At 36.9% G+C, this 72089-nt stretch overlaps 1 protein-coding gene across 4 annotated transcripts; it reads right to left on the bottom strand.

Moving 5' to 3' along the window:
- Window positions 1–18292: 18292 nt before the first annotated feature.
- ARHGAP5 (Rho GTPase activating protein 5) lies at window positions 18293–62568 on the bottom strand. Of its 4 annotated transcripts, XM_057389820.1 has the most exons (8): window positions 62286–62567; window positions 55039–55145; window positions 47700–51594; window positions 38693–38840; window positions 27086–27163; window positions 26091–26222; window positions 24375–24480; window positions 18293–19811 (listed from the first exon to the last, which is right to left on the bottom strand). In XM_057389820.1, the coding sequence occupies exons 3-8, from the start codon at window positions 51420–51422 to the stop codon at window positions 19481–19483; spliced, it is 4518 nt and encodes a 1505-aa protein (XP_057245803.1). In that variant the 5' UTR covers window positions 51423–51594; window positions 55039–55145; window positions 62286–62567; the 3' UTR covers window positions 18293–19480. The 4 variants fall into 4 exon arrangements, with proteins under 4 accessions (XP_057245803.1, XP_057245894.1, XP_057245974.1 ...); XM_057389911.1 differs by lacking the exon at window positions 55039–55145; XM_057389991.1 differs by lacking the exon at window positions 24375–24480 and having other exon boundaries at window positions 19709–19811.
- Window positions 62569–72089: the final 9521 nt, after the last annotated feature.

Here is a 72089-nt window from a genome sequence, read left to right as displayed (position 1 = left end):
AACCCAAAGCAGTCCAGGTGAAAGGGGTCCTGAGGGCAGGGTGAGTCCTTGCWGCCCCTGCAGCACTGGGCTCTTGCTCTCCTTCACATCAAGCAGAGCCAAGATCCTGTCTCRAGTTTTGAGTATCAGGATTCAGCATCCTCCACCCACCTTCTCCTCCTTTCCACAGCAAAAACAAACAAAAAAAAACCCGGCAGGAATGAGTTGAGAGAGATGGTTCTGTCTTCCCTGGAGCCGGCTGTCCGGGAAGTGCCCTGCAAAGGGCGTGTGGCTGATGCCAGGGACACACAGGGGCAGGGCTGCTGGGGCAGGGGACAATCCTGCTGGGCACTTGTGAGGTGACTGAGCCCAAGAAGGGGAAAGAAGCACAGCAGGTCAGCGAGACAGCAACAGCCCTGGCCTGGGATAAAGGGACAAACCAAGGAGCTAAGAGCAGACACYCTCCTGCGCCTGCACTGCTCAGCCACGGGCCAGGAGAAAGGATAYGGGTCAGAGTGTAAGCCCTGTACCCAGGACATACAGGATACTCCTTCTGCAGGTAAAAAAACTAGGGATCATTTTAGTAAACTCCATTCCCCTACAAATCCTGAAGACAGGGATATAAATACTTGAAAAGATCCACAGCTCCCAGTAGTCAAAAAAAAATCTGAAAAATCTGGCCTAACAAGTCAAGATTTGCAACAATGAAATCAGGTTTGCCCTAGTACTTACCCTTGGCAGTCTGAATCACTAATTGTCTGTTTGGTTTCTTTTGGACACAATGTTCATGCAGAGATCCTCATAAATAAACCTGAGGGTACTGAAMCTCACCATCTAAATAGCTGAAAAATTACTCCTTATGCAAAATTGCTCGGTTATTGATCACTAACATTTCTAGGAAGTCAAAGACACAAAAAAAAAAGAAATAAATACCCAAAGATTTCTGTGTACTTTTTCTCCCAAAGATATAACCCCAAGGTATTCATTATCTGTTGGTTTTTTTTCTCTTTTATGATTGACAGAAGTGAAGAAAGTCTCCCAAAGGAGCATATAAATAATTTAAACAGCACACACAGTGGCTGCCAGTACTCAGCCAAATTCACCCTGCCTGTAATTCTGCTCGGCTCTGGCATTCCATCTCCAGAGCAGATAAGCCAAATGTGTATATGAGAACTAAGAAAGAATTAAAAATACCAGTAACCCTCTCTAGTCACAGCCATAATCTGTCTTGATATAGATTTAAAATCTAAGTGCATTTTCAGAAAGRTYATAAGGAAATTATGTGTTGAACTGMTCCGGGATCTTTGGATGGAAAACACCACATGTATTTTAAGTCTTTGCTAACTACCACAACTTGCACACCATTACTTTGAATACAGCCAATCCAGAGTTTGTGTAAAAGGTGCTGTAGGAGTATTTTAAATCAGGGCATCAAGCCAGGGAATATTAAAGTATATAAGCTGCCTTCTTGTCTCTAGAGGTCTTAATACAATGAAGKCATGAACTCCTGTTAGCCTTGTTACATGAATTATGATGTACTAACTGTTCATCTGAGCACAGCCAGTCCATTGTAAACCCAAGGAAAATGGATACTGCCCTCCAGTGTAAACTAAGCATTGTTTTTTCTGGTTTTTTTTTCTTGCAAAAAAACATTTGATTTAAAATTTTCATTGCAACACTATAAAAAAGTTTAAAGATCTTGGTTTGTCTAATGGTTTGGAAGACCACATGAAAATGRCTTCTTTTGTTTGTTTTATCTCATTAGGGAGTTAAGGTGTTCTTTTTCTAGTAAATATTCAAGAGAATTAAAAGCATACACAAATTMATTTGGAAGTTGAAACAAATTTAATTACTTTAAGGAAAACATGGTTTGCTACAGCAGCCCAAGGAAAACCTATGATCTCTATTTTTGTCTTTGAAAATCTTACCAGCTACAATTTGAAATAAACCTGTGCTGAGGGAGAGGAGAATACATACAGTTTAGTCTATCAAAGTTAAAGCATAAAGCACAAACATCATTAAACTTTTCAAAACCTTTGTCAGAGAAATGTTCTCTCTGAGGGGAAAACCAAAAGATGAAGTGAAAAATGAGYCTTGTTTAAATTCCTAACATGGTACTTTACCTTTTAAGTCTGTTACAGTTCCTTCCTAATCTACAGCTATAGCTGTATTTGAAACAACAGATCTAAAGAACTAAATTATATGTGGTTTATTCTACATATGGAATAATTTACTTAAAAAACAAATTGCTTGCAATATTAAGAAATAATTGTATAGTTTCTTAGAACTGTCTTAGGTGTCAAGAAACATTCTTTTCCCACAGAAAAATGCTGCAACTCATAATATCCCGCACTGCTGTAGGTTTAGGAAGTCAGACAGATGTACACATCATTACTGAACTTGAATTAGCTGCTCAATACCAATTAACACAGCAGTCCACAGCCATGTTATCTGTGGAAGGAGCTGGCTTTCAGAAAGTTCCAAGGAACACATCTGCCTCTGCACTAGCCACTGCTAAAGGGGACACTTCCCAAGCTTCTTTGGGGAGAGCAGCGTTCTGCCCCCTCCGGTTCATCCGCACCACTCTGTGAACTCCATTGAAGTCATCTTGCTGATCCTGCAGCCCAGAGAGATCTTACCTAGGTCTCAATTGCTGCCTAATTATTTCTGTCATGCGTGCTGCCTCAGTAGGTGTTCTGTCTGCTCTATCAACACTCAAGCTCTTTATTTCTGTGTGTTTAAAACTTAAAAAAAGGATCACAAGTGGCATTCTAAAAGTGTGGGGACACTAAACATGAGCCTGATACGTGCAGGAGGCAAAAGCTTACAGTTATGTACAAAACATCATAAAAAGTTAAATCTAGCATGGATAAAAATCACTAGGGATTTAAGTATGTATTTTCACCCAGAAAACTTCTCAGAATTTACTCTTTTTGAAAACCTTATAAAACAAATGATAGATGAAACCAGAGGTGATTTTACAGAATTCATAGAACCTGCTTTACAAGTATAAAGAATATGTACTATTTACCTGCATGTGTAAGTAATTAAAATTCAAAGCACTAACAGGAATAGTAAGAATAACAAGAACTTTAATGAGTCCCTGTGGAGCATAAGCCAAGCTAGTTTGTTTGGCTCAAATCTTCCAWAAATATAAGTGCAGTGGAGTTGTGCACACAAGAACAATAAAGCAGAGTAACTGCCTGGAAAAGAGAACCGAATAAAGGTTAACAAAGGGAAAAAGCATAAATAAATATAAATCCAGTGTAGCAAATATAAATCACAATTAGAGACCACTCTACCAGGATGTAGTGAGGAAGGCAGCTAAACAAGCATTGCTGGCTCTCAGCCAGTGCCTTCATCTCCTACTTCATGCCTGTTTCATGTGACAAAATCGAGACCAAAGGAATAGAAGYAACCTGGGAAAAAATAACAGCATCACACTGAAAGGTACACAAAGACAAACCACTTTCACCAGATGACAACTGAATAGACAGTCAAAAGAAGTTTCTCTGCAGTCCACTTCTGATGCTGTAAATGGACCTGAGTTGGCCTGTYAGACAAGAGTTTGCATCAAAGCAAGCTCTTCTCCCTCAGAGGAGCATCTTTTAACAACCTCTTAAGCCTTCTGAGCACCAATTTTCCAAATACGCTCCAAGGAAACAAAAGAAGTCAGTCACTCCAATCCCTGCTTTCACTGAAGGATTTGATTAACCATCCAGAACATATTACCTTGGGACACATGACAAGGTTACATCTCACTAACTCCATCGCATGGATTTTCAAACTGTTTGTGAAATTGCTCCCAGAGGGCTGTATTACGGTACAGCTTTAAAGCACATGGAAATGACTGAGAATTCTCTATAAAATGTCACATTATAATGTAAAACATAGCCCCTAAATCATAAACAACTTGGAAATGGACAGAACAGGTTAGAAAACCTGGAGAAGTTGSATGAAAGTTGTCCCAGCTTGTTTTCAGAGGCCTGGAGTACCCTTGGTTCACGTGGCTGATCCACAGTTGGCTTTCAGAGCTCCTCGMTTTCAGCACTTCCCAGTCCAGTACAACACACAGCATTTAACTGGCACTTAGACTTCTCTTATGATCTGGGGAAGACTTGGTGACTAAGAAGCGGATTTACAAAAAACAGAGTCCTGGAAGCAAAAGTAYGGACCAAACTGAGGGATTGTGTCTGCTCATGATCTTGAGCCTGCTTCTAAAATTCAGTGTTTCCAACAGCCATTGCTCATAAAACAAAAGCAGGAGACCAAATGGTGGTTCTTCAGTTTCCTCCTATAATTAGATGTTTCTGATGCTCATTTGAAACACAGCAGAGTTGCATCCAGAYACATTCTCCACCTGAGACATTTTGAATCTTTTTTTCCCACCCAGGCTGCTTAAATTGCTTTTTTTAAAACTGGACTTTGAATCTTTCCTTTAATTAACATCTATGTACATAACATTCAGTAAAGCATGAACAGAAATTTTTAAAATCAATAGAAGTATTATTTTTACTAATTGCAAGTCAAATATATATATTAAAATTAATTCCACATGTAGTGCATGTGTAGACACAATGCCACAGTGACAATGTCTGCACCAACAAAACAAAATCCAATAATATTAATTTCAATTATCTGTAACAAAATGCACTTATGCAGCACTGGAAATCTTCTCAATGGAAACGTGCTCAGACAGATCAGTTCATGATTCTCTCTGCAAACAAGTTTTTTYTCGATATTTACTTTTGTCAGCATCAGCTTGTCTACTGACACTTTTGAATCGCAGCAGGTTCCTGCAGACTAAGAGGATGAAGAATAATAAAACAAATGGCTTTCTGATTCCAGAGATTAGCCTCTAGCACACATAACCTTTATTCTAGCTATAATACAAATCACATCTGGTTAAAAGAGATGTAAGGCATAGAGAGGGTCTGTCTGTCATGCAGGCCTGATGCATTAAGTCTTTATTTTTCCTGTTTGCTGAGCTCTAAGGTTCGGCAGGGAATGTGAATAGAGGCCTCACAGACCTTTTCATTTTTAGCTAAGAGGTCAAACCCACGGCATGAAATACAGCAAGGAAAAAAAAAAGCAACCTTTTTTTTTAAAAACTAACCCACAGTGAGGATTATTATTCTTACATATTCTGTTAAACAGGGATAGTCAGTTTTTACAGTAAACTACTTAGCCCAGGAAAATTTTAGTGATTTGCCTCAATTGCATCCTTGACAAAATAAACTAACAGCAGCAACAGCAAGTCGACATTTGCTTTCACAAAGATAATTATTTAAAGTGGCAGTAGTGGGTATCTCACAGTGGTTAAGATAAAAGCTGCTTTCTTAAAAGTGCAGACTTGAGGCACAATAATGACACCTCAAAGTAACAGCCAACACAAATATGTATAAATGCCATGAGTTGTCTTACATCCTAACCACTATATATGCTTATTTTCTGACCATGAACAGGCTAAAACAAAAACTTGTTTTAAATTACAAGGATGAGTAATTAATTTAGAAATAGGAAAATACTTATTTATCTGTGCATATYGGTCAAATTCTTAGTAACAGTAAAGTTCTCATGAACTGAAAGATTAAGGAAGGTTTCAGTATAGGCAGAATAAAGATTTTTATCCAGGAAAAATGCAAGAAAATCCATCTGTGAGAAAAGATAAAATATGAGCAAACATTCAGAGGAGCCAAGTAAMCACAGGCAAACTGGGACAAAGCGAAGAAAGGAACAGAGGTGCTGGAACTCTGCAGGGGTCAGTTCTCCCTCACAGGCCTGGCAGTGTGCCAGCTCCAGATGTTAACCTAGAGATCTGGGCCATGGCATAAAACCTCAGAGGGAAGGCATCCTTCTACAAACACAGGAACTCAGGGCCTTTAGCTGTCTATMATGAATTTGTGTGCTGCCCTAATGCGCTGCTCTGCTGGGGCATTGCCATACTCAGGTGTGTCCTGTCCCCTGGCAAATACTTTGTGGCTGGAGGCTGCAGCCAATACAAACCAATACAACCTCAACAGAGTGACAGCCAAGTGGCAGAGAGAGAAGGGACTCACATGATGCTGCTCAACAACTGCYGTGCACACAAGGTCTGCAAGGGTTCTGCTTGATTTGCTGTCCAAGCTGCTGATCAGCATTTCTGAGCAGAATCTCTCAGAAGGAGACAAAAGAGACTGAAAACATGCGCATCACTCCTACATCTAATTCAACCTGACAAGACCTGAAACTGTTGTCAGTGAATGCTTTCAGTGATGAACATTGAGTTGTGCATGGTTACGAGAGGAAACCTGAAAACTGGCCAAAGTATTTTAATCACACAGGAAAGTAAGTAACTTCTTAGGTTGGTTCAAGCAGGTCTGCACTATTTTAGGGAAGCAATTTTTTGTTCCCTGTGGTGCATGTCATATAAAGCATCCTCTCTCTTTTATATGCATTTTGCTCTTGGTAGTGCTGTGGTTATTGTGATTTTAGTAAATTGTTATTCCAATTGATCATCTCTCCTTATTGTTCCTTCCTTACCGGAAGGCACAGGGGGAAGAAAGGGAGCAGCTTGAGTGGTGTTTAATTTTCCAGCTGGGTTTTAAACTATCACAATGCACTAGTGCTTTCTCAGGGGCTTTGCAATCAATTGGTCCTATAGCTATGCCACACTTTTTGTCAATAAAACCCTCACATACAAACCACAAATTATTGCATTTCTAGAACAATATACAGTACATTCTGTATCAGATCAAATGTGCATAACTGAATGTAAATATATCATCAAGAACATTAGAGAAATATGCTTCCTAATAGGATATTTTTCTTAAAGCAATTCTTTCATGTTATTGCCTTTTACAGGTGTACAGTAAGTTGTTTGCCTCGTCATTTAAAAAACTGCTGCTTCAAGACTTTGGAATGCACTGTCAACAYTGAAGGCAGTGATATTGATATCACACTCTAAAACCAGCAAAACTTGATTAATGACCTCTATTGCAATGAGGAATCATGCTGCAATGCTATGGATTTAGTTTCCTATGAATGTAAAAAAAGTGAGAAGAATGAGAGGATAGCTGTGTGTTTAAAAGGCCAGATCACGGMCTTTCAGACAGTGGTATTTATCGCACAAATTAAAAGTTTGTGGATTTGGGCGTGGGGAGATTGTTGCTTTTATCCAGGTCTGGAACTGATGAGGGGAGCCATAAACTTGATAGTCAATAAACCTTATGGAAACAAGACACTGAGTCTTAAATTAGCATGTACTAAATGAGATATTTATTATGGGATTCAGTGCCAAATATGTTTGCATTCTTCCTAAAACATCCTATGTATCTTTGCAAAGCTAAAAACACTGCAAGAATTTTTTTTCAATTGTAGAACAAGGAGTTATAAATGCTGATTAGGTACTCTGAGAAATGGAAAGTATTTAAATATTTTGGATATATTGAAGTAATTCAGGTGTGATGACATCTAATTTACATCACTCAACTATATTTCTTGAAAGTTAGAAACATCCAATAAAGAACAAACATTAATTCTTGAATCCTCACAGAACAAAGCAATTTTTAYATTTCTTTAAAGTGAGGCAGCCATGACGATGGCATTTGCATTAAGTATACATGCTTTAAGAGACACATCTAAAAGGCTGCCTTTGCTCTAACCCAGGCTTACTGTCTCTTTTGTGTTTTCTCTATCATCCTTCTCAATGACAGCATTCAATCACAGAGCTGTAGCATGATTTAATAGCTAGTGCTTCAGAAGCAATTAATAAGAAAACCACCTGCCTCTCAACTTCTTTGAAAGGCAGAATGCCTCATCCAGCATCTCCCTGTCACGTGCCTACTGAGGAGGTGCCTGAAACATAGTAGTTCACACCATTTGAGCCTCTCAAGTGGACAGAAACACAGACAAAACAGAGCAATAGAGTAACAAACCAGTCTCCCTATATTTTAAAAGTACACACTGGTAATAAAATCAGGGCTCATACTATATTAGTTAAGGGGTTATAATACAAGAGGTATTATACAGGTGTAATTTGTACTCCTAGAGCATTCAGGATCRTGCCCAGTTTGGACCACCAATAAATTTAAAAGAAAGGCAACAAAAATATTACAGTTTTTTTTAACAAAACTACAAAAAGAATGCTTAAGAGACTGTGTTGCTTGGACAAACRTAAGACAGCCATGGAAAGCAGTGAGAGAAAAATGGGCCATAGAAGTCTTCTGGCATCTAAAGATTACCATAAAGGTGACAGTGATAAATATCCACCACATCCACTTGCGACAGAACTAGAAGAAGTCAGTTTATCTTGCAGTAAAGAAGATTTAGCTTGGCTACTTGGAGGATATTTCTTCCCATAAGGCTACTGAATCATGGAGAAAACTGTGGAATTTATTTCACAGGTTTAGAAGARAAACATAGATGAATCTCTATCAAAAAAACCTAGAATGATCACAACCTACATTTGTATGTGATAATACTTATTTTATAAAATCTCTAGTGTGTCAAGAATTGTTTTATCTCAATTTAAAATTTAAATTGTAAATTTAAAAGGCTAATGAGCATATGTATTGATTAAACAAGAAAACAACCTAAATACATAGAAACAGTCAAAAAAACCCACTTGCACAGCATAGAATTAGAATGTTTATGTTAACACATGCAACCACTCCCCCATTTCATGCAGCTTATTTTCCCATCTTCACCTTCATTAACAACTAAATTCTTCCCCCTTTGAAGACCTTTGCTTTAACTCTAGTTTTTGTCCATTTCCATATTTGGGTCCCTATTTTACGGCCTTTTTTAAATTATTATTAAATGTAAATTATTATCAAATTTTTTATAACTCTGCCCCTGCCCCCAACCACACATTTCTTAAACACTCTGYGCAATCTCTACAACTTCCACAATTTTGTTAGCAGAAATAATCAAATGGCCATTGAGGTCTACCATCTAGCAAGGGAAAACAGAAAGAAAGTAGGTCAAGGGAAAAAAAAAGTGACTGAAGATAGAATCATTCTAAGACCTCCCTATTCTAAATGCAGTTCCTATTGCATCCTTATTCTGTCTTAAAATACACATGAAGTTATTACCATCCTATTGGTACTTTATCCCATAAAATGTTGCCAATATGATTTACAAAACGTAGCATAATCCCAGCTATCGTACATTTATTTTTTTAACTGTACAGGTGTAGTCCCCAGACACACTACCAAGAAGGTGCCAAATACTCCACAGAATGAAAAGTTCCTTGTTCCAGAAACTTGTGATTTAAGCATAAGAAAAGAGACAACAGCTGGCTGTAATAAATGTGCAAGACAATGGAGAGCATGAGAGTGGGTGATGAGAGTCAGGCAAAGTCACTCTCTGCTCTTTGCTACCTTTGCTACTCTTTGCTCTTTGTTTCATTTGGGAAAGTAAGGAGGGCCAGAGAATTTTTAGAGGTAAGCTTGCTAAAAATACCATTTGCAGCTCTTCCAATAAACCAAAGGGCAAGATCAGATCCTTAGATTTGAGAAGATCACCATACTTGTGCCCATGCATTTTTACACAMATCTTTGAAACAACTATTTTTCAGAGTCAAAAAGGAAAAGGACTTCAGTTATTTCCTGTTCAGTGAGTACACACACGTGAACATGTTATGCATGTATCTGAAYCTTTTTCTTCCATTTACACAATTCTTTATCTCCTACATAAACTAAAATCAGAAGGATGAGGGGAAGTTTGCAGTTCAGAAACAGAAGCGTGTTCCTTTAAGMCACTTAAGGAAAAGGGCAAAGACTCACATTGCTGATGTGAAACAAGAGGATAGTTTGCTAAATTTTCTCTTCAAAATCTGAGTGAGAGAACTTTTCCTCTGTGATATTTAAAGAGAACAGAGCACAGCCATTTACCAAAGGTTTTCAAGGACACAACTGCATATGAAATGCCAACCTTTCAGACTGTGCCCTGCCTAGAAACAAAATACTCAGCTACCCTCAGAGTGCCTGTAGGAACGGTGCAGCTGGATCTCTTCCACAGACACAGAACAGGGCCAAATTCCCAATACAGAAACTTCCAGATTTTTCTGAAATTCATTCACCTTTATTTTCTTCTCTGCTTCTTAAATACCAAGTATATTGATAAAGCATGAATGCTGTTCAAGGAGCAGGGAGACTAAAAATTAATGCACTTAMAACAAATTTGAGTTTTAGCTTCCAAGACAAGTTGGAAAACTCAACATGTTGTGCTATACATAGCTGAATCTGAGACATTTGGGGACACAAAGTTACTAGATTAATGAGCAAACAGCAGTGTCAGAGAGCCATTTTCATAACCCTCCATGCACATATGCACGTATGTGAGACTTCGACTGATCATGTCAGAGCCGTCTGCCGAGGAGTTCACAAGTAAACAAAAAACTTTAATTCCATCCTCCTTAACTGAACTTACACCAAAGCAGAAGTGCAACACTTCCATCTTCATTTAGCTTCTGTTTCACCTTTAAGATGAAGAGTAGAATTTTAACAATAACACGACTTGCTCTACCTTTATCAGATTAACTCTGACCAGATTGTTGTCCGACAACATGTGCTGAACCTTTTAATCTGAACTAATACTGCCATCGCATAAATATGATCTTGGGCATGTGTAGACATAATCTCTTTTAAAAAAAGAAACCGGGCACAGTCAGAAATGAAAATATAATGAATGCTACAACACAGATCTACTAAGTATTTTTGAGAGACAGGGTAGAAAATACATATCTGACATTTATATCCAGCCAAATTATGTCCCAAGACTATCAAACAGACTATATGACAGTCATTCTCATAGTCAAATTCCCAGTAAGGAAAAAATTAAGACACGCTTTTATCTGCTCTACCTAATGCTTCTCTCTCTGGAAGTTACATTCACAGAACTCGTTCTCTTTCCTTTGTACATGGGTGCTCCAAATACTGCAGTTGCACTATTGCCAGCTGCAGTTGAAAACAAACTTCCGCCAATCCAGGAAAAAAAAGGTCACCCTAGTTGTTCTTTAACAATAAAGAATGTCAGCTGTCTCCTTTTTATATTCTCAGGAAGAAATCTGGATCTTGTTCACTCACYATCAGAATAATGAATAATCCAGGGCCTCCTATTGCAGATAATTCTACACAGATTTTTTTAAAACTAGTACATGCAAGTGTAGTAGTTTTAAAATGGCATTAATACCCCTGCAAATAAAACACAGCTACACAAAGCCTTAAGAAAGAATCTAGTTGCTAGTCAGAAAATTATGAGGCCACTAGAAAAACTAATCAAAAATTATTGCCTTCTGTGTGAAAACTTCACTGGTATTTCCAGAGGGCTACTTAGCTAATTCTAATCCTTTCTTTTAATAGTAAAATTCCAGCACCTCTTAAAAAAAAAAAAAAAAAAAAAAAAAAAAAAAAAAGAAAAAGTTGTTATCAATTCAGCAATAAAATCTATATTAGCCTTTTTTTCCTTTTTTTCCTCTTTAAAAAAAGACAACCGGTCAAAAAACAAACCCCAGAGAAAATTTGAGGTCATGGTTTTGACGAATATTGGTTTGGCCAACATTCCTGGGACTTTTGTCAAGATGGGAAAGCCCCTTTATCCTACATGAAACCTTTTAAAGTTCTTGGGTTTTACRTTGAAAGGGAAAAGGCTGATACAAACTGCCTTCAGCACTTCCTCATCGAGCACACAGCTAGATGTTAGTTAAAAGCATTGCAGTGTTTGGAATGGAATGTGTCAGAGTATGTCCTCATGTTATAAAAACAAAGACAGAAGCCACTGAAAACACTAGATCAGAGGGAATACCCACCATAAATATTTCCTTTGGTCAGTTTAAAACTTCTCAGCTCTTAAMATCTCCACTCTTTCTTGGTTTCCTTCTAATGAGCTAAGCTAGTTACACATCCTACTTGCTGCCACCCTTTCTAGTAGTCCTTCACTCCAGCTGGACATGCAGTATGTCTACAAAGAAGGCAACTGTTTACTCTTTTTTTTGCTAGACAATTCTGAATATGGAGATACTGATCATCSAGATGAATTCAAGAACATACTTTTTAGTACTATTTACTGCAAGAATAGCTGTCGGTTTCCTTAGCATGTATATCAGAAGGAAGGAGACTCAGAAGTTTTAAGCAATTTTTTTTCTTTACGTTTCTGAAGAAATTTTGCCATCCTAGGGCTCTGGGCATCTATCCCATAAATTAATGCACAAAAACAAATATCTGCCTGTAGACATTCACTTCAGCCCACTCATCCTCATCAGCTGTAGGGAGGAGAAAAAAAGGGTTTGTAGCAAGCCCAGAAGATAACAAACAAATTCTTATAGTCCAAAGGAAGAGAGCTGAGATCTAAAGCCAAGTATTCCCAAATGAGAAAGCCCTGCAGCCTGCATGAGAATCCTTTCTGCATATTGACGTAATTCTAACTGAGCTGCTCTGCTGTTTTGGGAGGGGTAGGTGTATAGGGAGAGAAAGAAAATAAAGAAAAATGAAGGGTGGGAACAGATAGCATTTCAGGAAATCAGACTCAATCCATTTACAGATCAGTACCTTAAAAACACATTTATTACAGCAAATGCTTTAAGTAAAATGATGGATATGGGGCAGTAGTCAAAATCCAAAGCGAGCTACAAGATCCTACCCTTCCATTTATAAAAAGCACATGGTCTTGGAGAAAAACAGAGGCTTCCAGTTCCTCCCAATACTCTGAATACTAGGACAGAACATAATCTGCATTGCCCGTTAGTGTGTTTGGTGTCAAATTTTTTCCTCATTTCCCAACAGGGTCACTGCTCAGCTTTGACAATCACATTTCATGCACACCAGCTTATTCCCCACCTGAAGAACAGAAAACAAAACAAAGTATTAAGCTTCCTTCGAAGAGGAACTACAGCCATGACTGAAAATTTGTTCTACAATTCACTTACTCTGCCACAGATAGTCTTCCAAATGATACCAGCAGGATTGACATCTTCATAGACTACTTCAATGCCTCCACTGAATGACCTGGGCATCTCCTCGCGGTGTCACTATCATGCTACAAAAACACACCTCTGACAGATAACAGTTCAGTCCTCTGATTTTTCTTAGAAACTGCTTTCTTTGAAAAGAAGAGAGAAAACAAAATAATACTTGATAGCACTGTGCACAATCCCAAGGAGAATAGAGCTTGTTCAGGTAAGAGAACCCTTGTATCCTTTAAAGAAATCTTAGCCCTACAGATTGTAGTGGTAATTCCACTCAAAACTATTTTAAAGTAAAAATTGACAAAATTCTCAGGGCAGCTCGCCWCAGGAGCAAGGATGCTGACCATTTAAGGTTCATGTATATGTCCCCACTGCTTTGGTATGCCAAGTTTACTTGTAGGCCACATGCTAATCCATGACTTTATGTGGGGACAAAACTCCACACCGGACACAGAGAACWTTGTACCCCAAACTGTGCAAGAATAACACTGGCCCTTGAGGTTAGAGACAATGGTTTATAGGGTAGTTTTTCCATCTCCTCTTCCCTCTTACACTGTCAGTAGAAGGTTTAAAACACCCTACACACAAAATTCTAGCTCAGAAATGAAAACCATTTGAGGTGAGCATCTTCACCTCAATGAAGTATTGAGAGCTCGTATTTATCCTTCATTTTTATACAGTCTTCTAGCTGTTCTTTACAGCAGTCTTTTACAAAAAGATTAAGATATGGAAAGGGATCACCCTGATATCTACCTGCTAGCAATCAGAAATTTCCAGACACAGACAAATGCATCCCCAAAACTGCAAATGAGTGCACACATGAAAGTGGAGACAAAAGGGGACAAAAGAGTATTGTCAGACTTTTATAAACCTTATGTGGGACCTGCTGGTCTGTTTTACAGGAGACAAGTAGTATGATCATGTCATAAATTTTAAGTTTTGGCTTTAAGTCAAAAAGAAGAGCAAAAAAAGCAGTGAAAAGAAGCTTTCCAACTCTTAACAGTTGCATCAAGGACATAAAATCAGGCCTATTTGTGTGACCACAAAGATAGTAGGACAACAAAATTAAATGTTAGAACTCTAATGTTAGAGCTAGACAATTCACTGATACAGTATCAAAATTAGATACAACTGTTAACATTCATTTTTCAAAACTTTACATCTGAGTTGTAAGCAATATTCACCTGTAGCAGGCTGACCCCCTCTACTATGCTAAACCCCTCTATCAACATCCACTTATTTACTAAAGTTAGAAAAGGCATACATATATACATAGATATTTCAATATATATTTCAATAATCAACCACAGACATTTCATTCCCTGTATTTATTTGCTATACTCCAGGTTTAATAATTTTATCTAAGTGTTTTCAGAGACATAATGTTCAAAGTTTATGACTTTGAGGTTTCCAGATCTCTTCTTCATTTCCAACTTGCACAGGATCAATATGACTAAGGGCTGCCACTGCAGAAACTCAGGTCACACTGTTAAGTACTCAGAGTGGAGMCTTCAAGGGGAGACCACAACACCTGCATTTTAATAGTGCAACTCAGGTTTTTTCTATGTGCTTCATCAATTGATTACACTCAGTTAACTCAAAACTTACCACTCATACATTTTCTTCTTCAGAAAACATTGCAAAACCAATTTAGGAGATAATTGTCACCAGTGACAAAGCTGAGAAGTGCAGGAATTCATGAGAACAGCCACTTAGCCCTCCCTTCACTTCTTGAGCTGCAATGCAGAAAAATCTGAAGTATCAGATGGATGGTGATACCATAATTTTGGTAAATTACAGTATTTGGAAAACACAAGCTGCAACTACACTGCAGAAATCAGTCACATAAGCAGCCAGAGGTACTCTGCAAGTCAGTGCATCTAACCCTGAGGCATTGTCATGCAGTCGTAGCTAACTTGACCACAAAATTTCCTTTCCATCCTTTCTCAAGTCCAACACCTTCTAAGTAGAAGCAAGAGCAGTCTTTTGTTATTATCACACTAAAACTGGAAAAACCTCTGCAGCTGCTGCATTGCAGGCATTCAGTGAAATTATTTAGCTTTCTCTATTTCTAAATCACACCAAACCRAAATTAGTAATGGACAAATTATTAGTAATCAAGTATACTAAASCCTATTCTGCAATATAAAAGCACTATGATGTCAGCGGGCACCAATGACACTCAGTTCAGCACCAAAAATGCCAGGTCTAAATACACATTGTATCCTATAAGGAAGATGAGAAACACAGGGCGAACAGCACCAGCTACACGCTCGGGAAAGAAACTGTCAGTAAGTAAAGGCAGGAAGTGTTCCCTTTCACTAGCTATGCTGACAGATTAACTTTATGACTTTCTCATTCCATGGAAACTATGAATTAATTGAAGGACCAAATCTGACACACGTGAACACTGATGTTACGTTTGGTTCTCTGGGACAGCTATTCAGRCACTCAAGCCTGAACAGCACATTATACTTCAGACAGATTCAGTAGAGCTGTTCTTTGATACAGTCATCTAAATAACTGAGATTTGCACAGAGTAAATCACATGTAAGATGAATCCTACTGGGGAATAAAGTGCTCCAGTATCCAAATGTGTTACAACATATATATTTTAAAACATACATATATAATAAAACCTGAAGAGTGTTCAGATTTGAAGACTGTTAGGAAGGTTTTGCAGTTGTTTCTGCACCAGCTATATGACTCAAGATGTTCTGAAAAAACAAAGGAAGCACAGACATTGCAAGCATGCAAACTAAAACCAGTACTTTTATCAAAGCTGCATTTATGCCACATAGTTAGTAGAATTATGACCAATAATGACCTTAAAAGCCCAGTTTTTACTTCAGGTTTRAAAACTCCACAGAAAAGTAAATTTAAGAGACTCATGAGAGACCCCCTCCCACCCAAGAAAAACTGAAACACACACTGCACTCACTTTAGCAAGATTTACTGCTAAATTTCATTTGTCTGAAAGATAGGGTGCTTTTGCCTTTAAAAATTTAGTAGGCAACTAAACTGAACATTATACACAGTAAGCATCTTAGTATTTTATTTGTTGCATCTTTTATACAGAATAAGCTTCACTGATATTTAATTCACTGCAGTATTCTCCTGATGTAGCAATAAAAGATTACATTATAAACAAAGAACAAAATTTTGACTCGAAACTTTTTTAAATGTGTGCAATTTTTGCAGTTGACAAACAGCRTCACAATTCCTGGAAAAAATGAAATAAGCACATAAACTATGGCCCATTTTTTAAATCTCCAATTGATAGTTTTTCTATGTTTATCATAAATATGAGAAGCTAAACTCCAGCAACTAAAAGTAAACATACCTATAAATTCCTAGCAACCAGGATGCAAATAAAGGAGAAAATATACAACAACAACAACCAAGTTTCTTTTCACTTAAGTTGACATCTGCAATCTACTTACACTATATGAGGTAAAATTCCACAAGATCATGAAGGGTAAGGAGTTTTGAAAGAACCTGTTAAACATTGCTYAAAATGGCACTTTTGTAACTCGGGTCTGGGATTTGAGAATTTCTAAAACAGTGAAAGACAATACACTGCAGTATGTCTATACCCTCATAACATAAAAAAGAAACTACTCCATRAAGTGTCACTGAGATGGCTCAATCAAAGCAATATACAATTGTATCTTTATCGAGATAGATATTATGGTAAAAATGCTCACATTAAAAAATATAGTTATTATTGTTTGGATTTTCATGAAAACTAGAAGGGACTACGTGAGCCAGAGTAWGAGGAATTAGGATATAATGACATGCTTCCTCATTTTATAGCACTAATAAAAATAATAATAGAGAAAGCTCTATTACAAATCTTTAATAACCACAGTTTAATTTCCTAGTATATTTTAAAAACTTTACTATGTGGGTGTATGTGCATGCATGTCTGCATAAACACACAAACATATAAAAAAAATAAATCAGAATGTGTATATTACACATACACACATCCAAATTCCTGCATAGAACACTTCCATAACGCAAACAATATGCAGGGCCTCTTCCATGTGACAACCACGCGCCACATGCCATGCTTGCTTATTTCTCTGTATTTATCCAGTAAATGTAGTAACACTTTCATATTTGGCTGAACGTGTTAAGATTCTTAAAAATAATGGTGATCAARCCATAACATCATACACAAAGAAATGATACTGCAAATACTGGTGATCAAAAGTTCAACATGAAAGTTCGTATGAAATGGAATGTAAATTATTCTWAAAATTAGTATTCAAAGATTAGTTAAATATTATGGAAAAAAAACTTGGAATTTATAGAAAGTTTAAAATGTAATTCACATTACAAAGACTGGAGATACTTTATAGATGGAATTTTTAAATATGGATATGACTGGCATTTTTTTTAAGCTTACTTCTATTAGAAATAGACTTGTTTCCTGTACAGGTGATGCTTTGTCTATGCCATATACAGTAGAAAAATAAATTCTTTAGCAACCTAGAAATAGTTTATAAAACTCTTGAAGATTCTTTTTTTTTTTTGCTAAACATGCTAAGATTAGACTGAAAACTATAAATAAAAGCTATATAGACAACAGGTAAAGTAGAACAAGTTAGGAATACTACAATTTACAGGACAGACTTTATTGTACTATTAATTCCTGTGTGCTTTGCAATAGGAATAGGGTTGACTTTTCTTTTTTATGTTTTCTTAAAAAAGATAATTACTTGCAAGAATATAACACAATATCAAGATAATTTATAATATACATGTACTTCAAACAGCAGCCGGGTTTATGGTATCATAGTAATCTAGAATGATAATCCAAGTCATTAGAAGTACAATACCTAGGACATAAGTGGGAAAGGCAATTTTTATTTTGGGAAAATGGAGCAAATCAATCTCTTAATAAAAGCCTTAATTCTCAAAATCATCTATTTACTATAATACATACAAGACGATCTTAAATCTTGTTATAAGTGAAGATTACAACAGTGACCATCATAAAGCTTTTTTTTTAAACTACACAAAACATTCTAGCAGCTGAATGAGCCAAAACTTTCTTCTTTGCAGACCTAAAAAGGTACATTTTGAGCATGAAAGAAAAAAAGCTGCTATGAAAAGTCTCACAGGTAGTGTTTATCTATGGTCTCCCCTTTGCTACAATTTGTAACCTTCTAATTTTTTTACCACTATCAAAATATTTAACCAAAAGATTTGTTTAAATTAAGCAGCATTCTTTTACAGCAAAACTGGTACCAATATAAAAGTAAAATAAATGAAAMAGAAAAAAAAAAGATAATTTAAAAATACAGTGAAAAAAAAAGAGTAATTTGAAATTTTAGTACAACATACCACAGGAAAAAAAAAAAAAAGAGTAATTTGAAATTTTAGTACAACATACCACAGGAAAAAAATATGAATACAAGTTTATGTGATTTTATATATACACACTCTAAAGAGGTTAATTGTCAGTACCCAAAGTATTTATTGCTATGTATTAGCAATGCATTTTTGTATATCTTTAGAGGGTCACATAAAAATAGATTTAAAGAATAGATTAATTGAAGTCCTAGATTAAAACATTGTTTGGTTTAGAGAATTTTACTACAACAAAAGTCATGTTTATGTATGAAAAGTTATATAACCTTATATGAAAATGTCATGAACTATTTTCTAAACACTACATGTATTCCCAAGTGGGAAAAATTAAAATATCTAAAATATATTAGATTAAGTTTACAAGACCATCAATGATCTTTTAAACATGCAGCTGTTTACAGAATTAACAGTTTTACAAAATGTTTAGTTCAGTAATGGAACATAAAGAAATAAGTAGGCAACATCAAAATTTTTGTACAATATTGGAAACTCACTTTTACAACAAGCATGTCCTTGGTATTGTGCTGTAAGAAATAATAAGCAAGTTCACCCACCCTTAAACTGTCCACAGGTTTACTTATAAGTAAAGATGGATGGCGAGGGATCGTAAAATTCTCAACAGTGCATTTTGCATTCTTTCATAAACCACCCTAAGCATAAAGTCACATAAGTAGCCAGGAGATTACAAAATAAACTATAGTTGGGCTCTAGTTGTTTACACAGAATGCTTGAATGTGAAGAAAATTGCCAAAAATAGCATGTTAAATAACAAAAACCAGCCATAAAGCAGGCTGTAAGCATTGAATGTTTCATAAATGTAATTTTTTTTAATCATTAAATTTCTATAGAAAAATTTTATTCACAATATATTGTGACAAACCGTCACAGGAATGATATAGTGATTGCAATAAGGTATCATGCAGCAGCAGCTTTGTACTTTATAGCTATTTTTGCTTTTAAAAATTAAACCTCTCCAGTCATGCTTATCACATAGTTTTTATCTGCAGCGTGTACAAATGAGGAACACAGTACGGGATATAACAAAAAGATGTCCAATCAGCTGGATGGGAATTATTTCTCATAAATATGAAGTACATTACTGTATCCTGAAACATGCATGTCTATAGCTTGTCTCTACTGTCCAGCGCCAGGCTGCCTGCAATCATCTTCCATCTATATRATACCAAGAGGGTCTGCTGGTAACTGCGACTGGATCAGCTGAGGCTGCAGCGGGGGTGGCAGCTGCAGGGGTACCATGGGTTCCACCATCTGCACTGGGTTGGAAGGYGGTGGCTGACAAGCCACTGGGTTGGGTGCTTCTACAATCTCCCCGTTGTAAAAGAAAAATTGACATTGTTGAATGAAGGTCTCTATAACTGATTGGTGGATTTTGGTGGTAGAAAGAAACTCTCTGTTTTCAAAATCAGGTCTCATCAAAGTAGGCCAGAAACAAATCGATAAGTTATCAGCAGTCATAAAGTTGGTCTTACAATGCTGACTAACCCTGAAATGAGAATGATATGCACAGAGTGAATTAAAACCAGTATGCAATCAACTARAAATATTCTCATAGCACTCTAACTGTAGGCATTATTACTATCTCAAGATTTTTGCTCCTTTCCTCCAGCAATCCATTAAAATAATTGTCCTTGAATATTTTATGYGATTATGCAGAAGAAAATTTAGAAACCATGTCGCTTCCAGATTTGGACAGTTAACTAATATAAATCTGATTAAGCTTTTAATTAAGAAAGAAATTCAACATTGCACCAGCATTTTGAACTGACAATAATAAAYAAACTGAAATAGGTTCTTCATTGGAATTCATTATTGCAACACTACTACAAAAAAACAAACAAAACAACCAAACCTCCAAAGAATAACAAGCCACCCTATTACTAAACTTATCATCYACAAGTAAATGCCTACTCAGAAAAAAACAAAATGCTTTTCACAGTAATAGGCTAGAAAGAGCCAGGATATTTTGTTTTCTAAAATTTCTTCTGCATTCTAAATGGACATCACAATTGAATCTAGAAGTAATTACTGAGAGATACATGAAAAATCATATGTTAACATGCTACATCTAACAAACACYGAAGATATGCACCCAGCTGGGAACATGCATTTCCTATACTACAGTAGACATCACAAAGGTAGCAGAGCTACAATTGTCCTGTAGAAATAAACAGAAAATAAAACTTCAGAAATTTGTCAGTTACAATTTTGATGATTAACAAGAGCAGCCTACATGGATTTCTGACAGCTGGCTGTAGTCCATAGATTCAAAAGCTGTGAAAGCCACGTTAAATACTAGATTTAATGCTATAAGAAAATATTTTCACTCATTTACAATGCATGTATAATGGTAACTATAAAGTATAAAAAAATAGTGTGAAGGTACACAAATACTGCCTCTCAATCTGTTTTGAGTAAGTTTGGTCCAAAGGACATTTGGATACTATTTCTGAGTGGCAGTAATATTCATAATATCTTTGCTAAAAAAATCGCATTTTAAATTCATTTACAGATCAAAGAATAAATGTAAGCTGCATTTTGCTTAGCATTATTATTAACATGCTGTATCTGTACAATCATTAGACCAATAAATGAAGCACTGGGAACCTATGGTTAGAGGAAACAAGAAAAGAAAGGCACTGCACCTCTTCCCCAATAACAGCTCACAACCAGATTAAACAAAATGAACCATCAACTGCATTCTCTCCRTGCTTCAACTTTACTTTTGTACTTTGTAAGAGTAAACAAAACCCTACCAACCTGTACRCTGTGTCCTACCAAACTTTCCCAAACTACTTTAAAATCTTCTTCTAAGTGCTCATCAAATGCTCATTTACCTTCTTCTAAGTTCACTCAAAATGAAAAATGACAACTGTCTCTCTTGATCCTGCCCACTTCCTCCACTGCCAAATCTCAGTAACTTCAGACTACAAACCTGCTCTGATCAGACTTTAAAAGCTGTACACTGGTGTTTTCCCAGATTTCAGAAGTATATTGTACCATATTAGTCCCTATGTATAAAGGGTCTTATTACAAAGAACATGAGTGAAAACACAACCAGCATCAAAAAAAGCCAATGCCAATCCAACACTATCCTGTTCCAACTGCTTTAAAAGCTAAATTCTGCTTACAGTTAACCACAATTACCTGAAATGCTTGGAGAGGAGCTTATAACACTAATGAAAAATTCATCTCACTGTTGCCATTTATTAGATCTCATGGTTACTGGTCTTGTATTTTTACAATGTAGATAATACTTGTATTTTTTGTTTCAATAACCAGGTCTTGGTCTTGGTGGACCCACCAAAATARTATCAATCACCAACCATTACTAACTACACAACAATAGCACATATTTTACTATAATGACACAGGATGTAAAAACAAAGCAACTAAACATTAGCTTGTGATGAGAACTCTTTCATCATGTAGAAGACTGCTTTACTTCACTAAATAAACAATTCATTTGGCAAACAACACTTCCATTTTAATTATACACCAGCAGCAATTTACCCCAAATTAATCTCTTAAAATAAATACAGACTGTCAAGAAATTAGATGCAAGTTGCCTTTAAGATCCTGTACACAGCTGTATCCACCTCTTCCTACATATGCAATTGCTTACAACCGAGCAGTTTTCTTGTTGAATGGAATGCAACTACCTGACACTGCAAATGACACCAAAAATTAGAGCCTTTCTTTCTTAAGATCATTTTACTAGCAAACTGTAATGTAAATCACTTATCATTAACAGAGGATYAGATCAGAAAGCAAAGGCCAGTGTACATCACTTACGTTCTTCAAAAAATTCCATTATTAATATGTTTYGCTTGTTTGTACATATGCATGCATTAGGACCTATTCAGGAATTTTTAGAATTATGTTTAGCTCTTTTACTTGCAGCAATCCAACTACTTGACAGTGTACATTGAGCTGTGCTATGCAAATAGGTGACCAAATAAAGACAATTCCAAGACTGCCATTCTTCTACAAAAATTCCTATCTGGTCAATTGAGAACTAACAAAACATTTCAGGTAACTAACAACTCTGTCAAGTCTGAGATGCTTCGTTTTACTTTAGATATTTGCAAGTACATCTTGAAATTCTGTAATATGGTTATTTGTTCATTGATATGGTTTTATGTATTTTAGGGCTGAATTTGTATTGGACAACACTGTAATGGAAAAATTAATCAATTTCCCTGAAAAAGAAAATGGATAACATTATAAARGTTAAACAAGTTGCATACGTGATGGAGAGATGTGTAAAAGTAGGTACATAAATTCCAAAATCTTACACGTTCCATGAAAAGAGAAGATTCCCTCCAAACTGCAGTAGAGAGTAGCTACATTCTCCCTGTTGACTAAGAAGGGAAATTAAAGGTTCTTATTTCTACCCCTGTACTACATGCCCAGTTAGYACATTACAAACACCTGCAGAAACAGACACACAGATAGTAGTCCAGAACAATTGTCCTAAGGTTATTTTTAGAGATACAGATATATAGAGATATATATGTATGTCTAAAAAYGTAYGYGTGTGTGTGTCTRTACACAAAATTTTCTGGCTGAAAAGTAATGTTGCAGAGAAAGAAGCAAGAAAGTCTTGGTGGAAAACAAGCATGAGTCAGCCAGGTGACTCTGTGGCAAAGAAGGCCAACAGCACCCTAAGCTGCAAYAGGAGTGCTGCCAGCAGGTCTAGAGAGGTGATCTTTCCCCTTCACTCAGCACTGTAAAGCACTCCCACTGGTGTCTGGGACCCAGCTCTGGGCTCCCCAGCACAACAGATATGTGAACACACTGGAGTGGGCCCAACGAAGGGACATAAAGAAAAAGATCATTAAGAGATCAAATATCTCTCAAATGAGAAAAAGCTAAGAGTGTTAAGATTGGTTAGCTTAGAAAAGCTCAGGGGAAGTCTTACCACTGGTTTCAAACATCTGATAAGAGTGTGTAAAGGAGATTGTGATTCTTCTGAGTGGTATTCAGTGATAGGACAAGAGGCAAAAGGCACAAACACCCACAGGAAATTCTCTTAGTGTGGGAAAACCGTTCTTTTCTGTGRGGGTGACTAAGCACTGAAACAGGTTGTTCTGAGAGACTGTGGAGTCTGACTTCTTAGAGTTACTGAAAACCTAACTGGACACTATCCTGGGCAATTTGTTGTAATTGACTCTGTCAAAGCTATGGGGTTGAACAAAACCATCTCCAAAGATCCCTTATAACCTCAACAATTCAGCGATTCTGTCTAAAAATGCAGAAAAAAAATCACTAGCTAATCTTTAAGTGACAGACTAATGGATAAACAATTGTGTCAAAAAAAAGGTTACTTTAGCTTTCACATATTTTTTTAATATAGTTAATCTCMTCTGTGGATTTCAGAGAATAATTTMATTTWAGCTGAATAAGAAGCACAAGCAAGCTGGACTTTTTTTTTACAACTGAATATTGTACACATAAAGGCTCAAATTATGATGTGATATACATCTATTAATACCATTTTAGTAAACATAGAAATAACTTTTAAAGATCAAAACATCMGATTTCTATGCAAGAGGAAAATATAAGCAGCAAGTGTAACCAATTTACTGTTACTTACAGCTTTGTTCTACATTTTATTATTCAGCACAGAGTTTAGGCTCTAAATTTTGAAGTCCTGTTTTGGCAGGAGGAAGAGAGGGGGAGGAGGGTGTTTAGGCCAAATGACTCGAATTCCTTAAAACCTAGATTAGTCTATAATTTTAATAGCTGTTATTTCCGGGGGGGGAGGATCTGTAATAGTTACAATTAGGTGCATAGTTATTATTAGGTGCAGTTATTCTTTCAAGCTTATGTTATACACAGTAGTTACTCTTTTAACTTCATAGTAGCAATAATGACAGATAAATGTATGTCAATAAAATATGAGAAACGTATCTACAAGGCTTTATTAATCAACTAATTCCTATTGTCTCTTTCCACCTTTTCAATTCTAGTAGGTAATTCATTCTTACAAACACAATCATTTTTGCAATTGTTACAACTTTAACAAAATTGAAATATACTAAACCTGTTTAGATGTGTTATTATGTATCTGAAGACATCATAGTTCACTGGATGGAATTTCTTCACAATTTCTTTTAACTCGTGTAGCCGTTCTGTCTTATCCATGATTTCTATAGAAATAAGTGACATTTTCTGACACATCCACAAAGACATACTGAATGAAGCGTTGCTAAGTCTTTCTCCTAACATAATGGTAAGATACCCACAAGAGAAATATCACGTGACAAAATATTTAATATAATTCCTATTTTCATAGAGTAATTKTTTTATTACTGAGTTCAACTAAGCACAAAAATATTTTTCTAAATTCAAGTGGAATTATTTGTGTTCATCAAATAATTATTTGAATAGCTTACTGTAGCCTTGTACAATAACAATGTGACAGGGCCATTTCTTGTAAGAGTTTCCTCTGCTTGCAAAATGTTATGACAGAAAGACATTCACATGAGAATAATTTAAACTTCACAGTTATTCAAGCAATAAAAAAACTACAAATAGGGCTGGTGCAGCCATTCTAAATATACTGTTTWAATAAAACTAGGATTTTTCACAGGCCCAATGCATCCTTCAAAYAGGAAATAACCAACATGTAGGAAAGGAATACAAATTTTTATTTTACAAAACCCAGCAACTAATGCTTTGGATCCATATAYGCTACAGAATATACTTCTGCTAATGCTGTGGATCCATATATTCTACAGAATACACCTTTAATCCATGATGAATACAATATAAAGAAATACAATTTCACTTTTATTAGTTGACTGCATTGCTAAAAAGAACCTTGATCTACCCTCATATCATCGAAAAAATGTTAAATGCAGGCAGTATATCCCAAATATAAATTTAAAGCAGTATTAATGGCATTTTAAAATAGTAATTCCATTCATATTCTAAGCTATTTTATGTTGTGACTGGAATTTAACTGTTATACTTCTAAGAAAAAATAAAACCAAAGTCATTCAACAAGCAATATGCCTGAAAAGTACAGCAGAAATACCAGAAATAGGCATCTGCAGATATCATCAGAAAACACAAAATTTCTAATGGACTATATGTTAATCAAGTCTAGGCCCAAGCCTTAGGTTTACATTTGTGTTTCCATGTTTTGAATACAAAATACTTTAGAATTCATGTGTCARAGTCATATTCTGTAAAAAAGTGTAGTGGTCATTTTCTGAAACAGCTTGCTACCATTACAAGAGACACTAATTTCAAAGGCAGGAATCTATGAAACATCTGAAAAATATYTGTAAGGCAAACAAAGCTAAGCACCTTATAAGAGTTCAAAAATAATTTGAAAAACATCTAACAGAATTAGGGAATTACCATAATATCCCTTAGATGCGTCTGATTTTTAAAGCCTACTCTGAATGTAAGGTTTCATGAATTCAAGGGGATTTTCCCATTAACAACTGCAAAGCCTCTCCAAAAGCTTTCATCATTTTCATCACTTAACAAAATAAGGCAAAAAAGTAGATTTCTCCCAAATAAATTTTCCACGAAAAGGAGAAATAAGCCATACACTTATTCACAAAAAAAATGCATTTGTTTCAACATACAGTTTTTCTAATGTAAAAAATATTAAAAATGCATGCGCCTAAGCAATTTAAAAAATACTCAATGCAGATAGTCCTTCCAACTTGCAATGAAGTAAAAATAGCAATAAGGGCAATGAAAATAACATAATTACAACAAGAAAAGGTTGTTTATTACTTACTTGATGTTTCTAACAACTCTTGATGCAAAGAATAAGGAACTAATGGATCTGGCAGATCTGCAAAAAAAGCTTTAAGAGCCCCAGCCACTGCATTCACTGTTACGCCCATTGACTCTAGACTGATATTATGATCTGCAAAAAAAAATTTAAAAAATTAAATAGCAGTGTAAGTAAAACCTACTGTCATCATTCCTTATATGACTTTATGAACATGAGAATTTATTCAAAACACTGAAAACTAAAATTCTACCAAATGATTATTAAACAATGAACAAAAAGGTGAGCCTGTTAATAAGCTGCTATCATACTGACTGATAAGAAATAAAATATAAGAAAATCTAACAGTATTAAATTTTATTTCCCAAAACGTGGCTCAACAGCAGAGTCAGGATAAATAAACCAGTATATTTATTTTCTTGAGCATCTAGAAGGTATTTTACTATTTTTCACAGGCTCAACTTCATGATTAATATCCAATAATTTTTACTAAGTGTTTTCATTTTGAAATATAAAGACAGAGTGAACAGCCTAACCTACCAATCATATTTCACTATATTCTACAATGACAAAGACTATATTAGAAATTATCAAGGCTTAATTGTTAATGCATACTATTCAAGAGAGCTTTCAGTAAAGGATCTAGAATTACTATTTGTGGGGGATAAGAAGCAGAAGTGAATGCCTTAAATACCTAGGACTGCTGAACTGTTAACACAAGGAGCAGCTAAGACAGCAGTTAAACTCTTTCAAACCTTAAAATACCACCTAGATAATATTTTAACAGTACTTAAACCAGCTGCAACAAGACTCCCCTCCCATMCTGGGAGCTTCCCTGGTAGTAACTTGGACTATACCACTACAACCCACCCAAGCATTAAACACTCAGTGCTACGGAAGTTGATATGAAAGTGCAATCCTTTTAAAGTGCAGTCCACTGTGATAAATCCATGGAGAATYCAGGTTCTGTTTTGACTTCAAAGAAAATCTCTGATTACCTTGATCAAACTGTTTTTGAATGTTGTCTTGATCTGTTTTATTCCCACTAACACGGTACAGGCCTTCAGTACATAATCCTTAGGAGGAAAAATAAATATTAAAAGCAAGTTTATACGCTATTGGGTAAAGCAGAACCACTTTTAACTACTAAATCAGAAAACAAAAGTAGCAATACAATTCTTAAGTGTCTAAAAAGTAAACACATTAACCATTATAGTGACAGAGGACTACCAAAACACAATATGTCAGTTATCTATTGAGTCCACTATTCCATTTAATATGAATCGGAGGAAATTACACTGTAGGATAACAAGACTCTGCAGATATTTGTTGAATAATGTATCCAAAATTATTCTCTTACTGATCTCTATTAGAGTCTTGTTATTTGCACCTTTTTTTAATAATAAGAAACGTAAATTCTGTGGTACCCACAACACGTATTTTTAAAAACTGTCTTCACAGTTTGGGCTTAACAACTATGGCAGGCAACAACACCCTAAAAATACTCTGCAGAAAAAAAAAATCAAGCATTTGTAACTGAATCCTGATCTTTGAATCATGGTGTAACACATTCCTGTATGTGATAAGAACTTAATCCTCCAACGTGCTTTCCCTTTTACCATATATATTTCATAAACTTTGAATCCATTTCTTCTCACTTCTTATCAAAGGTAAATTATCACATCCTTTACAAGTCTTCCTTTAAGGGATGGGGGAAAAGGGGAAAAGGAAAAAGGTGTTATGAAGCAGAGGTTCCCCGAGCTTCTTACTATTACTTTGTTTCMCTATACATTACAGAGTAGTCGTAACTCCAACAGTCTTTCAAGGTAAACATTTAAAAGTACACTATAATTATGCACACAAGCACATTTGTACACTCCACTCCATTGGTTAGGCATCCTAGCACATTGCTATCTTTCATGCCTGAAGTGACTCACTGAATGAAAGAGTCCATCCTAACAAACACACCATTACCCAAGATATTTTTCTTTGTTAATTTAAAACCTATTAAGGAATATAAACAGTTTATAGTTTCATAATTCTCCAAGTTACCTTTATGGGTAAAAAATAATCTATATGCTACATCTCTGTAACACTACATGGTTTTATTAAAAAATCCACAGGTTTCATACTTTATGAAATCTCTTGGCCTTTTGCCATCACAGGCCAAGAACTGAATGCATTTTAGATCATCAGATCAATACTTAACCGCCCTGTCACACCACAATCCACCTGTGCCTTTTAAGTTACCAAGAAACATTAAGAATTCTGTTACAATGTCCAAAGTACAGAAAGCACTTGAGTGGTTTATACAGAAATTTATAACAATTTCATATGACTCTTCTAACTCATTATTTCCTTCTTAATGCATTAAGAACTCACATGCCCCTTTACAGGCTGCATCAAGGCTATTTTAGTAACCATTTCTTCTATAAACTTTCATGGCTATCATTTAGCTTTCCAATTCCATAGCCAAGAGTATTCCTCTTGTAAATACACACCTGAACAATCCTTTAAAAAAACCTGAGCCTTGTTCACTTGTATCCTAAAACACCACCAGAAGGTATAATCTGGGGGCACAGAGCACCAAGTGGTTTCAATGATTCAATGGTTTCCATATCTGAAAGGGGTTTCAAACATGTCTTTAAAAAAATGCCCCTAATGTGCTACCTGTGATGACTGCCAGAAACATTTTGCATTCCTCTTCCAGAAGCTGTAAATAAATACAAAAGACCACTGGTAGATAAGAACAAGCTACAATCAAGATTCACTTTGTCTAGTATGGGAGAATGCTCAGTTGGAGGTCCTACAGCCTGAGGATATTGTTTTATCCAATTACTATTCAATTTCCTTCTGCACAACAGAAATTGAATGTGCAATAGCAATAGCAGTTTCTGAGAAGTCTGACCCAGTCACTATTTTGCAGGAGTGTATAAAACCTGAATATTTAAACTGGCTGCTCTACAGACATGTGCTCTAGTGTGGTATCTGGGCTACACCTCTAAGAAACATAAAAAGACAACTTACAGCACTTCAGAAAATTTTCAGGTTAAACAAGGAGATGCCTACTGAATTTAGGCATCTTCCAAAAATAGTGAAGTGCTTCAATTCTGGATTAAGTTAAATAAATTTCTCTTCTGAATTCCTCAAGGCAATAATCTTTCTTGCTTGTGTATATTCTAGGAAGTCACACTTCATGAAATGGTTGGTCAATTGTCATTACATTTTCTCTAAGGCACAGAAGGAGACAAGTTTAATCTGTTTGTGTGTATACACTCAGCTAGAAGACTGAAAGTATTGTTTAAGTAATGCTCAAATTCTCYGTTGCTTTCTATTATGCAGCCAGGTCTCTCCAATGCTTTGTATATCAAGATATCCATCAAGTATCAGACATTCTAGTTTTAGAGTGTCTTGYATATCTATAATGTATATCTATAATGAGAGAGGGAGAGATAGCCAGCACTCAACATTTCTTTTTTTCTGACAGCTTTTTAAAAATTCTGTTCCTTCATCTGCAAGCACCTTGATTTTTCAGATTTTTTTTCTACGTTCTTACCCTCCTTGCATTCCAGGCCAGYCGTAATTTTCAACTTATCCTTACACAATTGCTGCTGTAATATGTATCAGAATCATATGATGTATTTGCTTCTCTGTCTTGTCAGCTTTGCAACACCTATAGGTTTAAATAATTAGGTCCTCCTTACCTCATGTCACAATAACCTGTATTTATTTCAAGACAGTGCACAACCCCTTTGCCTCGACTACTCTTTTCTCAAAGTACCTCCTACGGCCTAATAAATTCTCTTGCACCTTCTTTTCCGTTGCCAGTTGTGACCAGGGCTCCATGCCATCTATTTGGAAATGCACCACATGGGGTTCACAGCATTTCAGAGAAAATAAGCAAGGYTGATCTGCACCTATATGCATAATCAGTCTGTAGGACACTTCCATTCTTAGGCTCCAACATATTTCCACAACTCTTGGTTCCTCCACGAAATGTATTAACTTCAGCACAAAGGAAAACCGAAGTCTATCTGGTATAATATYCACTTTCCATACCATATACTACACTAAGTAGTATATGCTTGAGGAGAGATGTAGAAAGGATAGGAGAGGAAAAAAACACAATTTAGCAGCAATCTTTTTGTGGCATATCCTCCCAGCTTCCTGCAGATGGTGGCTTACACAGGCTTTTGCATAAGGTGTTGTAATAGCCACTTGTGGATTTATCCTTCACTAATTCACCCAAATCCCTTCAAGTCATTTACTTGTGGTCTTTACACCATGGTGAATGCAGCTTTGTCATTCTGAATGTACATTATGAAAGCACAATGAGTTTTTGCTCAGTACTTGAAGTTTTCGTAAWTTTTTTTTCTTCAAAAGAAGTAGTAACTTCTCTATACTTTCCCAGAACCTTTTCTTTTTTTAATTTATGTAATTTCTCCTCCTCAGAAATGTTCTAAGCTAATCAATTCAGTCTGTCTTTATCCAAGAGTTACTACTAGTGTCGTATGTATGATCTTTCCCAATTCTTTCCTATTTACAGAAAGGCTAAACCAAATTGCAACTAGTATCCAAACTGTGTGTATAGCATGGCATTATGTAATAGTATTTTCTTCCTCCACTTACTCTCAAATTTTTTTGGTTTTTTTGCTTGCTTGATAACAAGTACAGAGAGTGTTAGTTTTCAGAGAGCTGTCTATGATGATTTCAAACCTTTTCCCAAGTGACAACAGCTATACTAACATTTAGACTGCTGCAGAGTCAGAGTGTCTGCTAACATCAACAGCCAGATTCTGCTATCATGTTCTGTCTGTGACTCAAGAGTACATGCCACTATCACAGCAAGTCTGTCTCTCCCTAGTTCAATTCCTCCCTCTACAGTGGCCAATGGAACTYTTCTGTACTCATTCTCTCCACTACAATAGCTGCATCTATCATTCCCACACTTAGCTTTGTAAACCCTGTGATCTATATATTTCTCTAATTTTATTCCACAGATTGATCTGGTGTACCTCTTTTCAACCCATATGCTACTACACAAGACTAAAGGAACTGCCAGTTCACTGATCCAAAACAGTAATTTCTGTGTACACCTAAAATGTATGTAATTACAGAGCAAAGTCAAATTCTAAGTAAGAATAAAGGACTAACTTTACTTACATAAAGCACACTTAATGTGTCCTTATCTGAATGTATCAATACTGACATTTAAAGAACCATGACATTTAACTCACATACTGAAAACCAGAACCAAAAATGTCTTAGGGCTTCCTGCAATMAAATAATTTATAGCATATTGAAATGTTTAATAAACAATAAGCAGTGTAAGGAAATAACCAGTACTTTTAGAAAGACTCATATAAGAGGAAATTCTCCAAAGATGAATTAACATTTCCATAATTTWCAGTAACAGATTATTAAACAAGGTCTCAATCATTTTATCAAGTGTCACTCAAGCATACATTTTATGGCCTGTTCATTTCAAAAAAAGAATACAAGACTACAGTTAATATGACATTACAAACATGCCTAGAAAAGGTAGGTGTATTCTTTGCTTCATTAAAAATGGGTGACAACCAAAGCACGCTAGTTTTCCAGGCGTATAGGCTGTTTGGTCATTTTGGGTCTAGAAAATGCTGAGGGAATAAGTGGAGCAGCATAATTATCCTACATACCCTGACATCTTGGTCCTATCTGCATTGTTTAGGAATTCTTTACATTACTCCCATGATGTTTCCTTTGAAGAGATACCTCATTAGCAATAAAACTTAAGTGCACTATATGTGTTTTATGAGTATTTCAAAACATATTTGTTTACAGTYTTTTAGTGATTCTCTCACACTACTAAACTAATGCATGTGCTCTTCCCCCATCTGGTAGTCAGTCTTCCATTAGGAAAAATGACTGAGGCCCGTTTTACCTTCTGGAGTTTGTTTCCTTTCTGTTGATTAATTCCAAAGTTAAACAAAACACAAACTGATGTATAGTCTCCTAACTACTGAAACCTATTCTATGCCACTTTTGAAGTGATCACAGAAGGAATTCTCAGAAGATCATCTAGTGCAACCTCCTAATCAGACAATGGTCAYCACTGAATTTAGATTCAGATGTTTATCTAAACTTTCCCTGAATATTTCCAAGATATCCCACAATATGTCTGGGTAACCTGAACCAGTGCTAACAATCTTCAGAGCAAAAGGATTCCCCTTCTTTCTAACGTCATACGTTAAATGACACTGTACTTCAGTTCTTTAGCCCGGCTGCACCTTGCATAACCTCCTCAYAGGTATGGGAAGCCACTCCTGGGTACTTCTTCGGCCTCTCTCTCTCCAAGCTGAACAAACCCATAGATGATGAATTCCAGCCCCTGACCCTCTTTTGCTAGATGCAAGTTTGTYAACATCTTTCTTGCAGTGTTTCAGATGATGTCCAACAAGTGCAGAGCAAAAATCAGTAACCATTTCCAACGCTGTAGTGCCTAGATCTCTACTGGAACAGTCCAACACAGAAGGCATGATCAGCCTATTCTCCACCATGATGGCAAGATCCTTTTCATTAGTACTGATATGGAGCCAATTAAGTTCTCAGCATGTTCTTCTGTGTGGGCTTAATCCTTGCAATTCCAGGGCATGGCATTTGTCCTCACTGAATTCTTTCAGGTTCCTACTATCCCATTCCTCCAGCTTGTCTACATTCCCGTGAGCAGAAGCCCTGGTCTTAAATATATCAACCACACCACCCACTCTAGAATCACTCACCAACCTGGTGAGGGTACAAATTATATTGTTACTGTGCCTATCCAGAATCAAGAGTAACAGTCCCGGCCTGTGTGCATTTTTTTGCTGAATACAAAGCTTCATGGGCAGTTGGGTTATCTTAAATGAACAATATGACCGAAAAAGATGATCTAACTCCCTGCCTCATCAAATCACTGTCGTCCCCTTGCTCCTGCACCATGCCTTGCACTTGTTTTAGCACATATCTGACCCTTAGTTTACCAGCTGTAATACTACACAGCAGGACTTTTACCATTTTTGCTGATACAGCTTTTCAAAACAGTGAACTCCAACTCATTCGGATACATCTGACAAGTGCCCAGAATGAAAAGTGACAGAAGCATACAGCGGAGAGAATCTTTCTGGTTACTATACATATATTATATTATATTCAGGCTGTTTCCTGTGAAAATATGCTGAGGATGCCAGCTCTCATACACCAGGCCAAGGGGCTGTCCAGTTCTTCTCTCTGTCCAACAGCACAGGCTCCTAAAAAACCTCTAGCTCTCCCAAGAACCTTAAATAAAAGAGGGAATCAATCTTGAATTTCTGGATTTTCCAGCCACCAGRAATATATTTCAATGATTTACCTGCCTTTTTTACCACAGCAAGCACTGTTGACTCATTTTCTTTGCTTATTTCTATTCAAACCTAATTCTCTAGAGACAAACTCTGCCTTATCTATACTTTCAGAGTAAAAATCAGGCCTCACAGCAGAGTCAGCATAACAGGCCTGGGYGTAACCGAGGTTTGAAGGAAATTTGAAGAAGGCAATATTCTTTTACTTGAATTACCTCCAAAACTGTAAATTTAGCAGCATTACAAAAAAGGTCTCAACATCAAAAAGCAGTAATTATTGTACATATACCAAGTATACCATTTTTAATTTCATTTATAGCTCTCACATAGGAATCATGTGAGATATTAAGTGACACCAGCTCTGCCAAATTCCTTCCTCCTTATTCCATTCCTTGTCTCACAAAAAATGAGTAAATAAATTTAAAATACAAATTATTCTAATAAGCKTCTCTTTGCTCAATCATTTCATGTACAATTAACACTCCATTAATGTTATCACTTTTCTATGAAGTATGGAATCTAAAATTTATAATCTGGTCAATGAAGCACATAGATAGCAATATCCTTTAAAAAWTTTTAAAACATTTGAAAGCTCAGAGAAAAAAAACATTAAAATATTGATATTACATTTGAATATCAAGAACTATACCTACTAAAGGGCAAAATTGCTAGTATTTGTAATGTTAATTTTATGTCTCCTATGTCTCCTCCCTTACAAAATGAAATTTAACCGATATCAAACTTTGCACCAATGCACGAACAAATATAAAAAGTAAACTCAAAATGCAAAAGAAAGAGAATTTTTTWAAAAACTCTCATATGCTAATAGTATCAGTTAGCATAAGTCATCTCGCCTGAATTATTTTGAGTCTGGGAAAGTTAAAAATAATTACAACAGTAGGTGTGGATAGTACACAAACAGTTACTAACAGTACACAAATGTTACTAACAAAACACTCAAGCTACAAACTTGCCATAAACATGTACACTTTYTACACTTACAATTGGGCATTCAACAGATATTTTTCCCAAAATGAAATTCTCTTCACTCCATYAGGAGAAAGCAAAAAACACACCAGAACAACTGTATCATCAAAATACTCTTTTGGAAGCCCATAACCAAAAATAGCTAGCAATGACAAAGACTCAATTGAAATAGCTACCCTCATGGGCATGTTACAAACTGATTTGCAAAGGATGTGACAGAGGTAAAAGCATACAAATATCATATATGTCACTAGTGACAGAAAAGTGTTCATATAGTCTGTAAAATGTTACAGATAAAATCACAATATCTTTACCAAAAATCAGTTTTTCTGAAGACATACATGTATAACAAGATGTCTAGTACAAAACTTGGTAATTCACCACTGGCAAATTACTTACCTGAAAGAATAAAAAAAAAAATCTTTTGATCATCTTGTTCAGTGAACCAAAAAATAGCTCTGCCAACCAACCAAAATATTATTCATACTGTTATAATTACAATTAATTCAAAAATTAAAGGCTTTCCTATAATCGTGGACAATGTAGAAACACAAAAGCAAAGTTTGTTTATAGTATTTTTCACATCTTTCCTCATTCCTTATCCAGAAGTGACAGTGGTATAAAATTTAAGATTTTCCACATGATATTGTGATTCCAACAAGACCAAGTATTATGCACTATTGCTGCTTCGTATTCTCAGTACCAGTGACCGTGAAATGGAGGTCCTGACACATATTTACAGCTCACCACCTTTAGATGTACTCAGGTATTAATCACTTTGCCCCCCAGATTCTGCTTCCAACACTATCARAAAGATTACAAAGGGATTAAAGCCCTATATTGTATATCAAAACTAACTGGTTGGCTCCATAAAGCTAAACCAATTCAGTATAAAGCTTTTTGTTGAAAAATACTGAAGTGGAACACAATGAATTATTAATATTAAAGAGCATTAAAGAAACACAGAGAATTAAATAAAATATTAAAGAATAACCTGTAGGTACAGATTTGGATCCTGTATCTTTACCAGATCTCCCTTTACCTATCCAGGAGCAACATGGCTTCTTCAGAAGAAAAATCTGTTAATTTATAGAAGGTTAGAACTTTCAAGCTCCTAAATTTATTTAGTTTTTCCAAACTGTCACTCTTCTACTGATACACACATTTTTTCCTGATGAGGATATTCAACAACATTACGGTAAAACAAAAATCTAACGCTATTTTCTACATGTGCTCAATTCTTTAACGTTTATGGTGAAGTAAGAATCTTCAAAGACATGGTACTATTGTCTCATCTAGGCATCTGAAAGAGAAAACTGTTTTTCACACTGCATACYTTCTAGCCTCAGTCAGAATTTATATGAGCAGTTTCAAAGCATTTTCTTGTATAATTTCATGAGACAGAAAGAAAGAACATAAAAAATTAAGATTAGCCCTTCAAATCAAAATGAAWCACATCTTTACAAATCCAACCATAATCCAAATTACACAGGAAGGACTTGAACTCCAGGAAAGTACCTTAAGAGGAAAAGATAAACAATTACATCCTCCGCAAGAGAAATATTCAGATTWGCAGAGTTGAAAAAGACTGCACTTCTTGATTAAAAAGACAGTGATAATAAACACTGGTATTCAGTGCARTTCATAGTGACAGCAGGCTGACTGGCCAAGAAAAAGATGAGTACTGAATGGCTCCCCAGGGCCAACCTGGCTTATGATATAGGAATGGTACCATTCTGAATGCCAGCCTGGAGCCAACAGGTCCTGATTTGCCTTGTGCAGACTGATAATCTCCAAAACTGCATTTGTGGAATTTTCTCCAACAGTYCCAAAGCCAATGATGTGAGTCTATCTCTGTACAGGACTTGAAGGCAATGCAAGTGAACATCCTCCTCTCTCACAGGCAACAACACATTCTATCAGAATCATGCTTCAAACTCAAATACCTACAGCATATTAATCCAATAAAATAATAATAATACACAAAATAATACACACCAAAAACAGAACTCCCACAGGCAAGTAGGGATGCTGAAAAGAGCACCCAAAACTGCTTACACAGAATCGAGAGTAAGAGAATGAAAATTGTAATATAAATCAAAAGGAGAGTTTTTGTTCAAAGTTAACAAAACTAGCACGMCAACTACTGTCTTGACAGTCACAAAGTATGCATAACACAATGCATATATACAATAAAAACAATGTTTGTCCAGCTTACATTTATGGCCAGAAACAAAATTCTCCAACTGAATAGCAGAATCCCAGGATGAATTAATATATACTCAGCTAACAGAAAATTTATGCCTTCTGAGTTGCCACTTTTGAGGAGATCCTACATTTTGAACACAGAGCAGCTTAACCAAACATTTTTCAAAGACAGGTCACGAGAACARAAGTGCTAAATCTTTTGGCTGCTTTGCTGGTTTGATAATTATGAGGAAAGAAAAGACAAATAATGTTCCCACAGTATTATAGTTCTCCTTCTCACCCCATAAACTGGGGAAAATTCTTTGGGAGAAATACTTTTTTTTTWAAGTTTACCACAAAGACGACAATACTTTTAAGCAAATAAAATTTTCTTTAGAACTGGATTTACAATTTTGTTGTTTGAAAGTATCTTAAAAAGTGAAACATGCTCAAATTAAGTAATGGATAGACTCTACAAACTCTTGAAATTGGTCTTCAATACTGGTGAATGTCTGTTTCCTACAGCTAGATTGCAGTAGCTGTATGTAGCCACTTTAAAAGAACAGCAATTCCRACAGTGACTCACCCAAAGGTTACTCTCGTTTATTTTGGGTTGGGATTTTTTTTTGTTATGGAAAACTGTAAACACAACATATATATATATTAAACTGCCTGTGCCACTCTATTACTCCTCGCCCTTCTTCCTCCTTCACCTTTTTTAACTGAGTGAGGTGGAAAAAGTAAAAGCAAGAGGGAAGAAAATACAGCTCTTACCTTTAATCCATAAAAAGATTAAAAATAGATTTATACTAATATTTCTGATCACAAAAAGATCAGTGCCTAAGGTTTCACCTCATTTTTTCTTATTGCAATAATGTAATATGTAAGTCTTCAAAAACAGCTATTAGGCTTACCACCTGTGGCATTTCTTTTGGAAACACTATCTTATAGATGGCAGAAAAACTSAATTTCACTGTAAGGAAGAAAACCCTTCAGCTTTACTCTAGCTAAAACTGCTACTGTCATTTCACAGCCAAAATTGTGTTAAAGATCTAAGCAAATGTAGAAAAAAAAGCCCGTTTATCTTACACTAAACAACATCCAATTGCAGACATGCATCAAAAGATGGTCCTGCACATGTTTCAGCGCAGTCACACTGTCATTTACTTCAACCATAGCAATATAGCATTTATGAAACTTCAGAGCAAGCAGAATCTATACACTAACTGAAAACAAGTGCTCACAGTCTTTAAAAACAAACTAACGAAATCCCCCCATAATCCCAAACAAAACCCAACCACAGGTCACTACTAAACCTCAAAAMCAATCCCCACTCCTAACTGTAGTCTTCTCTTGGACCAGCAAAATCATCCTACTGCCTCAAGGTCACACAGTAAATAGGCTGAAAGCAGGSACAAAGACACAAGCAGGAAGCCAGGGAGAAAGGAGACAGAGAAAACCATACTGTGAAATTTCACTCTAGTGTAAACACATATATGTTAATATTTTACATTCAACTGGGAAATTACATTTAAATAGCTTAACATTTTCAAGGAGAATTACACAGTATTTAGAAAATAAATGTTTCTGTCTCTGTAACAAGTTAAAATGCAAAACTAAGGTCACCTTTAAAATCAAAAAAGCAAGCTGACTAATCATGCCAAGTCARAAGCCATTTCAAGTACCTGTTTTCTATAACTGGAAAAGGTGGCTTCCAGAGCTTTTAAATATATGAAATGAAACACAGTGGCAATAGTGAGAGATGTAAGATTGGAATGCCATTGGGTTAAATGTATCACTTTCTAATGTCAAATGACAAGTTTTTTTAATTACAGGGTACATGTTAAACTTCGAACATTTGTCAAAAAGTAATTATTGGTATAAATAAAGTCAAAAGACCATCACATATTAAACATACAATTTAGAAAACACATTCTACTTTTTAAATGTTCCTAGATCACAATTATTTATTTCTAGGATGAAATTCTAAAAGTACTTCAAAACAGAAAATGAGAGGCTTTACTCATTATGCAAAATGGGAAAGTCTTTCCTCTAACAGTCCTCCTATCTTACCTGTATCTTCAATGAATTGCACACATTTTTCAACAAACAGAGGTATTGGTTTCTCAGCTGTAACCAAATCCTGTAGGGGCATCCCAAAGTAATTACTTTCCCAGTTTCTACGGATTGGAGGATTGAATGTCTTAGTTTTCTTTTTCGGCTACAACAAAACAGAGTTATTTAAGTAATATTCAAGTAACATTTTAATCAACTCATATTTCAATCATTCAGTAAACACAACCAGACCACACATCTATCAGACATTAAAATTTCTCTAGGGCAAACTGAATGAATAAAAAAGTACTTTTAAAACTAYACAGTATTTAACTTATAAAGTCATTATACATTAGATACAAAGCACTCAAACAACTTCTAAAAGTTTTGATTCTTTCTGTATTACATTAGGAACAGGATGATCTGATGTTTCAGTAACCGAAAGACCACAGGAACAGAAATAAAGACACTACTTGTTTAGAGTGCTGTGACAAGTCTTTACTTAGCAACTTTCGGCACTGCTCACATGAATCACATCTGAACCTTCTTTAGAAATTGTCAGGATAAAACTATGGCTTCATATCACTTAAACAAAGTTGGTGTCTTCTGCATATATTTAAATATACTAAATAATCTTTATATTGCAACTATACAAGAAACATGATGATGGAGAATGACTAACAATCAATCARTCTTGAAGTCAAAGTTGCAGGCACTCCTATGAAGCATGACTGCTTTGTTGCAGGCACAGGATTTTTAGCCAAAAGGAGGTTTGCACACAATCAACTCTAAGATGATGAGTTTCATACGGAGTTTTCTTGCTGCCTTTTTTTTTTTTTTTTCCACTGAGAAGGACTTTTATCAGTGGAACTGAAAAATCAGCATTGGATGATTACAAGGATTGTATTGTATCAGATATCATGATTCATCTCTGAATGTTGATGAAAATATAAATTACATCCAAAATACTCAGGCAGCAACCACTTCAGATGACCAACAGCTAAAAGGGCCAAGTTGAAGCTAAACAATGTATAAAACTCAGTGAAAACATCTTTGTCAAATGTTAAATGAAAGATCATTTTAGATACATATATTAAGACAGCAAAGAAAGCAAAAACAATTCCATTTTTTTTCCCAAGGTGTTCAGTGCAAATCTCCATCATCACAGAATAAATRAAGAGAATGTGTCTTTTAGCTCAACAAGACAGAAGACTTTGTGTCTCTTGGAAAGCAATTGGGTAAAGGGAATATTAAACTAGGATTCTACAGAAATGTTATGAAAACTATAAATATTATCTGTGTAGAATATCTGGACACAGGATGAAGTATCAGATACATCTACMAAACTGGAGAAAAGAATGCTCTTTTCTAATCATTGTCCTGCTTTTAGGAGAAAGGCTGCAAGGGACTGCTATATCATGTTTGCCATTACACAGTCAGAAATGCAGAAAGGTTTCTTATATCAACTCTTTACCTGAAAACAGTTTAATTTCCTATTTGGAAAGTGAGAATTTGTCTAAAGAACTTAATGAAGCATAAAGAATAAAAGAATAAAAAGGGAAGAAAAAACCCCAACCCTGAAGTTCTTTGCAAACTGGTCTAAAGGCAGAGTAGAAGAGATGATCACTGCAAAACTATTCCATAAACATGAAATTACAATTTCACAAAGCAGTTACAACAGGTTTATCAGCTATTTCTCATTATGTATCATCATGTATTTTGTATCTGTCCTGTACAATATTTATTAAAATAGCTCTCTCACAATTTTCCTTTCTTTTGGGGTATGAGTGCATAAACTCTCCACTGACAGCATAAATCAAATCCTCCTGCAAATAACACTATCTACACGATCTTTGCAAAAAACAGTTCTGTAAATTGAAACCCAAAATTTTAAAGAATTTAAGAAAACCAACGTACTATTTCCTGATTTTAGACTTCCATACTTTCCTTAAGTTGTCAATCTAGATTTCTAAAGTGGAGAACTTGTCCTGAACAAAAAGGTATACTGTGCAAAAGATCTCTGCCAAAAGACYGACTGACTTCAGGGAGAAAAATATGGGTTTTATTTCTATCAAAAGTAGTCTTAGTGAAAGCTTTTCTTTAATCCCTGTTCCCCACTCTGAAAAAACAGCATTTTTCCTGATCCATGAGAAACAGAATGGAACTTTTAGATTTACTAGTCAAGACAGTGACTACCATATTTTTTTATTCCTAGAATTAACTTTTAAAGTATTTCTAATGAAACAATAAACAGAAACTGTCAAACACTTAATTATTCATTTAGTTAAACAGAACCYGAGTAAGGTGAAAAATTTCAAAATTCCTAGATTTTGGCAGCGATTATGATTTCACCCCAGGTATTTTTAGTTCATTCTCCTCAATACACCTASTCCCCATAATGCAGCAGTCACATAATACTGCATGCAGCAAGTACTAATCTAGGCACAGCCAAAACCAATTCTGTATGTTTCTTCTACACCATCATAAAAAACAGGCACCAAGTTAAAGACAACCAGCACAAAATGGTTAAAGAACCACCAGCACAAAAGTTTTGTACTTCAACCTAGTAAAAGGTTCGTTGTTTCACATATCACTGTTTTCATATTAGTAATTAAAACACAAGCCTAAGACCATAAAGCTGAAATCCTTAGTTTTCATATACATCTGTGGGGCTCTGTATAATTGCTTCCTGAACTTATGCTGAGCTTTCAGCATGGGTTTCACCACTTGCTTCTTGCCAAAGAAAACTTTTCATACTCTAACAGGGGTTAATGCYAAACCTCCAACTGATCCTTATGTATTTCGGCAGGAAAGCATTTCAACTCTGAGAATTCCAAACCTGTTTGGCAATTTACTTGTAGTATTGCTAATTTTGCAGTAGTTCTATCACCAAAATACATGTTGCAAAAGATTAGCTAAAGTCCTCTTAATGTAAGACAAGGTAAACACAAAAACATATTCTATCAGGGCACAGWATCCAATTCTTGATTTCAAAACCAGAAATATTACAAAGAACATAAAACTTTGAAAATACAGATGTAAAAAACACTCAGGCTTAACCCTCTAGACTGCAGGTACTGGAGAACCAGCTAAGCAGYATTCATGATCTAGAGAGAAACTAGGATAAGACTTCAGCCAGCTGAAGTTGCAGAGTACGATGCACTTAAATACAACTTTTTAAAATTAACTTAGAAAACTAAAAATTGCCAAAAACCTATCAAACCCCTTTATGGATAGGCTGCTTACTCCAGCAAGCCCCCTCTGTTCCAGATAGGCTTTTTCTCCCTCCTACCAGAACTACCATCAACAATTTATTAAAGGAGAAATTCAGCCACTTCTCTACCACCAACAGACTTCACTACTATTTTTGATGCAGCAAATTTTCTGTCTGCTTCTTCTGCAGTCAGCCCTAGGGTCACAGAAGGCAAAGTCAGTATTTTCAGGACTAGTAAAATAACTCATAAAACCACGCACCATGAACCGCTTTCATTTTACAGGCTTAATAAAGTATTTGCAACCTCTAATTCATAGCCAGCTCTTAGACACTATATCATATATGAATAATGCAGATCATTGTCCCTAACATGCTCTTTCTTCCCTTCATGTCTTCTGCCATTTTTAGAATTCCAGCTTATTATACTGTTTTAAACTACWGAGGCTCAAGAAGGCATATGGTTCTAAATACGCATATTAAGACCGTTAAATTTGAACAGATGAAACCTGAAAGTACAGATTCTGATATTTCTTATATTCCCCAGGAGAAAAAGAAAATTCACTGCACATTCCAGTCTGAAGTAGACAGTATTTTGCTAAATTAAACCACCGAATTTACACAAGAACAGCTGAATAAAATTCTAAGTTGATCTCCCATTGCTCACATGTTTACAACAGTCTTACTAAAACTGAGATCAACACACATGGGCTCTACAGCTCCTCATACTACTTCAGTTATTAGTTTTAAAATTGTTTTTAAAATGTTCTAAAAATAGTTGTAAAATATGTAAAATTTCACATAGTTTTGGAATTATAATGGCAGGGAACAAGTTAAGCTTGTTAGAAAAATTGATTACAAACTTACCACCTATATCATGTTCTAAACAGAGTATGTGAGAATTCATCAAGACACTAGATGATTTTCCATAATGAAATACTGTGAAAAGTTTTCAGATTCATTTAAAGTAAAAGGTATCTTACAATCATYTTGATATAAAGGAAAATGGAAAGAAGTAATTTACAATCTTCTTTGGAAGCAACAAGTACTGTTTGCAAACAGTTACATGGCAGAAAAACCCTCTTTCTCAGATTCAATTTAGAGATACAGATGGAAATTCCACCCACAAAAAATTAAAGTCAGACCTTGAATAATCAAAGTACTGACCACCGGTCAAAGAACGTAATTATTGAAACTTTTTCAGGTTTCAACAATGGCATGGCAAAGAATTACCAGTGAGCAGCTAATTTACTATATTGTTTACAAGACCTCTTTAGTTACAGCTGACTGACAAAAAAAAAAAATTCAAGATAAGGCTCTGCCTTTTCCTTWGCAAAAATTTACTGTGGAGGATAAAAACCTAAAAAACTATAYTCTGTATGAGTAGAAAAGAAAAAACAGCCTAAATTAAGACACTAAACATATCTCAAAGTGTTCACAAAGATAACAACTCCAAAAGTAGGCGGGTAAAKTTTTAATACTCATCAATTCCATTGTAAAAACAAATAATAAGTTTATTAATTGTCACTGTATGGAATAGCTCCATGTTTCCACATGAGGCAGACTTCTTGCTGTAGMTGGAATTACTAAATTAAGACAAGGGTCAAAAACAAGTTGCTATTATTCTAAGCAGTAGTAACAATTCTTAAAATATAATAATAGTAGTAGATAATGAATAGCTTTTCACAGTATTTATATTGGGCTTGTTTACACAGTGAGAACAATGGAAAGCCAAGGACTACTGTGTTTTGTGACTTATAGTAATGCATAAACTGTATCAGTTGCAGCTTTAAGGTTACTCCACAAACATGAGGTGTGACATTAGAATATTTTAGAAGGCTTCCTTCAGCAAGATCCTTTTCCTCTAGGAATGTTCATGCCCTTTCATGACCTGAAACTCTCTGCAGTTTCTATTGTTTTGTATCTCCAAACTCATCAAGATAAACTGACAACAAAAATCATTTATGATAAAGCTTGCAAGGCTGCTGCCTTTCATGTGTACCAACACCAATAATGTTTATACTAGACATTAGTGTYAAAAATTCTCATTGAGACAAGCATCTACTTGTAATTCCCACTTCCAATTTTTGATAAAGACATGGAGATGAGTCAGCATACATTGTGGCTGGAGAGGTCTACCTTGGCAAAAAAGGAAGAGCTGACAAAGCTGCATTTTAACATTTTACTCTGCACTTAGTTCCTCTAAGTTTGTGAACTTGACATGATGGAAAKAAATAATGAAACACAGAAACCATGTCAATATAGGGGAGAATTTAATCTGGAAAATGCCTTAAATCTGAGACCTATTTTGTTTAGTAATGGCAGAAAGGACAAGGTGCAACTTTTACAGAAGTTCTGTAGAGGAAGAAAAAAGGCCACTATAGCTTAACAAATACTTGCACACAACATGTACTTCAAATATTGAACAACATGCACTTGAAATATTTCAAGATCAGTGTGCACACACAACATATGAAYGTGGCTAAAAAGTCCTGCGACTGAAGCCAGTCTGCTTGCTTTCTTCTCTGTAATTCTCTTCATATTCATCCCTACCAGAAAAAGTTCAACAGTCCACTTGTCAATAGCATATGCAAGGCCATACAATAAATTTCTCAGAACATATAGTCATGTGCTAATAAAGTAGAATAGGATAAAGGTGGGTGTATCACAAATTAGACTACACTGGACTGATTCAACCTTTTCAGCTTTTTCTTTTCTAGAGGCAAAGATAGGACAACCATCTGTTGGTTTTACCAATCTGAACTTCAGTAAGGCACTTGGTGATGGCATACAGGAAGCTACAGTGACAAGAGGAGAAGCAGAAAAAAGATTATATTCAACAACAAAAAGGACAAAGTCATAGAGTTATGGAAAAATCATGCAGTGGAATGCGCAACTAATWCAAGGTTCTAGGTGTATGTACTATACATGTGTGTATATACAATAAACCATCTGTACTATGCAGTRTGAAGTCATTACCTGGAAATTATAAAGGACAAGAGCAGGCCAAAGGACTTAAAGTTGCAGTGAGCAACTGCAGCTAAGCAAAGGTTGGGTGCAATCACACAATTGTGWCAGATAGTAATTTCTAGCAGACATCAGCAAACATTAAGATTATATGATGCACTGTTAGAACATCCTTTGCAATACTATGCACAGTTTCACTCATCATCACTCAAAACCACAGTTTTTGAGGAAAATTCCTTTTTTTTTTTTTAATCTTCTAAAACTCAGGTGAAGAAGTAGACATTTTCTCTTCACCTGTTTAGGGGTGACTAGCCAGAAAAAAAAAAAATCAGTAGAAAGGTTACCACACGGAAGGGTGAAAACTAGGAATTGCACGATTCTTCACTGCTACAGATGAAATAGAAGCTCTGGATGCATTTTATAGAGTAGTGAGAAYGAGGGGATAAAAATTTTCAGAGGAATTATTTCTGGGATAATTGGAAGAAGAGCTCAAGGATGATTCTCTTCCAGTTTTGACAACCAGCATAATGAAACAAGATCTAAGAACACTATCACAGTGTTATGTACAAAAACAATGGGCAAGTAATTCTGACCAAAGCACACTTACTTAACTGGTCTGAGTTTTAAATTATTTCTTTTGGTAAGAAGAAATGTTATATGACCCTGCAGGTAATGCTACTTGCTTGCCACAGATTTGTCACTGCTATATTTCCACAGTAAAATACTTTAATTTATGCTTTGAAATAGCAATAAGTAGCACAATTCTGAGTATTTACTTCTGCCTTTAATAACACATGTTCACAATAGATTTTTAAAGGTGGATGCACATGTGTCAACTAAACTACAGCTGTCCATTTTCCTACTCTAGTGGTGGTAAAATTTTGCTTCCTCCTTCCTACCCACTCAACTCCTGYCTTTTCCCCTTCAGTTTCCTTACCTGAACCCTACAACCACTCTACATCTATTCTCTGCCTCCCTATATCTTGCCCTAGTTCCCACACTTTTATGTCATTTTATCTTGTGAATTGGGAGACTGGGATCCTGAAAGCATCAGGACAGAATRAGAATCCTTCAGCAGAGTCATGTCTCTCCTGCAACACTTCACAAGGAACCCAGCCAGAAACACAACATCTCCAACCAACAAAAATGCAAGGAGTATCAAGAATGTTACATCCTACTTGGGCTTAAAAATAAAGTCAATCTTTGAAAAATACAATTAGGACTCCAGATTTCAAGTTTTTCCAAATAAATTCATTTTGTTTATATGACTTTGGTATTTCAGAATCACCATAATTAAAACAAGAATAATTACATGWGTACCCTATGTTCCCTTTACATAGAGCTAAACAATTCAGAAAAAGAATCAGTAAGAGATGTAAGAAATATTCAKAAGGAAGTACACAAGCTCTGTTTCACATTCAAGGGGTCAAAACTCTCAAAAAAAAACCCAGCAAGTAATCTGTGAATAGTGATGCACTAACATCCCTCGCATGGACCAATGACACTTGGTTAAGTTACAGAGTAACTTTCTCTCAACTCAACACAGCTGGGACAGTAGGAAGATTATGAAACTACATTTCAATTTCTATGTTGCAAGATTATTTCAAGCAAAAGGAGTCCAGGAGTTGGACTCAATGATCCTTCTGTGTCCCCTWCAACTTATGGTATTTAATGATTCTATTAAAAATACGTAAATCATTGTTTTTTCAAAAATCTAAGTTTCTCCGAAAGAATAACTTTGAAGTATTTTTAACCATAATTTTATACCCACATTTTATACCCACAAGACATCATTATACATGCTTATGAGTAAGCCTTAAGAAAATTTAGTGCCCTTTAAATCAGTCATGGGTAATTCAAATCACAGCTGCATACCAGGAAGAATTATATCTATCAGTAAAATTTAACTATGCTCTACTTCAAAAAAACTTGTTACTAACTGCTATTCAAGTACCATCAGATTTAAGCTAAAAGTGACATTTTGAAAGTGCTACAAAAGATAATATTAAAAAGGTTGGCTTATTTTGAGATGAGAAAGAAAAAAAATATCTCATCAATCAGGAACAGTCCTGATTTTATGTCAAAACTATACCCAACACAATGATTGCTGGCCTAAAACTAAAATCTAAATTATAAAGAATGTACATCTAGAACCCACACCACAACACTACTTTGAYGATATAACTTTTCAGACAGTACAACAAAAAATAAGTAACTCTCAGGCATAATGATGAACATTAAACATTTTTCAACATTATTATTTTCCCTTTATTTCCCTATTTTGTTCCCTGTATTCTGCTTGAATAGAGAACCGTACAGGTAGTACAACTTTGAATTTGATTACCTGTTTCTAAATTTTGATTACCCGTTTGCCCACACTAGGAAAATGCAGCAGTCAGTAGAACTACTATACAAAGATTCCTCTTCATGCATTTGTTTTAGAATTAGAGATAGACAACAAAGAATTAAATCACTCCATTCACCAGCCCTAAACGTCACTCCAACAGTGAAAATTGCGAAAACTGAAAACAACCAGATCTACTCAACAACTCATACAGCAGCTTTTTTCCTTAAGATAAAAACACCACCTTACTCAGACGGAAGGAAGCCTTCACATATAACTACAGAGGTGAACATAACTGAAATTTATTGAACAGCTGATAAGGCAGACAAACCATCTCACTCCCTAAGGTTTACTAGTTTCAAGCAACTTAATAGGAACTTAAGACAAAAAAATAAATACTGTTTGAAAATTTTAAAGCACCTGTTTCAAAATAGCATGCAATTCTTTGTCTTTTACCTTTTTACAATGAACCAGAAGTTATAAGAAAAAAATAATTGACTTACCTTCTTATCTTCTTTTACTTTGTGGGGTTTCTTTTTCATTTTTTTATCATCCAATTCCTGGTCTGATGTAATAGCAGGGTTATCTATGCCACCCTTCCATGTTTCAACAGGTGAAAGAAGTGGGTCTTCCTCACTTCCACGATGTCTTCCTTTCCTTTTAGTTTTAGAGGTGGTAAAAGCTTCATCATCACTTGCATCTGAATGTGTTCTCCTATAATAAGACTTGGCTTTGCTAAACAGTGTCTTAGACTTATAYTTGTATTTTGAAGGCCTTCTTTCYCCATGACTTTTGGATACTCTATCAGAAAACCCATTTTCTTCCTCACCTTGGCTATTTATAACAATTGAGTTTCGAACTTTTATAATACGATTCTGACTATCCTCTGGAACCGCATAGATATCATCTGCAAAGCCTTTATGTTTGTAAATAGTGTCAATAGGTTCAGCATAGTTGTCAGATTGGTCTGCATCTTCTGGTGGTGCCGCAGGCACTCGAGAAGGTTGTTTCCTGGGGTTTTTGCCAATACCTGCCTCAATTGTTTTTAGGAGGTTAGGATCCAGTTTTTTCACATTTGTTCTTGGAACGAGTGGTTTCGGTTTTATCGGAGGAGGCACTTTATGGTTGCGTTCATGGTCATGACAATTGATTGGTGTACTGTGAACAGGATATTCATTTCCTTCCAAATCCAGTCGGTATTTTGAACGATCACTAGGTGCTGGGAGTAACCTTACATCATCACCAATAGGACTGTAAGGTGGTGGTCCTTCGGCATCATCCTCGGAATCTGGGTAATTATAGTCAAGGGAACTTCCTCTCGGAGATCTTGGGAAAACATCCTCACTCGTATGAGTTGATTCCCTTGTGCTGTCTGACATGTAGGAACTTTCAATCATGTTTTTCTTCTCTAATACATCACTGAAGAATAACGTGAAAACCTCGGTTTGCCGATGATATTGAGATAATGAATATAAAGCTGTAAACTTCGCAGTAATTTCTGTTGCTATGTGTTCTCCTTCAGTCATGAGTTCCTTGATCGCTTCATTCTCAAAGAAGTCCACCTGGCTATCAGTAACAGCCACCAACTGGACAGGAATCGTATCCTGAACTTCAGAAAGAAATGCCCGAAGCATTCCCATGGAWGCTTTTCGTTTTGCAGAGTAGACCAGTATATATCCATGAACAAGTTCATCTTTCCTTACACCAATTGAAGAATGATATGATAATATAGTTATCTGTATTCGACGCCTCTTTTCACCTATTATTTTATCGAGCATCAAAGAATTATTCTGGCCAGCCTGAGCAGCACTACAGGAGTGAGAATCAAGAAAAGGTGAAAGAATAAGATCCACACTGAACGGATCACCACACATGGCACACATGACAATCCTTAAGTCAGCCTCTGACAGATCTTTAATGGTGGGAACTGGACTTACAACATCAAAATTGTGTTTAACTGCTTCCAGTACTCCCCTCAGAGCTTGTTTGATTTGGGCCTCATTAAATTTGCGTGGATATGTACCAGCAGGCACATCTATAAAAGGACACTGTAACTTGTTAGCCAACTGCTGTCCCTGATGTCTCAGAATAGGTAGATTCTTGCTAACACTGTCCCTCTGGTTAGCCAATATTAATGTAAATGAAAGATTAGCCATATACTTGTCTCTCCTTATCTGAGATGCCTCGATCCTTATTTTTCCAATGCACTCCCCAATAAAATTCAGTGATTCAATAGAGTTAAACACGCAGAAACAACCATGTGGTTTGAAGGCTGAGGTCCACAACTGAGTCAGCAGGTACGGCGATTTGGCATCAACTGGTCTAAGATCTAGTTCATATATTTTTCCATCTAATGCATATTCATCATCAGTGGATTGTGTCCGAATTTCATTTGCCAATTCTTGTGCAAGGCCATCTTTGCCCAAAATGAAAAGATTGATTTTATCAATGTTGGCACTATCATGGTATAAATTTGAGCGTCCATGGTCTAATTGCAGAAGACTGTTGGCAAGTAACTCTTCTACTTTTATGTCCATGCAGTTTTGGCCGCTGAGACAAGTTTCTTTAGTTGGGTGATAAACAAATCCTATGTGCTTGAGCAGAAGAGATTCTCTATCAGGTGCAAGTTTCTGTAAAGCTTTGTATCTAGGCTCTTCACTCAGAACTGCATGAATTTCACTCATTTTATCTGTACTTGGTGTTGCATTAAGATCCAGATCATAAAATAGCTCTGAATGTTCAAAAAGCATTTCCTGAAACTCCTCTTTGGCTTTTTCAACAATCTCCCTCTGATGCCTACCATACACTTCCTTACTATCTGCATCAGTGATGTATTTGAATGCTTCGTCCTCCACCACAAAACATATAACTTCTTCCCATGGCTGTCCGGGTGAAATGAATTGAATTTTCTCAAGAGTTTTTTTGAATTTCTCTTTCATTTCAACCCTTCTTTTTTCGGATATRAGATGCTGCACATGGTTTTGATAAACTTTTTCTGCCTCTAGGGTAGTGAGAAGGTCAAATGGAATCCTTCTGTCATTCACTTTATCTATGTGGTCAGTTTCATCCCAGGGTGTTTTTTCAAGCACTACAAAACAGGACTGGAAGTCAGGCCTTTTCTCCATTACCTTCAAGGCTTCTGACCAGCTCAAAAGTTCAATCTCATCAAGATTTGATAGAAGAGTATTAAGAGCTCTTGGCAATGCATTAATGTATTCTTCCTTTCTCTTTCTAATGTGTTCCTGTTTAAGTTGCTCTATGTGTTTTGAAAATGTATTTTTGGCCTTTTTTGTTCCTTCCAAATTTATGTACTCTTCATAATCAGGGTGGTTCTTCAGTTTGTTACTAACAGTTTTCCAAGTTGCATGATAGTCTCTCACAGTTTGGACAAGTTTTTCAAACTTATCTGTTGCCGTAACAACTAACTGTCTTTGAGTTTTATAGGCATCCAGATAGGGGATTATTTTAGGTTTACCACGAGTTTTATCCATCATTTGTACCAGTGCAGTAAAACATGTTTCAACATTAACGTTGAATCTTGCTGATGTTTCCACTACTACAAGGTTCTTCTTATTTGAAGCAAAGGCCTGAACCTCTCGCAGATAATGATCCACACATTCATCACATTTTGTTGCTGCTATTATTATGGGTTTTTTAGATTTTGAGAGCTGTATATAAAGATTATTCACAAATTTAAGTTGATCATCAAACTTCCTATTGCATCCTTGGCTTACGTCAATGCACAATAAAAACCCATCTACATTTAATTTCCCTTCAGGCATTTGTTTTTGCTCAAAGTCTTGCTCCAAGCCTAGCTGATCTGTGCAAATGTACATTAGTTTTTCTGCGGACTGCAGTTTGGAGGCAGCTGCACGTTTTATGTACGGTTGTAAATTCGTACTCCGATGYGGCAAAAAAGTCTGATCATCAATGAACTCAGTCTGTTCAATTACATGAATTCTGCAYTCAATTCCATCCTCACCACTTTGCGTTACGTCACCCCAGTACAAAAAGTGATCATTGTTAACAACTCTTCCTCCAAAGTCAATTGTGCTAAGCACAGAGGTATGCTCAGGATAATATTCATCTGCTTTTGAACGAACGAATCTATTGCACAAACATGACTTTCCGACTCCACAATTACCTTTATCCTTTTCAGTTCCAGACAGTCCAACAACACTAATAGTATAAGATGGGGGGCGTGGCTCTTTGTTTTTTGCCATCATAACTTTCCTCTCATCCTTTTGCAATTATCAAGGTAACTATATGTGGATTTCATTCTGGAGAAGGTTCCTACAAATTTGTATATCCAGGGTTCTAGAAATCACTTTCAGTTGTTCCTGCTTCAGCTTGTAATTAAGAGAACCTCAGACAACCAGGACAAGGAGGATCATCTTCCTAAAAAATACAGAGAGAAGAAAAAATTTTTCAAGATTGCAGGTATTTCTTTATAATATTCATGAGTGAATAGAGATTTTAAGAAGCACTTTTGCTTGATCACCTGATTTTCTAGGTATATGAAAATTCTACAACTACTTTCAGTGAGATCTTAAATTCATCATTCAGTAATGTTAATGCTATTTATACTACAAACTTAAAAATACACAGRTTTTAAGCATAGTTTAGGAATAGCTCGTCATCAGTTTTGGTAGCTGATCAGCATACTTCAAAAAAAAGAAAATCCACACCCAAACCCCAAAATTAGTGTTTCCTTCCTTAGCTTATGAATACTGGGCACTAAAAAGCAAAAATACAACGTAAAAACTGTAATCCCAACCCGGTATTCACATATTTCTATTTAAAAATCACATTCCACTAGATATCATGCTCATCTGCATGAATAACATTACTTTTATGAGCATTTGTAGATCTGGGCTTAGGTTAAAGTAAAGAAAATTTCCAAACAAGTAGCTGTAAAAGCTGGAAGCTGGCCACATGGCTCAGCTGCTACCTATCTGCAGAAGTTGACTATTTCTATGCCAATAGCAAACTGCTTTTAAGGAGATGTTTTGAACCTGAATTCTACAGAAAAACACAAATATCATACAAATACTAAGAGTAGGACTTATGTATCTATTTTAGGACTACAGTGTTGTGTCATTCCTTCTGTCTCTATGAAAAAACGAACTTTTWTTAACTTCCTTTAAGTAAACAAAAACAACCATATCTACATTCAGATTTGCACAATTACTACAAGGTTCCATGGCATTATTGAAGCTGTCATCAAGTATAACAATTACCACTAACTCAGTTAATAATCAGAAGACTTTGCTTGCATGCATCCTGCAAATGGAATGGTATTTGCTCGTTTTGAATGAATTACATTATGAGGAAAACAGAAAAAATAGAACACCCAAATGACTGATCCCAGAAGAATGTGATGAGTGGCATGAAATCTAGTTGGGGGCCAGTAAATAGCAGAGCACTCCACAGGCCAGTACTGGGTCCAATACTATTCAATATCTTCATTAATGACTTGGATGATGGGGGAGAATGTACCCTCACCAAGTCTGCTGATGAYAAAATTGGGAAGACTAGGTGATACAGTTCTGAATGCAGGGACAAATAATCCCATGGACCGGTATCTGCTGGGAGCCACATGCCTGGAGGGCAGCTGTACAGAAGGGGACCTGGGGATCCCAGAGGACATGAATACAACACAGTGGTGTGCACTTGTGGCAAACAAGGCTAACAGTACCCTGGGCAGCATTAGATAAAGCACTGCCACGAAGTCAAGGCAGGTGAACCTTCCCCTCTTCACAGCACTGGTAAGGCCACACCTGATGCACTATGTCCAGTTCTACAGTACAAGAAAGATACAGAACTACTGGAGAATGCAACAAGAGGTTAAAGCACCAGAGCATCTCTTATTTAAGGAAAGGCTAGGAGAGCTAGGACTGTTTAACATGGGGAAGTGAAGATTCAGGGAAGATCTCAGCAGTGTGTACAAATATTTGGAGGAAAGGTGCAAAGAAAGCAGAGCCAGACTCTCTTCAGTGGTGTCCAGGGACAGGACAGGAAGCCATGGGCACAGACTGAAGTACAGAAGATGCCATATGAACATCAGGAAACACGTTTTTTACTGCGAAGGTGACTGAGCACTGGTCTGGTTTGCCCAGAGAGGCTTCTGCACTAAAGATATTCAAAAGACACCTGGACAAACACCTGGGCAACCTGCCCTAGGTGACCCTACTTAAGCAGGGAGGCTGGACATTGAGAGGTCTCTTCCAACCTACACTGTTCTGTACTCTGTGAAAATATTTTGATAAAAATACTTCTCATTTTCTTGGTAAAAAGACAACTATTACATGGCACTATAAATGAAAGGTTGATATTACTGTACTTAATATATTTGCTTTTACATTTGTAGAGCACAAAGTAACAACATAAATGTACTTTGTCATTCCTAGCAACAATTAACTAACCAAAATATAAAATACAAACCACATACATGAAACAAGCTTTTAGTTATAGAAATAAGGGKTTTTTTTAAGAAAAGAAGCATCAACTTCATTATGAAATAATGAGATTTTTATACTTGAGATCTTTTATATTGAGAAGACTGTAACTTTTATGCCAGACTTTAGAATTCTTTTTTGTCTAAATCAGATTACTCAAAGACACATTCAGGAATACAACTTGTATTTTAAATTTTGCTTTTCACTATTTCCACTGTGTTCATTATATTCTTAAAACACAGAATTTGGAGCTAACAGAAAATGGGTCKGGGAATAAAAACACTTAGCATCTTTTACAAGTAGTATTTATATTACTACAAATAAACCCAGTGTTTTCTTTCAAAAGCAAAGCTTATCATAGTAGCATCATTCAAACTGTTAGAATGAGAAATTTAGTCAGCACTTTCACTATAAAATGTTTTCTGTTTGCCACAGCACAATACAGATCTCATGTAGGCTACAGCAGAACACAAAAATCTTCATCCACAGGGTTATATCATTTCATCAGGAAGACACTGTCAATTTGCAATTAGTTTATAAGAAACAATCAATACTTTCAGATACTCTACATCCTCATGCAGCAAAGGTTGTTCCTCCTCCATCTATAAAATGTTTTGTTAAATCAATACATTTTTAAGCAAGTGAGTACAAAGAATAAGGTGAAAGAGGACACTGACAAAGGGAAAACAAACTCGTCAGTCTCTCATCGAAGTTCTGACATGGCAGACTTTCACCATAGTGGAAGTTGAATCACTGAAGATATTTAAAACCAGTGTCACTTTGGTTTTTTTAAATACAGTTACTACTTTGCACTGATTGTACAAAGTTACAGAATGAAATCCATGTTAATTACGTAATAAAACTGATCAAAATCTGGCATTACAATGGCTTCACATTTAATATGTAATCATCATTAAATTGTTCTCCAAATAGAAGATTTTTCATTTCACTATACCATTAACGTAAAGGTACTTTATAGTTTTCTACTGGAAATTCATTTTAAGTTAGTTCCATTATCTTAGTTCAATCTGCCTAATTCAATTATAACGAATTGTAAACACTAAATTCATTGAACCTTCCTCCCCACCTTTGTTACAGATTCAGATGAGGGGGTTTTTGATTTTCCCAACTAATTTCAACCTTAGGATTGAAAATAATATGTCTATGTTTAAACAGAAAATTCTGAGGCACTCAGAAGATAAAAAGTATTTGACATCACTGCAGGAGAAYCTCTGACCAGCCACACACGCACTGTAGGACCTTGTGTCTACAGACTTTTAGATTTCCAAGTGTAGTTACAAAGAAAATAAGGTAGCATCTTGTACTTATTTACCCAACTTCCCCCTTAAATAAAAGATTATAAAGACCTAAGGCCCAAACTTACCCTTAGGAAAAAGAGGTGTAAAGCACGATGACTACCCTGCTGTGATTTTCCTGCAGTAATGTCACACATTTAAACAGTGCCCTTCAGTAAGTCCTTCCCTGAGGGATCTGAAAACAAAAAATAAGAACCATTAACAGTTTCAAGTTTATGAAGGCAGAAGCAGCAATGCACTTCACCTAAGCTTAAGAATTTTTTTTCCTTATTTTAAAACCATAGACAAAACTCAAGAGCTCAAGCTGGTCTTTGTCTAAGTTTACAGGGTTTAAATCCTGCAAGCACACCTATTAATATTTGAGAGAGGAAAGAGTTCTTAAGTGACTGTGACTTGAATTTCAACCTGATATTTCAATAATACCTAGGTTGCAGAAGCCTGTTCTGAAAAAAAAAATACAGTTTCTCAGATAACATAACAGAATGTGAGCTATAAAAAACACTAATCACTTGCAGAATAATTTGGAATTCTAAGCTATTTAGAACACAGCTATGTAAGATGAAGTTGGTATAGTCAATAAGTATAAAATATATAAAACAAATCTATGTCTATGAACATGTATTTTATTACTAGGAAAATAGCACAGTCTACCTCAAAACCCTTTAATTTAGAAATGGTGTACTACAAGTAAAATGGCCTCGCGAACTGTGACAAATGAGAAATTGAAAGTATAATTATATTTGAAGATTTTGAATTCTCAACTAGGGTACAAATTATTAATATAACCCTCTTAATTGCTGATCTCACTGCAGGGATGCTACCATAAAGTAACCAAAAATGGAACTGTCTTCCATTATTCTTCCCTTTGCATCCACAAAAAACCCAGATTTTGCCATGCCAGTGATGTACATATTACGATGCAGAAAAGGAAAGGAACTTGAGGCACTTGCACCGGAATATTATGTAAGCCATTTTTAACTAAGGAAAGGTGTAATTGCTAAGCAAGATGCAGCACCATGTTGCATATGTGCTAAATACGACATCAAAACAGCACAGCTTTTTCTTGTTTTGCCATTTACAGTTATATTCTTAGTAATTTCACTATGCTTTAGGAATAATATAGGTAACTGAAAGAGTCTAAGCTCTAGTAAAATTTCTTTTGGACAAAAGAGGTTTGGCAATACTGATAAAGAATATACCAATACCACAACAGTAACTAATCCTGCAGTACCAAAATCAATAGGCAGCAGTCCATCAGTCCTGCATTAAGCCTGGCTGAGCTACAATGCTAAATTCTATCACTTGAAAGAGAAGACAGGCARTAAGTCCTGTTCCCTGACCTTACCTCCGAGCTGTGGCACTCCTCTACAGGCACAGCTAGATGAGCAGGGAAGATAGCTGCTCATGAGGAAACAGACAGGGGGGACTCTAAAGGACTCAGAGTAGGTGGAAGAGCAGACAAACTGAGAAAAAATTGTCCCTGCTTGCAAGAATGCATCTGAGGCTTGAGAGATACTGCCACAAGAGAAAGCTGAAAGACAGGTCCCCCATAAGATCAGTCAGACACATTAAGAAGCCAGAGAAAGCCCTATTTATAAATACGTTTCCCGAAGTGTTCTGAGATAAATTCTTAACATTAGAATAGAATGTCATATTATTAGCAAGTAACAAATACTTAAAGAGTTAATCACGAATCATTATTTAGTAATTGTGGCTGCACAGGAACTTGTAGCTGAGTCCACAATCAAGAAAATAATTTACAGATATTCTCACTTACTGAGAATTTCTTAATACCTGCTGCTGAAATTGCTTTCTGAACTTAAAAATGCTTTAGACCTACCATGGCTGAAGCAAAAATATTGTCTGAAAGAGTCTACAGAACTGCTTTTAAGCAGCTGCCAACAGGGAAAGTCCTTTATCCACTCTGTAGTTTGTCTAAACACAATAGTTTATGGTGTATTAATAATATTTTCTGACTACCAGCACAGTCTTGTAACTGTGTTTGTAATTTATCTGGCCATGCAAAGAAAAGCAAACATGAATAAAAGGCCCATCACAGCCTCGTCTGCTTTGCAATGTATAGGATTACAACAACAGAAAGTTACTGTAACCTCCACAGCAGATCACGAAGCAAATTCAACCGAGATGGTTTGGAGGAGGAATCTGAAAGTGTTGTACACTGAAAATATCAAGGATCATGATTCCAAGAAAGTTACAGCTCCAGATTCAAGTTACTGCTGACACCAAGGTTTTATACCAAGTCATTCCTCACTTCATACTTTTTAAGAACCTAAACTTGGCATTGGAAAACATTTAGTACAGTACCCAAAGTCCAAGACCCATCAGCACATCTACCCAAAACAGAATATCAATTCAACTGTTTTCCCTTCTATAATCGTTTTAAAAAAAAAGTTTATGTACCTCAACATAATGATGTAATTTCTCATTCAGTATTTACCAAGAGTTACTGTTTTCACTCAAGCAAGCACAAAGAATCTTCCCTTAAAGTGAAAATCCTTTTTAGAAATGAAACTAGAGTACACGGATATCACCTTATCAACAATTTCAAATCAGCAAAGTCTGCTGAGGTCCTAACACTTAATGTCTCCAGTCCACTTTACAAACACACCAATATTCTTGCCTTCACAGGTGCTGGCAACCTTAATTAACTGTACTCAAAATCTCATTCATAAATAATGGTAAATACAACAATTACCCAAGTGTCAGCCAATGAGAAAAAGCATTATCCAGATTGCTTATCAAAAAGTAAGCTTAATCAAGCAACAATAAGACAGTAAAGGACAATATCTTGCAATGCTCTTGATAATGATCCTCTGGCTGAAAAGGAATACCGTTTAAGTGGTATGCAGATTAATCATGCTAGGTCAATGAAGGATGAGAATGGGCGATTCCATGCTGTTCATTCCAGATTTGGTTAATATGATAGCCAGCTACCATCCCTACCTCCCTAAAGGAGTTCTGTAGCCTAGATAAATCTTTGCATACAAAAGTAATCAATGTATTTAAAAAAAAAAAAAAGAGATGGAAAAACCCTGACTGCCCAACTGCCCTAACTTCATATTAWAAAGCGATGAAAAACTGTGATTACAACAAAAGTTCAAAGTTCCTACTAAGTTCACTAAATGCCTTCTATTAATAATACATTGAAGACTACCTGTGTATTACTAAAAATTAAATCAGAGCCTAAATATTATTTCTGAAATCAAACAAAGTACCTTTCTCTAGGTGGAATCTAGCAATCCCAGGGCACCTATTACAATTATTGCTCTCCACAAAAAAAAAAAAAAGACAAACAAGAGAAAAACCAAACCAACCTACGTAATTAGATCAAGGTACAATAAACAGGTAAACTGCAAAGGTTCAAATTACCAGCACTGCAATATTCTGAACTCAGACTTCTTAAGTTACTTATCTTCAGATTTTTGAGTACCTGAAAGCATTCGATGTAAGTTCAAAGCCTGTGTCTTTGGATAGAGGGAAAGAAAGTGCAAATTTACAGAAATAATAAATGCTTAATAAATGCTTATTTATGGCACTTTTCACATAGGATAAACTGCAACCAAAAACATATATAGTGGCCAGAGAAGKTACTTGGGACAAGTCACCCAACCAGGCTTATTTACAGAGGTACTCGGGACAAACACAAAAGAACTAATGGGGAAATTTTACAAAAGGGATCCATCAAAAAATTAATAAAAATTCCAGAAATAAAAAGAAGCAGACWAAGAAGGAGGGATCAAGGCAAGGTCAGAAAAAGGACTAAAATGCACTTCCTGGAAGAAAAAAAGGAAGAAAAATTACATTATGGTATCAGCAACTACGTCTAATTTCACCGATCCACGTATCTGGATCATTTCCTATTATTTTGCTTCATGAGTAACTGCAGTATAGAATCCARGACTCAACACCATGGAGCTTAGTTTGTTGCTTGACCTTGTACAAGCCATATGTGCCATTTCTACCTGTGTAAAACAACACTGGTTATCTGCTTCTTAAAATTACAAAATGAGCAAGGGATAAGGCATTTATGTAAGTGGTAAACAATATTCTACATAAAAATTAGGCAACTGAAATAAATGCCAAAATGCAAAATCATACACTTTTCCAAAAATAGTCATGCAGGTATTGGTTTTGCTTTCTTAAATGCAAACATTCTTCTGTCATATTTGAATGTCAACTGATACAGAACTGCAAAAATGTGTGGGAATTTTAACTCAAAGCCAAATAAATTATTCTTATTTACCACAAAATGTAATGTGCTGAACCAGACACAGATTAATTCTTTTGTTTTCCAATAGATGTTAGTGACTAGAAAAACACAGTCAACATGCAAATTCAAAATAACTTCACTACAATTGTTTCAGATTTTCTCACGAGGAATTATGAACTCACTTTTCTTTAAATATTTCACTAAATATTTATGTGGAATAATGTGGAAGTGATGAGATGCTTCAAACAATCTGTAAAATGCAATACTCTTCTCGCTCACTTACACTGACCTTTAGGCTAAAAAAAATCTCAGAGTAAAAGAGAAAAARAAACAACCAAACAAAGAGTGATTAAAGAGTGATTAAGTATTTTGTGCGTCCACTAGGAGAGACGTAACACAGATAGAGGGAGGGCAAAAGCCCTGGGAGCGCTAATGCGGAACTCTCGGCGTCAGTGGGAGCCCCTAACCCGAGCTGCGCTCCCCGCGGGGGCAGGGGGGACACGGAGCGGGCACGGAGCGGGCACGGAGCGGGCACGGAGCGGGCACGGAGCGGGCACGGATCCGGCAGCCCCGCGCCCGCCAGCGCCGCGCGGACAAAGCCCCCTGGCGGCGCGAGCCCCGGCCGCGGGACGCAGGCCCCTCTGGAAAGCATTCCTTCCTTATCACCGAGCAGGAATGCACCACGGGCTCCGCTCGCACAGCTACGTCACGGCCACAAATGGGGCTGTTCGCAGTTCGCSCGACCGAACCGTGCCAGCAGAACTTAGTGATGGGTTTTTGGCCTCCAAACTGCCATTCTCTGGGAGAAGGTCAGGAAGTGTCACCCCCCAAGAACGCCTTTGCACAGAACCCTAAGGACACACCGCGGAACAATCTGCTAAACGGAGTGATGTGGAGTGCTTTGTAAAGTTTTACGCGAAATATTCCTGAAGGATGCCAGTACATGGGATTTATCTTATGTCAAGAAGGTACTTTTGGAAGCCTTAAGATATCGTCAGCATCCTTTCAATATCTTTATTAAGCGGAACAGAATTATTTTTGCATCATCTACTCAAATAACAAGTCCCAACAGGGAAACTTGCACAGAGCGATCTATTATTATGATTAATGCCTTTCTTTTCTACAAAGTCTGCACAAGGAAAAAGAAACACCTACAGCTTTAGGAAAGCACACAGCTTAAAAAACATGTGGCGAATTTGGTCCTGTTAGTACTAAATATAGCATTTTAAAACAATTTAGTCTGAGCCTAAAGTATTTAATTGGATTATGTTACACATGCAACACCTTACCTAAAGTCCAATACCAGGAAATGGTAGGCATTTGGTTGCAATTTACAATTTTACAACAATGGCAGCTGCTTTAGACAGGGATACTTCAGAAGAAGAGAAGAAAAAAAAAACTGTTTCAGCTCAGTGTGTTCCACTCTTAAAAGCAAACATTATCACTAACTTGTTCTAGTGTAACAAATGCTTAAACAGTTTCTGATACCCTAAGTACTATAGACATTTTTAAAAACCCTACATTTGCATCGTACTTCCAAAGCTGTAGTAACAGTGAGTTTTAGTAGAGTACTATAAATAGAATTTTAAGAATTTTAGCACTTCTTTAAAATAATTTTCAAAGCAGCACACAAATGAAAAAGAGCCCTTAGAAAAATGCACCTGGATGAAAATTTCTAGTACCCTAACTTTAGATATCTACTATAAATAAGTATGGGTTCTCTCATAAGGCAGTTAACTCTGGTCACTGATGTCACTGCTGAAAACAACTGTCATGTTGAAGACCCTTCAGAAGGTAAGACAGCACAATTGAAAAAAAAGCCATCTATTATCTCCTCATTTCTTTATGAAGTAAGTATACAAGCATCAGTGCTGCAACTGGCTTCAATGCACAGGTTTAAAATGGACGTCCAATTGACCAGCCAACGCTGTTCTCTCTCTACTGCTTTTACTCTGCAGTGTAGAGTTTTCAAATTTCTGTCAAGGATCTTTATTCAGAAAAAAAAAAATCCTCCAGTTTATCTGCATGACACTAAACTAAAGAATACACACATACCCCCACAGGCCTATTTTGGTCTAGATTAAAAACGTTTCCCTCCTACTTATTAAGGAAATATTCCACACTGATATCAAAAGCAATACTGGAGAGAGCAAAAGAGGGGGTACAGAGGGGTGGGGTGTATTATCGGGAGAAGGTGACAAGTATGTCTTCCTTTTATAACTATATAGTCCTGCTTCTATTTATAATTAAGGCAGTGTTTCATATTCCTTACGTCTTATATTTACAACACCATCGCATTACATCTGTAYGTCTCTGGTGATTCCCTTGGGTGGAGAGAGTCTAAAGGTTATGCTGGTTGAAGGGAATCAAAATGCTTGAAAGCTGCAACACTGCAACTGGCTACCCTATTCCAAAGCCTTAAAATCCACCTGGTGGAAAAACAGAAAGGCACACACATCATTAGGAGTGAAGTTTTCTGAAATTTAATATCGAGCAGTATTTGAAGGTGAAAGGAAGGAGGAGGGGAATGGACAACTGTTCGAATTTAGTAGAGGAAGCAAAGAACAGAGAAGGCGTGAATGAGTAGAAGGGGGTAATGAGGACGAAAATAAGTAAAGAGAAAGGAGAAAAGGGGGGGAAGGTAGTGGGAATGGAAGAAGGGAGGAAGCTAAAGGAGTAGGCAAAAGAAGAGAATGAGGAAGGAAGAAGAGAGGAGCAGGGAAGCTTCCCTTCCTGCCTTCCTCCCTCCCTAGAGAGCCGTGACCAGCTGGCAGCCTCGTACAGCAGGCTCAGACCCTCCCATCGCTCAGGCCTTCATCACCTGTCTGGGACCAGGCACYCCGCTCCCTGCCCTTCCCGCCTGCCCTCCGCGGCGCGGCGGGGCCGAGGGGGCCGGGCGGGGGCGCGGGGCCGGTGCCCGCTCCGCACGCGGCCCCAGCCCTCCGAACTGGTTACAGCCAGCGGCCGCCGCGCCAGCTCGCCGGGCTGCAGCCGCCTCCTCCCCCCGCTCCCCTTCCGCCTGCCGGGCCGGCCGCCCCGCTCCAGGCCGGGCCGGCTCCCACGGGACCGCATTCCTCCCCTCACCTCGCGCCGTCGGGATCCGGCTCCTCGGCGGCGGCGGGAGCGGCAGCATTCCCGGGACGCTCTCTCCACGCCGGCGCCCCCGGCGGCTTTTCCTCCCCGCGGGGCTGTCTCCGCTCTCCGGCCCGCAGCTCCCGACGGCTCCCGGCCGCCGCAGCCCCGTCCCGCCTCTCCGCTCTCTCCCCGGCGCTCAGTAATGGCGGCCGCCGAGCCTCCCCGGCTCTCGCTTGGCTGACGGAGTCTCTCTCTCCCCCTAACTTTACCTCAGCAGCTTCCCTCCCCTCCCCCCTCCCTCCCGCCGCCGCGGCTCAGCGCGCGCCCGCCCGGCCAGCTGCGCGTGCGCGGGAAAGAGCCTCTTCCTGCTGCCGCTGGATTCCCTGGGAAGCCTGGGAGGGCGCGCGCGGCCGGCACCCAGCTGCGCGCGCACGCGCGCCGCCCCGCCTCTCCGTCCTCCCTGGCCCGTGCGGGGGCGCGCGCGGCGCGCACCCGCTCGCGCCCTGGTAGCCGTGCGAGTAGCGCGGTGAGCCGGGAGTCAGAGGGACGCGGGTTCGAGGCCCGCCCCGGGCAGCGGCGCAGGCCGGGATGSCGCGGCACCCCAGCGTGAGAGCGGCTCCGAGGTATGCGGGCAGCCACGGACTTGTTCCCGAGCCACCGGCTCTGCCGGGTGGGGGCCAGCCTAAGCGGGGGCCTACCCTAAACCTGCAGCCAGGAGCGGTGCCTCCTAGGAGGTAATTGGCCGTTGACTAGGATAGCATTAAAAGATGCCAAAATGCTGCTTTAGTCCTGTGTGTYCCCAGTTCCTCTCCTACCTGACCGCCTGTTACTTTTCACGACATTTCCCAGGTCTAGCCGGTGTAACACAGCACTTTTTCCGTTTGTTGCTCATTAAAAAGAGAAACAGCACTGCAGTGGGGCCGCTCGCAGCCGGCAGGTGTGACGCCCGTCGTTGTAGGACAATGCATAGGACATTCCTTCGCAGGACATCCCAGGCACTGGACAGCTTGGGAGTCACTGTAGCCATTCCTTCGCAGGACATCCCAGGCACTGGACAGCTTGGGAGTCACTGTAGCCATTTCCTCGCAGGACATCCCAGGCACTGGACAGCTTGGGAGTCACTGTAGCCATTCCCTCGCAGGACATCCCAGGCACTGGACATGGCAGTCGGGCTAAGCAACCCAAGGCAGCACAGGCACTCGGAGAGGACCCCACGTGGCTTGCAGGAGGTAAATCCCCCTYCTGCTCTCAGAGCCCTCCAGGGATGTACGTGAGCCCCAGCCTTACAGGGATGGGGCTGAGGAGCTKCGTGCTCCTGCCTCTGGATCAGGGTTTCCTCAGGCAGTGGCAGGTGAGGCATGGGACATCTAAAAGTGCTAGTAAGTAGGTGCTAATCTATTCTATCCACCACAGGGAACAGGGTATCTCTGGTCGTCCTGCACATACACCTTATTTCTGTGCACACACTAATGCATATTCTGTGTGTCATTTAACACTAAAGATCATTTATATGTCTGCATACAAAGGAACAAATTAATATTTTACTAGCAACTTCATTCTTGGCACAGTCCAATTTTGAGTGTTATACTTGTAATCATAATATTTAACAACAATATGGTTCATTCTATGCAATTTTACATGCTGCATGCACATCTCARAGTTTTACATCTGAGAATTAGGAARTTAAAAGGTTTACAAAATCAGATCCTTTCTAAAGACACATTGCTTGTAAACTTGAATTTTTGAGAAAATTATRACTAGCTAAACCTTTTTGTGTTAAATTTTACTGAACAGCCTGGCATGGATACTGCCTTACTTGAGAATATTTCTAGAAATACTCATCTTAGCTAGGTCTACATTAAAGAAATATACAATTATTTGACATTGTAATCACAGCACTTACTCCAGAGCTTTTGCTGTCCCATCCTAGTTAAAAAAAAAAATTAAATAAAAAGGAAAGGGGAAAAAAGGCAAACTAAACAAGCCCCAAACCAGAACTTAATTATAATTTGARTTGCATGATTTTTAGTTTTTTGGGGAAGGGGGTTTGTTGAAAATGAATACCTTGGAGTATAAAAGTCCATTTTGCATTACCAGAATCAAAACCTTGTGCTCATATGAAAAAAGAATCTTGTGAGATTTCTTAGCTTAATGCAAATTTAAAGGAGATCTGTATCCTTCTGAAACTCTGCTTAGGTATTAATTACCATAAGCAGTTAATATTAGGGAATTTCTGTAAAGCTCCACCACGTAGAAGACCTCTTATGTAGGAATTGATTGTATAAATTACTTTGATCCTGATAATAGTTTAAAAAAARCCCTCAGCAAGGTGAATAGGCTTGGGAATAGCAGGAAGTTTTTCCCAGCAAGCTCCAACCTGAGGCTTGCAAGGCCGGTGAGGAGTGCCTCAGGTGGAAACAGTCAGCATTGGCTGCAGGGAGTGTGGAGGTGCCCTCTTCACAAGGATTCACAGCAGCCATACGAAAGGCAGCAGGCACCAGTAGTTTCCTGTGATGTTAGACCCCAGAAAGACACACCAGCTCCAAAATCACTCCTTGTTGAAGGAAAAGAACAGATTTTCAGGCAGATTCAGGTCAGCTAATTCTTCTTTCTCTGATCCTAAATAGTCCTCCAAAAATTAATGTAACCCAGGAAGACTCTAAAGCCAGAAATTGATTTTTATATAGATTCCCTCACATCAGATCATCAGAATCAGAGGAAAATGATGTGCAGAAACTCACTTTGCTTGTTGCCTTCCAGGAAGCATACAAAAGTTCTGTCAGTTTGCTATGGTGTTGCAGATCTTATTAAACTCCTTGATTTTGCATAAAGCTACAAAAAGTCAATAATTATGTCCAATGAATCAGCAAGCAGAGTTCTAAGCAGGTTTATGACACAATGTTTTTCCTAGAATCTATGAAATTTATAACTTTGCAGTTTAATGTTAACTATTTGGTTGAGATATACCCATAGACCATTTCAGATGCATATTGAAAAGACATGCAAGGTTTAAAAAGTTGCAAAGGGAAAGTAGTGAGAAAATTGCAAATCCATGAGAAAACAGGTAATTTTATGCCCTTATAAGGGAACAATATTAAGGCTTCTAGGGCTACTTAAAGATTTTATGTCACTAAGGAAGCAGTAAGATAAATACAAACAATTCCATCAAGGTATTTTAACATAAAATTTTATTAAAATATTTCAGAAATATTTGTGAGTATTTGTCAGAAGAAATCTTTCGAAAAGTCTTTTCAATGACTGAGTAGAACACAGGACGCAGGGTAGGTCAAAGAAGGCATAAAAATAAACTACAGTAATGCAAAACTCTTAATAATTTAGGTAGGTTAGTGTTTTGTAAATTACACAGAAAGGCACTTCAAAGAAACATTTTAGTAAACCTTGAGAAACTCAGAAGGAAGTCATTAATGATTTGCAACATTTGTTGTTTATAATGACTATTGTTACTCGAGCCTTTCCTTGTAGCAGATTTCCCCTTAGAAATATCCTCATACTTGAAGGGCTGATTATAAACACAAATAAAGTAAGCACTTGGTACATCTGTAGAAGCCTGCGCATCAACTTCCTCTGATTCTACCCATCTGAAGCCAAATGAGAGGCGAGCACGAGCATGAGCCCTCCTCGTGCTTCTGGAATTGGTGGATTCCAAACCGCAAATCAGATGAGCAACGCGCATACTTCTCACGGGTACAGCATTTTCTTAATTGCCCTCGCTCCTCCATCGCTGCTTTCACTGCTTCACTTGCAAGTGCAAAACAAGCAATCTTACCAGTGTACTGAACCAAAAATCAATGTGCTCGTGGTTGTTGCAGAACATGAAATCTGCGCATATTGTTTCACTACAAGCTGTTTTTCAGACCTCTTCCCCAGCATCCCTCATTAAACAGGAGAAACTGCCAGGTCTGTCTCACTTCAAGGGAAAGGCACTGTTTTGCATAAAGTTTAAGAATTAATGTTACAGCATCTTTTTTGTAAGAAAATCACACTTGGAAATTGTTTCACTATTTATGCTCTTGYGCTCCATGTAAAAACATTTGTATGCAGAAAGAGAGGGCAAAATAGAAGCATAAATGCTTACACCATCATAACAAATTATTAAGGAGAACCTGTTTGGTTTCTAATAGGAATCATTTAGATAAATGCATTTACTTACTAAGAGACCCACATCACTGCATAATTCCATAGCATTGAGGGGAAAGCTCACCAGTATTACCTGGTAATGCTCACCAGCATTACCATAGTTTTCTGATCATCAGTACACCTGACMAAACAAAGAGCAGGTAGAAAACGCCCCCTTTCTTTACCTTTCCTCTACTTGTTATACTTTGAGGGTTCAGGTTGTGTAGTTGTGTTTTTTTAAAAAAATATTTTTTTTCATTTTTTAAATTAAATACTGCATTGATCACCATTTTTTATTAATTTGGTTCATCTACCATTTCAAAAGAAACATCAAGGGCATGATCAGTGATTGCAATGAACCTGCCTTATGCAAAATCAAGCATTCACATAATTCACACATTCAGCATTTTGTGTTATGAAGCCCTGCCTTTTTCTAAGCTTTGCTGTGTTCCACTCTGCCAGTATGAACCCCATGACTCCCAGGGACTGGAAAATCCCAAATGAGTGCAGAAAGTTCTAACAGGGCATGAGAGGGAGACTGAGAAAAAATACAGAAATCATACTTCTTCTTTTAAAAATTAACCCGAAAATATAATTAGACAGACACCTTACACATATATATTAGTTCAGAAAAATAAAGGGAAAAAAACCCTTCAAGAGAAGGTTTAGCACTTCTTACATATATGTACGTATTTATATRCATACTAATGAAACCCAGACACTGAGGAGAGAGTGATTGCCTAGCTCAACATAGAGAAGGAAGTAGAGGATTGCTTCAGTTTGTTATTCTACTTCTAATGAGCCTCTTTTAATTGCTGTCCCAACACCCTGGCTGCTGAAGCCCATCCTTACAGAAGCCTTGGCTACAGCAGAGCACCAGCCCTGCACCCTTTTCAGGAGCATCCCAGCAGGTCCTCCCGCAGCATCCTCTCCACCGACAGAGGATTCTGCCGGATGCCAGCTCCGCACAGGCGTGGGTGCCACTTCTTCTGGACTTGTGATGATACCCCATTTCAGCACAGGCATCAGGCTGATGAAGGGAGAGGATAGATTTGTATGAACAACACCTCTTCTGTTGCTTGCTTGCTTGTTGAAATCAGTGAGTTGAAGCACTGGGAGCTGCTGAGAAGAGATTACACTTATCACAGGTGAACCAGGAGAGGGCTGTGAGAAGAAGATACCAGAAAAGGCTCGTGGGGTCAAGGTCATAAAGGAGGCTTGCTTTTGCTATCACAATGTCTCCCTGTGTGCTTTCAGACAGCTCAGGCGTTTTTGTTTAGAGGCACATTGGTTATAGGGATACAGGGAGAAGAGAGATTTGAGAGTGAGAAGGTTTTTCTTGATTGCTTTCTGCTAAGTAATTAGTRTTGATATGTTTTTGTTTCTGATGCCTCAGGGATAATAGAGCTTTAGGAAATGGGTGGATTTCAGTTGCCTGTTTGCTTTACAGCTATAATTGAGAATTTCTTTTTCTAAAAAGGGGTGGGGGGGGAAATGTGCTAAATGTGCCTCGGGAAAGGTGATGGAAAATATTATGACACTAGTCAAGATGATTGCAAACATGGTGAGGCTGAAATGTGTTCAGCTGACCTAACTAAGCATGAATAATACATTGCTTCATTTGATTACAATATTTCTGGTCAAATTCTGAACATAACAAGGTGATTTCAATAACCGCATTGTTGTACTATCAGATAGTAACAGTTTAGATGTTACAAGAAAAATATGCTAAGATATTACATTTCTAGAGAAACAGTGCTAAGCATTGTGTTTTAAAGCAGTCTTTCCTATAGGGCAAGCACCTCTCCTTCTCTAATAAAGTTGTTGGAGACTGTAGTTTTTTGATACCACGAGAAGATTCCTCCAAATTGCAAAAATCAGAGGAGATTTAAAGGCAACAAATTCCAAGGAAAGATGCAGGGGAGACATTTTAGCTACAGATTGCTATTACAAAGTAATCACATAAGTCAGTTCATCCCACTGACTTTTACTATTGCAACTATCCTTGTAAGGGTATTTTACTTATATAGAAATTATCTTAAATAGCTACTCTAATTCACATAAAGAATATTCACCAACTACCAGGAAGCTGATTGTAGGCTGCAATAGTTCTAAGACAAATTACAATGATAGGAGAGTATGTGTTTGCATCTTCCATCCCCATATGTAAAGGGAGAGCTAGGAAAAAAGTATTCTGGAAAGAGTAGCTGAATGTTACCTTAAAGACTAGAGAGACAAAACAGGCTTTGCTTCTGTATATGTATCAGAATGCTGAGCAAAGGCAAACAAATACACCTTCTGGAAATCTACTGTTTGTTCATATGTGGGTTTTTTTTTCACCAAAATTGTATGTGACTCTTTTTTTTTTTTTTTTTTTTTTTTTTTAGCATGAGGAAGAACACAGAATAGCCATTATTGTCCTAATAGGTTCTAATTGCCTTCAGTAGTTACACAGCTGTATTCTTTTTTCCCAGCGTTACAAATCCAGTATTTAGTCAGGTGAGATTACATTAGAAGAGTTCAGACTGAGCTCCTAGTAAGTTAATAAAGCAGTAAACATTTGCTTCTTGAGTTCAGTTGATTTTGAAATAGGTCTTACATGCCTATGACAAATGTTTTACATCATACATTAAAACACATATGCATGAAAATAGTCAGTTGAGCAAACATGTCTTAAAAGGTGTTGCCAAATAAAAGCCTGAGTTACTATGCACATACAATAAACAGGAAAAAGATCTTTTGTTGTCACTGTAAGATGAGTTAATGGATTCATATGTACGCATTTAAATGCAAATCAAAATGTATTCTTGTAGTAGAATTTTGACATTATGGTGTACACATCTCTATTTTTAAGGTAATTTCTGCTCAAATTTGGAAGAAAAGGAAAGCAAAACCTTTGGATTTAAATCCTAACTGTGAAGAATGTGCTTTGAAGTCCTGGACAATAGCAAAGATATACAACTATGGAATATATCCTCTAGAAACCTATTGTTCCTGCACATGTGTTCTATTTTTTCACCAAAAGTGTATGTGGCTCTTTAGCCTGTGTGAAGAATGCAGAACAGCCATGTCTTCATAATGGATGATAATTGCCTTGAATAGATGTGCAGTTCTCTCCCCTTGCCCTTTTGTGGGATCAATTCAGGATAACAGGCCTATTCTTCCCATTCTCCATCTGTAGACTTTACAGACTGCAGTCAAGAGAACTACTCTGTGGAGTGGAAACAACTGAAGTGCATAAACATTTATAGGAACTGCCCCAATAAACAACAACATACAYGTTTTTCTCATTTGGTGTTTGAAAAACATGCAAGTGGTTCCTTCATTTGTAAAATCTCAAAATATTTCCCACTTATAAAAGTTACATATTTACCTAGCTGTTGTGACAATCAGTGCTTCCATTGTAAGCTTTTCTCCTACATTCCCTCCTTTCCAGTTACAGGCACGTGTGTGCACAGTCTCACAAGTACCACGTGAAATGGTCCAGCAACTGGCCAAAAGGCTCTGCTCGGAAGGGTTTTTTGCTAAACAGCTGCTCTCCTCCTTGAGCATATTCATGAGCCTGCCAACTTCTTCCTTGTCTGACAGAGGATCTGTTGTGCACATGAAAGAGGTGTGGCACTCCTCTCCATCTCTGAATACATGAAAAAGAGAAAATACGGTGTTTATTAAACACTAGCTATCATTATTGCCATTTTGATTTCTYATCATCTAATCCTTCTTTACCAAGTTTCATCTTAATAGGACAGAAAGGAAAATAACCATTTTAAGYGATAGATGTATTTGTGAACACCTTATTACCTTATACACCTTACTACTTACTGCTTACAACTAATATGGCACCATATTACTTTTGCAATTAGGGGAATTCTTTTTAGTAAAACAGAAAATTACACACATTACAATCATTCTGAATATTATGAGATAAATCAATCATTTAAACTATATTCATAACTTCAACATAGACTTTCCTATGTAAATAATTTAAATTAGAGAAGCTATGATTATGATATTCTGTTAAAAAAGCAAAATGTTTTTTAAAAAATCTGTCACTCTTCAACATTCACCTGCCTGAAATTTTGTCCACAATAGCACATTCCTTGAATTCCTGCTCATAAAAGTAATCTCTTCTCCTACAAAGCTCCTTGGACTTGTATGTTGCCTGGCAAACAAGTCAGACTTTTTAGCAAAAGGAGTAAAATTATGCAGGAAGTGGTTTACAGGATCAAAAGTTTTAATAAATATTATTTGCTCATAAAAATAWATGGAAGGAATTTCAAAATAGCTAAATGTAATTTAATACAGTCCAGAAGTGAAGTGATTAATATTTTATAGAAATGTCTGTATTTCGAGACACATTAATCACACAGATTGCATTCAGAAAACTGACTGGTTGGTTTTGCTCTTTGCTTTAAAAAAGAACATTTATTCTCACTTTTCTAGAAGTATCATTTTTGCTTTGTCTGAAAAATAAAAGTAACTGTTCATTTCTATTTTCAGTTAAATGCATTACCTAAAATGCTTAAAGAGTTGATGGAACAGCTAATGGTTGCCTTGTTTCAGAGCCTTGCCAGCTGCAGGGCAGGCCATTTTTGCTGAGAAATGCCCTAAAGGAATCCATTAGTGTCCTCAGTCTTCACTGGGTTCAACTAAGTCTCCTGTTTAGTCAGTCGGACGTTTGCCAATATCTCCACGAGGATCCAAATTTCTCCCATGATGCACATATATAATTCATTAATATAATGAGATGCAAGCAGTGTGTGGCAAATAACCCCCAGTGGAGCTGAGCCAAACCTACATCTAGAATACAGAGGGAGGAAGAAYGCTTTCCTGGGTACTTACAAGGTTTTCTCACCTTACTTTGGGGTGCACAAACCATTATGGCCAACCCTGTGAGAAAAAACAACACTTTTTCCACTGTGAAAAGCCCTAGCACTTCCTCAGCACTCAAAATGGTGCATAATTCTGGTCAGTAAGCCATTCTGATAGTGGTACTGGTATCATAAATTATTCAGAGATAAGCCAAAGCATTAATTATAAGAACATTTCCTCTTGCTGAGATTTTAAAGTGAGGTAGTTCAGCTGTTCAAAATCTCCTGCTTCTCCCCACAATTAAGATTTTTAAGTGAGTTGATGTCACTTTTGATATACCTTGAAAATTGTAAGTGGTTTTTTTTGGGTTTTTTTTTTGTTTTTTGTTTTTTTTTTTTTTTAATATGGTACATTTTGAGAATAAGTTAATGGACAGGTAGAAGAAATACAAWCCTGAAGAACTCTTGACTGTCAAGATTTCCTCTGTCCATCCCCATACATTGAGGGTCCTAAGACTGCTAGCTGCTCTTGYCCTTTAATGTTGGCAGAGCCAGCAGAAATTGCAGAAGTGGTACTAGGGAAAGTCAGCACAAAGTGATATAATGCAAAGAAACCTGCTTTTGCTGTGAACTTAACTTCCGTTTTCTTGAAAATGAAAACAGTATTTGCAGTCATCACAATATAGGACAAGACCTTCTGATTGTCAAGTCCGAGGCGAAGGACCAGAAATATTAAAATCATAGATCAATCCATATATTACCAAGGAGCAATGACTTAAAGCTACATGTTAAGTATTTTAAGGGTATCATCAGACATCAGCTTGCAAATGACCATGGGACCATCCTTGTCACAACATTTAGTCAA

The sequence above is a fragment of the Malurus melanocephalus genome, unplaced genomic scaffold (genome assembly GCF_030028575.1).
Source record: "Malurus melanocephalus ecotype Western Australia unplaced genomic scaffold, MMel_1.1 scaffold_0, whole genome shotgun sequence".
NCBI lineage: Eukaryota > Metazoa > Chordata > Aves > Passeriformes > Maluridae > Malurus > Malurus melanocephalus.
Note: the sequence above shows the minus strand (reverse complement) of the source record. Positions and strands in the feature narration are given on the sequence as shown.